Raw genomic sequence first — 72,089 nt, forward strand, 5'->3', positions numbered from 1 at the left:
AAATGTTATTACATAGTAGTTAAAACAATGAATATAAGTGGAACCACTTCTGTTGTTTTGATTGCCATCTTCTATTCCTAACTTTGTTGTTATTGGCCACACGCTGGATCACTACACGTTTTCACTCTTTTGAGCCTGTCGTTTTCCTTCTTCATGAATGTTTCCTCCAGATCCCAGCAGTCATTAAGAGGCTTTGCTCTCATATATATTGCCTTTGCCATGCCATTGGCCACCAACGACATGTGTGATTTAATGCTCACCTCCTATTGGCTGAGCTCTAACAGGGAAATTTATTGGCATGCTGTGATTGGCTGTTAGGCCTCTTTGAGATGAATTATGTCATTGGCGCTGATAGGACACAGAAACTCTGTCAGATTACAGTCATAAAACTATATAGAGGGGAACACAGAGGTACAAATGTATGTAGAGAGAGAGAGAGAGAGAGAGAGAGAGAGAGAGAGAGTATTTATATTGTAGAATAAAACGTGAAAATATCTTGAGCTTGTGCTCAACTTCACCACATACCTAATTTTAGCCATTTAACAAACAAACAAACAAAAAACGCATTACTTCAGGACAATAGAACTGGAAGTGAACTTATCAAAATGTTGAACGTAGGGAGAACAAATGCATTACACGTAACGTGAGTTACATGATCAGATTACTTTTTTCAAGTAACTAGTAAAGTAATGCATTACTTTTAATTTTAAAATATCTAAGTTACTTTTTCAAATAAGTAAAGCAATTTACTTTGTTTTCCCATGTATTGACTGACAGCTCTCCGTCTGAGTTTTGTTGAGTGAAATCAGGAGTCGTTGTGTGTAAACCATGTGTAAACATGAGTATTGCTAAATGTTAGCATCTCAATTGCACAAAAACATTCAGTATTTCTCAAAATTAATAAAAACAGAGAAATGCAAACTCTGAATATTACAATATAAACCTGCAATAATTAAATACTTATGTACTTATGTGTTTAATCTCACTTTAATAAGCCATGTCTTTGCTGCTGACCTTCGACGATCCAATTCAACTATACTGATAAAAGCAAGAATAGAACAAGCAAGCCCAGCCCAGGTAGAAAAAGTAACACAAAGGTAACGTAACACAATACTTAACGCAAGTAAGTAATGCAATTATTTACTTTTTTAGGCAGTAGTAGTAAGCCTTTAGCCTTTAACACAATGTTATAAAGTAACACAATGTTATAAAGCATTACTTTTAAAAGTAACTTTCCCCAACACTGCAAGTCATTCTTAAGAAACATGCAGAATCATGAATTTGCTCGGTGGGTCAACAGCAAAATCTGATCTAAACATCTGCTTGTTTTTATACACCAGTAAGTCAAGTCAAGTCAAGTCAAGTCAAGTCAAGTTTATTTATATAGCGCTTTTCACAATACAGATTGTATCAAAGCAGCTTCACAGTATTAAATTAAAATAATACATCAATGCTTGTTTCTAGTGGAAAACGTCCACGTTTGGTAATGCTGATCAATAGTATTGTTGATTGATTAATTAAATTAAATATCCCCAAATATCCCCAACTGAGCAAGCCAAAGGCAACAGTGGCAAGGAACCGAAAAACTCCATCAGGTGACCTAATGGAGAAAACAGTTCTCCTCTGGTGTTTTTATGAACTAGAGGTCAGATTAAAAGTATTGTATGAATGCCTGGCCGAAAAGATGCGTCTTTAATCTAGTTTTAAACTGGGAGAGCGAGTCCGAGCAACGAACAGAATCAGGAAGACTATTCCAGAGTTTCGGAGCCAAATGTGAAAATGCTCTCCCTCCTTTGGTGGATCTGGATATCCTAGGTATGACCAAAAGCCTCGAATTTAGTGATCTTAAAGAGCGCGATGGATTATAGGGCGATAGAAGATCCGTTAAATAGACTGGAGCTAAGCCATTTAGGGCTTTATAAGTCAGTAGCAATACCTTGTAATTAATACGGAACTTTATAGGTAACCAATGTAGTGATGATAAAATTGGTGTTATATGATCATATTTTCTTGATCTAGTAAGAACTCTAGCGGCGGCATTTTGGACCAACTGTAGCTTGTTCAATGAGGACGCAGGACAACCGGCCAACAAAGCATTACAGTAATCTCGTCTCGAGGTCATGAATGCATGAACTAATTTTTCTGCATCAGAAACTGATAGCATGTTACGTAGCTTAGCAATGTTTCTAAGGTGGAAAAAGGCTGTTCTTGTAACATATGAAATATGATTTTCAAAAGACAGGTTGCAGTCTAGTATAACACCCAGGTCTTTTACTGTAGAGGATAAAGTAACAGGACATCCTACTATGTTAAAGTTGTAGTGTGAGAGGTTTTGTGGGCGGTTTTTTGAACCGATGATTAGTACCTCTGTCTTGTCTGGATTTAATAAAAGAAAATTGCGCGTCATCCAATCTTTTATATCTTTAACACACTCTGTCAATTTGGATAATTTAGCGTTTTCTGGCCGTGATGAAATATAGATTTTAGTGTCATCAGCATAACAATGGAAACTAATTCCATGTTTCCTTATAATATTTCCAAGTGGCATCATATATATTGAGAATAACAGAGGGCCTAACACAGATCCCTGCGGCACTCCATAGTTTACTGGAGTTATGATCGATTTTTCTCTTTTCTCTTTTATTTAAATAGACAAAATGGTAGCGGTCAGATAAGTATGATCTGAACCAACTTAATGCTTGTCCTTGAACACCAGTATAATTTTGTAGTCGATCTAAGAGTATTGTGTGATCTATAGTATCGAACGCAGCACTAAGATCAAGTAAAACTAGTATTGAGATACAGCCTTGGTCAGATGCTAAAAGTAAATCATTTGTAATTTTAACGAGCGCAGTTTCAGTGCTATGATGCGGCCTGAATCCAGACTGAAACTTTTCATAGATGTCATTTTCTTGCAAGAAAGAGCCCAGTTGAGCGGACACCACTTTTTCTAGTATTTTAGACATAAAAGGAAGATTTGAAATGGGTCTATAATTTGCTAGATTATGCGGGTCTAATTGTGGTTTCTTAATGAGAGGTTTTATAACTGCCAGTTTAAATGTTCTTGGAACATGACCTAAAGATAAAGATGAGTTAATAATATTGAGGAGAGGCTCTTCCACTATAGGTAACACTTCTTTCAGTAGTTTAGTTGGTATTGGATCTAATAAACATGTTGTTGTTTTAGATGAAGTGATACGTTTATTTAACTCTTTTTGTTCTATAGTTGTTCTACACTGTAATTGTTCTTGCGTCGTGATAATTGAGGCTGAATTATAAGGCGCGATTGAGGATTGAACGTTTACGATTGTTGTAAACGTGTACAATCAGGGTTCCCACACCTTGGTTGACTTCAAATTCAAGGACCTTTCAAGGACTTTCCAGGTCCAATACCCTCAAACTCACGTTTTCGGTGATTCCCTAGTTATTTTTTATTGTCGAGAGACGGAGGCGGCCGCCTCATAATTCTCTATGCAGGAAAAACCCTGGTAACGTAACGGGTAAATGCGCTTAACTAGTGCAAATCAAGCAAGCTAGTATGCAAAGGCCATGAAGTGTTGGCGAAATAACACATTAGGGGACTGGAGTGAATATGGAATTATTTCCAGAAAACTTCTTGCACAAAATAAATTCAAGCACTTTCAAGCACCTGTCTCTATGTATGTTTATTTTCAAAAACTTTCCAGGGCCTTGAAAACATTTTTTCAGATTCACAAACTTTCAAGGATTTCAAGGACCCGTGGGAACCCTGACAATTGATGTTTTCTATTTTCTCAGTGAAGAACTTCATGAAATCATTACTACTAAACTGTAACGGAATATTTTGTTCAGGTGACATCTGTTTATTTGTTAGTCTAGCCACGGTGGTAAATAAAAACCTAGGATTGTTTTGGTTGTTTTCTATTAGTTTGCGGAGGTGCTCAGCCCTGGCCGCTTTTAGGGCCTTTTTATAACGTGACATACTGTCTTTCCACGCGATTCTAAAGACATCTAAATTAGTTTGTTTCCATTTACGCTCTAAATTACGGGTTTCTCTCTTTAGAACATGCGTAGTATTGTTGTACCATGGTGCTTTACTTTTCTCTCTGACCTTTTTTAATCTAATGGGTGCAACAATATCCAATTTTACAGAGAGAATGGTGCTCATAGTGCTAGTTAATTCCTCTAGTTCATCTGTTTGTTTGGGTAAGCATGTGATTAAAGTGTTTCGGTCCTAATAAACACAACAGTTCACATTAATACACCATTTTAAAGGTTAGAAGGCCATAAATGTATTATAGAAATGAATAAAGAAGGGGCCCTAAGATAAACACATTGGGACTTACACATTTTTGTGCTGTAAATGATAATGCTCAGTTGAAATTGAACTGTAATGACATGCAATTTATCTAAATCGAAAATCTAAATCAACATAGGCCTAATCACATATATTATGACAGTAAAAAATGACAGAGGTTTTCTTCTGGGCTTCGCGTTCAGTAAGAGGGACTGATGTCCTTTCGACAGCATGTGTCGCTGTAACCGGTTTCATCAGTGAAGACTCGAGATCGAGTTTGCTGTAAAAATCACATTTAAAAAAACTTCCCTCATTTGAACTTGCATTTGAAAAGACACATTTCAATTGCTCCACGTAATCGTCCACATTGGACCCGATGTTTGCTGTTTACGGCTATATTGTAATTGTTTTCATACATTTAATTTATTTTTTTAAAGTGGTGAGAAAGATTTTTTAATTCGTAAAGTTAAATCGTCCCATTATTTTGATGTTTTCCTGCTAAAAAATAAACTGTGGCAATATCACATTTTTAAGAAAATTTCTGATGGGAATTTTGTTCTTTCTGCCAGAACAATCCTGCTTTAAAAGTGAATACCCAGAAAGTAAAATATGAAAACCATGTACTTTATGTAGTATTTTATTTATGCATGAAGGAAGCCCCTCTCTTGTCTCCACACAAAAACAATTCACGTGTCTGAAGTCTTTAAAGAAACGAATAACAAAACCTGTCCTTTTTTTGCATTCAGAAGATTTATGGAAAACCCTTCGGATGAAGAAAAGGAATTCACTTAAGATCAGATTCTGCAATATCATGCAAGAAAAAAGTTACGTACTACTTCTTCCATCAAAAGAAATCCCAAAAACAATTTGAAGGTACAACTTCTATTGCTTCTTTCTTTTCAAATTGGACTCATGGATATCCAAGTATGCAAACTGCAATATCGTTTCCAACGCTTTGGAGAGAGGCTTTATCTAGTAACTACAGGCTAACTATATGTGTGTGTGTGTGTGTGCATGTGTATAAACATACATACATGTTGAGTGCATAACCTTTTGTATCCTTAGTGCCCTGCAGATAACATAAAAGATCATATTTATTTTTTCAATACTGTCCTTGAATATCGTCAATAATAATATGAATATCGGCGCTTTATATAATAAATAATAGGATTATTTGTGTAAATTCAGTTATTTTGTTGGAATATATGCTGATAACTTGTGTGAAATACTATATGCACTTAACAGTATGCAATATGCATTTAATAAGCTACATGCATACACACACACACACACAAACTGTTTATATGTCTATATAGTTTATCATTTCACACACGTATCTCTCCAGTGTTTTTAAAAATTATATTAGCATAGAAAGGTCCTTAAAATACACAAAGTTTGTTGCTATAGAACTAAGAGTTTTAACCAATTCAGTTATATAAACATACATGTAACATTATAAAGAAAAGGGGGGGGGAAATCAGTCATTATACAGAAATGCAGCAATCTTTTGTCAATAAACAGCAGACATTCCTCTGAAGATATATTCTGTTTTCAGTTGCAATATAACCAGAAAGCACTGAAATGCCCAATTCAATCCCTAGTTTGTCCATCGGCCCAAAAAAAAAAAAAAAAAATTCAGACGAGACTCTCGTCAAACAGTAGATACCATGTTAATGATAAGATGAGAAGTTAATAAACTGACAAATACAATATCATTTGGTACAACAATAACATCAGATCTCTGCCATTTTGCTCTATTAGTGGCCCACAGGAACTGAAGACGTCGCAGACGCGCATTAGACTGAACCTGTGCATCAGACAACACTGCGATCTCACACTGGAAACCTCGACCTCAGAAAAGAACAAATCAGTCTATCATCGACAAAACAACACAGCTGTGCTTGAACACAAGGCAATATAATGTTAAATGACTTTAGAAGGAAAACAAAAGGCAGTGTATCTGTCCTTGTGTCAAGATTTCAGTAAAATAATATGTATAATTACCATTTCATAACCAAGGTGTAAAAAAAAAGAAAGTACAAAACAAAATAAACGAGCACATCCTAAGGCCACAAGATCGTGTATGTTGCACATATAAATCTGTACATAATATTGTGGGTCTTTTGGACGTTTTCATCACGTGTAATGTATGTATTAACAGTGTAGTCAATACTAAAGTGAATCTCACAAGAGCCCTGCCATAAATCACTCTAAAAATATTTAGCATTTAGAAAATTAAGCCTATTTTTAGGACCAATCGATTATTTTGCACTGTGACATTTCAACCCTTCATTTCTCATTACATAATGCACCAATTTTAGAGTTGTTCTGTAATACTGTGATAATGACTTAAGGCAGTACAAACTTATATGTATTACCAGTTGTAATATATTTTAAAGTATCTTTAAAATAATATGTTTACATTATACTAATAAAAATATCAGTGAAATGTGAAATAATGTAACATTGAAAAACTTAATGGTCTTAAAAAAGACTAATTTTCCTTATGCAAAATATAATTTGTGATTTTTTGAGGACCAATGACCCACACATGGCCTTGAGAGGTCCTGTGAGATTATCCCAGTCATTAAGGGAGTGATGTCACTTCCTGTGAGCAGAACTCAACTGGTGGTGTCATGTCCACCAGCTCACGGCACTGATAGAGAACAAGCCAGCTGTTACACAAAGTAATATACACATCTTTCGAATTCTTACATACTTACAACACCAGATCAAACATTTATCGTTGAGAAAAAGCCTGTGAATGCTTAATGAATTCATCTACGGAAGCGCACTGTGCACTCCCACATGGTCACGCACGGGTACAGTGTTACAAACAGATCTTGCGATGGTTGTAGGACATTACCCGAGTCCTCAGGACAGTAGGGTACGAACCCTCAGCAGGCCTATACATCACATATGATGCTGATTTTAACCACACTATGCTGTTGAACTTACATAAAGTGTGTATCAATAGGTGTCAGTCAATAGATGATGGGTTGCACCTTTGCACAATTTTTTTTTTTTTTTTGGTTAGTCACATGAAATTCCCATGTTAGGTGTGTTTTTTGTTTCTCACGTCTTAAAAGTACCATAAAACCCCTTCTAACCCCATATTATATTACCAAAAAGTATAAAACAAGCCTCGATGATCAAAAGAGAGCCTTGTGTTTCTCACTAAAGCAACAAAAGACGGGAGTTTCCCTCGTCCTCTCTGTGGCGCATCTCTCTGCGAGCAGCGGGTCCGAGTGCCGGTGGCATCGAGAGAGAGGTCTGGGTGTGCCGTCTTCTCAGGGCTTGTGTGTGGAGAGGATAGTGTCAGACGGCGAGCCGGCCCGGGGCGGGGTGTAAGGGACTCCATGTGGATGGGGGGGCTTGGGGAGGCTCCTGGGAGAAAGAGCACGGCTGGGCCTCGACCTTTGCCACACCGCGACCCTGACACAAGCGCCGATGCCTCAACAGTCTGTCCGTCCGTGAGAAGTTCTAAAGGTGAAAAACAGAAGTTTGACTTTGTTATATTGGTTCACTCAAATGATTATTCTTCCTTGTGCTCATTCACACTTGGTTCGATTGCACAGTAGGGTTCGACTGCTGTTGAAATCATTGCAACCAAATGATTATTATTCCTTATAGAGTTGTCAAAAAGTACAGACTTCGGTACCAAGTCGGTACTAAAAATTAAAAAATGTGACGCTTTGAGCTAGGGCTGTAGTACTCGAGTCCGGTCTTGGACTTGAGTCCGGACTCGAGACCGCTTTTCTATGGTCTCTTGTCTCGGACTCGCTGGTATTCGGACTCGGACTTGTCTCGGTCTCGGCCACTGGTCTTGCCAAATATGGCTTTTGGTCTCGACCGAGTCCAGGTTTCTTTATTATGTTCCCAGTAATCACACATACGTCGCCGCGATATTAAAACAAAATATTATTGGAGGGAAAGTGAAACACTGGCCACCTAATAACTATGGGCATTTCGGCTCTTTTTCGTGAGCCGGCTCGTTTCACTCAGCTCACTGAAAGAGCCGGCTCTTTTGACTCACAAACAGCTCTTTAAAAAATAAATGTTTAAATAAACTCGCTGAAAGTCCACCGCTAGTGCAACGTGAATATTCATATTTTTAATTGTCCATAACACCCCGAAAACTAGCCTGCTTGCCTTGCACATCTAATTAATGGGCTGTTTTAAAATATAGCTAATATCGAAACAAAATAACCCAGCTCATAACTTGCAGGTTTGCTTAGTGGCAAACTTTTTTCATTTGATTGCTTCAGCCGCCACCCGCCCGAATTTAATTAAAATATTATTTTTCGTCACGTCATCCGCCCGATCCGCGGTTTATCCGCATCTCTTGTGTGTGTGTGTGTGTCTGTGAGTTGTCTCGGTCCTCCCTCATGCAGTTTAATTGGTTGACATCGTGTGTATGATTGACAGGAACAGAATGTGGCTGATCAGACAGTCGAAACGAATGTGTAGTGCTCCTTTAGGCCTGTATAATTATAATTTTTTTGTTGTTCTTTGAATTAGTCAATTATTTTAAATATTTAAAATTATTCATTATTACATAATGATTTAATTTCTATAGGCTAGCCTATATTTTTTAGCAGACTTTTTTTTCCCTGTCCTGGACTCGGTCTTGACTCGGACTCGAACCTCTTTGGACTCGGTCTTGACTCGGACTCGACTAGTCCTGGTCTTGGACTTGTCTTGGACTCGACAAAGGTGGTCTTGACTACAGCCCTACTTTGAGCAGAATCATAAACACCTCCCATTTTGTTCAAGCGCTCATCGGATTTGTCTGTGATTGATCAGCACTTAAAAACATGTTTTAAATATACATCAATAACGCTCTTCACTGAGCGATTACATAGATACACACGGGAGCGATCCGCTGATAGACTGTGCCTGTGCTTTCAAACGCTCTCGCTCCCATTTTTTAAAACACTTTCAAACACTCCCGTGCGCTGATCATTGTAGCCAATCGCAGACATATCCGATGAGCGCGTGAACACAATGGCCAATCAGAGGCGTTTACGATCCGCCTCAACACCGCTCAAAGCATCACAATTTAAACATTTCAGTACCGACTTGGTACCAAAGTCTGAACTTTTTGACAACTCTACTCCCTTGTGCTCATTTACACTTGGTTCGATTGCTTGGTCCAAACCAGAGTTCGCCTGCACCCACCCCCCTTCCCCCGCTGCTGGTCTCCGTTCACATTATATTATTTGGGTCTGAACTGTGGTACACTTGTGTCATCAAGCTGAAGCTGTCTACCCATGTTGCCTCGTAGTTGAATGAGATACACATTCTCTCTGCTTGCAGTGCATTAGGCTAGGTCCAATTTTTGTGCATAACCGATTGAAATCAGATCAGATTTACCAAGTGTGAATGGCATAAAAAAAAAAAAAATCAGATGAAATAAGATTTTTACAAATCCGTTTCGGGCTACACTCATATGTGGTTTGAAATCCTATTCAAATCGCTTTTGGAAACCCGTTTCAGTCTGACCGCTCTGATTGGACTTTGCGTTGTGTGTGTCATTCTCACGCCACATAAAACATAAGCGTCAGACGTTGTTATAGGAGACATGCTGAAAGTCACTGCAGAAACAAGGTTGTGTAAGACAAATTACAATATAACGGAGACGAGAGCAGAATAAAGCGTCTTAAATCAGCCTACGTTTCCTCCAGCGCGGCGGATACACATAAGCCAAAACATCGATAAATGTCGATAAAAAAATATCGCGAAATGACGCCATTTCCATTAACTGATGTTATACGACTAAAACGTTTTTTTTTCCTCTCGTTATAAGTCATTCCAAAAATCATGGCAACGGATGTCGGTAGATCCCAGCAACGGCACTAGCCATTATTATTAATGGAAGGAGACGTAGGCGTGTTATCCCAGCATTAATGGAGAGGAAATCCCCTTATACTTGTGAGCGCCACATATGAGGAGTTTCTGGGTGTTTCTCCCTCATTTCTGCTTCGAGGTCTTGATTGAGGCATTTCTTTGTCGTTTAGAATCCAGTATTCCTGTAATACTTTTGTCTTTATGAGTTTAATAAAGAACAACTGTCTCATCTTTGGTCCAAACATAACGCGTCTTCTTTAAAGAATGATTGACTGTTGCGTCCGCCAGGTGACATGTAAATGCGAAATAAAATTTCCTGAAAAACCACCTCATGCCTCTGTCAGGAAAGTGAGTGAGAACACACACAAACACACAGTTTGATCCAATCATATGCCAGCAGTTCAATTTAGTACGACTGCATTCACATCAGCAGTGAACTGTATCAACAACACGCATGCATCGGGATGCTCTCATGAACGCGCAATGGAGATTAATATTTTGTAAATAAAGTGGTAAATTGTTGTTTTTGAAAAAAAAAAAGCACTCGAGTCGCTTCGTAAAATTGAGGTTAAACCACTGAGTCACATGGATTACTTTAATTTTACTTTACTACCTCTCTGGGTAATGGGAGTGGTAGTTGTGTCACTGTCAATGAAGGGACAGAAAGTGCAGAATTAATTAAAAAGATCTTAATTTGTGTTTGAGGGCGAGTAATTATTGACAAAATTAAAAATTTTGGGTGAACTGACCCTTTCAGTCAAGATAGTTTGACTTACCATGTCACTTTGAAGTAGAACATTCTGTCAGACTGATACGGTTCCAGATGCTTAAATAATATAAAATACCTACCTCATATTATATGCAAACAAGTATTTTTACATTCTAACCAAGTTTATATTCAATGGGAATCGTATATAAAGTATCAAAGCATGCTCTCTATCATTGCAGCTATGAGCTCTGGCTGGATAATGTCCGTTTCTAGCACTTTTTTAAATATTTTGAACACAAAGGAGAACACAAACAACCACTGAACCATTTTCCCTGACAATATGTGTGCGGTGAGTAGCCTTGATTCAATGTAAAACTTAATAACAATAACTTCTCCATCTTCCCAACATTCAGTATTCTTCTATTTAACTACAGTATCAACAGTAGATGTCTTGCCTTAAAGGCTCATGAAACCCTAAACCAAAATTTCTGAGATTTTAACAGAGGTATGTGTGTTGAACAACATTGAAGACAATGTTAGCATCTGTTAGATTTAATAGTAGGGGGAAAATGGTTAAATTTTAGTTTTTATACGCTATTTTCGTCTTCCGGGTTTAAAATCTTCATTGTGTACAGATCTCCACTATAGTACTCTGATGACTCATCGGTGTCTCATAATTATTAATGAGACTGAGTTTTTTATCCAATGAGAAGACACTTTCTCTTAATTATTCATGACACCACGTGGAACTTTCCAATGACAGACATGTCAAACTATGATATCGCGTAGTAGATGAGAGAGGTAATGATGGGACGCGCGTTTGTTTTCGTGGTGCAAAAGTTCCAGTGCATCTTTCCCCGCGATGCTGCCCGGGATGGACTCTGACTGCGGGCGGCTGGTTGGCCATCAACCACGGACACAGCTAAACTATGTGTGTGTGTAGCAACCATTCAACGGGAGAATGGTGGACTTCGGCCTTGTACACCAATGCAGGTTTCGTCTTGCGAGTGATGCGGTCCCGAGGACTTTTCTATCGCTTCAGAGATGTGTGTGTGTATGTCTAAAATGTAACCCTGACCGTTTTACTCGTTTTACTTTCTGTTAAATCACTCGTTATTAAAATTTAGATATTTCGATAATACCTCAATTGTATGGAACGTATACTTAATTTGTGCAAATTTCTGTCACTGTACATCTTTATTATGTGGGTTTAGGGGGCGCGTAGATCTAGGCTATGTATGTAGGCTACTGAACTTTTTTTTTTTTAAGATTTTTTTTTTTTTTTTTTTAATATATGCATTTATAGTGTGTATATAAACAAATATATATTTTATAATGAGATAATTATACATATACATGTGCATTTATATGTTTTAAATACAATTATAAGGTGTCAGTGTATTTCATTAGACTATAACTTTGCCAGCTATAAAAAAATCTAGCATTTCCTCACGTTTAACCACTGATTTTCTCTCCCCTCCCCCCTCCCCTCTCCCCTGCCGTGCCATACCACACCCTCTCCCCTCCCTTCTTCTCACAGCCACCACGCCCAATTAAGTTGCATTTTTCAAAAAGATTGTGAGCTAGACTTGAGCTGAAAGAGGGGGGTGTCGTGACCCTTTAAAAACCCCATGTGTAAAGCGTGATCTTACCTGCTGGCAGCGCTCACACTGGTAAGGCTTTTCACCACTGTGAACACGCTTGTGTCTCTCAAGATGGTACCTCTGAATGAACCGCATGTCACACATGTCACATGCAAACGGCTTCTCTCCTGTCAGAGAAAAACAGTCTTTATTAAAGCGGCCCACACCTTCACTCTCACAGCATGCCACAACAACACACAACAGAGACTCTGAAACACTGATTGTCATGTAAGGATCGAGACTGTGATTGTCATATGGGTTTCCATGAAGCTTTAAATACAGAGTATATCCATGCTTAGAAATAAAGCAGATGACTTCATACAAACTCGAGTTTGTAGAGTGTGTTTAATATGGAATGAAAAACTGCTTGATTGTAAAGTGGCACACTGGGGTTTTGGTTTTAAAGATCAGAAACCTGCTTTGAGACTTGGTTTTATTCTTTATGTTTGGAGAATAAATACGACTGAGCATTAAAATGTTTAAAAAGAAACAGCTAGCATCATTTTGTCTCTGTTTTTGCACACATTAAGTGAACGCAAATAAACTTAAAGTGTTAGTTCACCCAAAAATGAAAATTCTGTCGTTAATTATTCGCCCTCATGTCGTTCCAAACCCGTAAGACTTTTTTTCATCTTCAGAACACAAATGAAGATATTTTTGGTGTAATCTGAGAGCTTTCTGTCCCTTCATTTACAGCCTACGCAACTACCACTTTATACCATGCGAGCACTTTGAGTAAAAACACAATTTACCACTTTATTTACAGAATATTAAAATCACGAAACAAGCGTTTGTTAATTATTCGCGATTCAATTAAAAAGATCTTCATGTGTTCCGAAGATGAACGAAAGTCTTACAGGTTTGGAATGACATGAGAGAGTAATTAATGACAGAATTTTCATTTTTGGGTGAACTAACCCTTTAAGACAGACAAAAAAAAAAAACACGGAGAAACGAGGCAAGAGCAACTACATAGATATTGATGCTACCAAGTAAGTCTGAAATGACTCGCAAAACTCGCCCCCCAAGTGCAGGTACATTTTTATTTTAAATGTCTAAATGTCGATGCAAATATTATATGATGCAGGATATGGTTAATTAATATTTCAAAAGTAAGAGTTCCTATTCAAACTCATTACTAATGTTAATTTGAACAAGTCATTGTTATCTCATTGTTTCTTTTCCCCTAAACACACAAAATAGACAAACTCAGATCCAGGAATACTTAGTAAATTGGGGTACAAAGAAAGGACACATACCAGTGTGAGTGAGGCTGTGTCTTTCCAAGTGGTAACGTTGGAAAAACCGCATGTCGCACATCGAACAAGCATATGGCTTCACCCCTAAACGTAGAGTCAATTTTTAGTGAATGTCTTTACAAAACATTCAAAGCACCAAAACAATTTTAATACCGTTTAAAAATGTAGAACATGCTATTGATTTTTTTTAATTTTTTTTGTAATTGATCTGCATGCTGACATTAACCGTCCCAATTCAGAGGCTGCATCCTTCGAAAGCCGATGCGTCACAGCGGCGTGACGACGGCTGTCCCATTTCCAAGGCTCTTTCGAATGTGGCCTACAAATGTGTCCTTCGTTTCCCGGCCCACTAAGGACAGAACTCGTCTATCCCAAGATTCATTGCACGCCAGTGACGACTGGATTTTTTTTTTTTTTTTGAGAAAATGCTAAAAATGTTTAATGAGTCTGAATGAATTATTAAAAAAAAAATGGTTTGAATGAATGATTCAATGACTAACTCATAAAGACTTCACTTGTTGAATCAGCGTTTTTTTAACGAATCTCTTGAATAAATGATTTAATGACAAATACATTTTTAATAGTCACTTGGTGCCACCTGGTGGCGTAACAATTTAATCAATTCAATCGTTATTTGAAGGGTCAAGTTACTTTCAAAAGGGGATTTACTCTATTTTGATAGCTTTTGTAGATATCAGTGTTTATATCTGAACTATAAAGTTTTATCTTAGTACTTCTGTGATATTCTGAAATGTTGAAACAGAATTTCTGATACTGTGTGGCTGAAAGTGAATCAGTTTCATACCTAAACATGACAACTGTTCTCTCTGGATCAGCGGCCGTGCAAACACAGATCTGAATGTTTCTGTGCGATTTTGTCAAAGGTTTAACAGACACAGGCGAATCGTTGTCATTTAGGAATGAGATTGTGTGGGAGTTTAAATAGAGATCGCAATCTTCTAACGATTAATCGTGCAGCTCTAGAGAACCTATTTAGACAGGTTGTGAACCCTGTTTTGTTTACAGACAGTTGAATATAAAAAAAATCAAAGAAACAAACGTTACAGGCACTCATCAAGCTTCGCGCACTTCGAAGGATGCAGCCTCTGAATGGGGACACGACTATTATGTCCATTTCACTCATTACAGTTCGCATTTGGATGGTTTTAAATGGAAAGAAATCTTTCTAAGCAATATAGTAAAATGATGTTTCTGGGGCTCCTTTTTAATCAGTTCATGAGGGACGTGTCAAAATGATCTTCTGTAGTAATCAAACTGAAGCCATAAAGGTTCACTATAAAGCTTCACCTCAATCTCAAAAAAATAAAACTAAGGTACAATTATGCTAATCTCATTTCAAAATCAATTTATGCATTTATTCAGGTCATGGTAATGGGATAGTTCTCAGTACCATAGTGTGAAGTAAAAAATAAAGTAGTAGCACTATTCGTTAAATTATTAAATGTCATTAACTCTGTAATCTGTAAATGGTTGCTGCGCAAACCGAATTGAAAGTCATTTAGCATGCAGAAAACTAACTTTAAGTACAAAAAGACAGGGGTTTGAGATGACACATACCCGTGTGAGTGAGGCTGTGTCTCTGCAGGTGGTAACGCTGAAAAAACCGCATGTCGCACATCGAGCAAGCATACGGCTTCACCCCTGAATGCACAGAGCACCAACAGTTCAGGAATGCCTTTCTATTAATATAGCATTTATGGGTAAACAAAATCAATAAATACTGCTCACAGCAAGTGCATCTGCAGAACTTAATTTCAAAGCAGATGCTTTAATTAGATGCATTAATAGTGTATTATATTTATTTCAAATTTAACATAAAAATGTTTGTGTGCCACAAAGTATTAGTTGTTAACCATGCCTGTTGATAATCACCTCCTCTTTAACATTTCCAGTAAAACAGATATTCTTTATGATGCTTTAACAAAACATAGTTTGGTAACACTTTAGTTTAGGGTCCAATTCTCACTATTAACTAATTGGCTCTCATATTACTAGGATGTTGGCTGTTTATTAGTACTTATAAAGCACATATTAATGTCTTTTTGTGCATGACCATCATCCTACCCAATACCTAAACTTAACAACTACCTTAGTAACTATTAATAATCAGCAAATTAGGAGTTTAATGAGGCAAAAGTCATAGTTAATAGTGAATATGTGTTTCCCAAACTAAAGTGTCAGTCATTAAAAAAGAGGTGGCATTATCACCAGCATGGACTGTTTCTTTCATTGCATGCCTGCTGAATACATATTTTAAGCAATTATGAAAATACAAACTCGAGTTTGTTGTAGTTTTAACAGATTGTGTCTCTCTGTAACATACTGAGAGCTTTGAGAGGCAATTCATAATAGTATATAAACAGAGATTTCTCCTACCCGTATGGGTGAGGCTGTGTCTCTGTAGATGGTAACGTTGGAAAAAACGCATGTCGCACATGGTGCAAGCATAAGGCTTCACCCCTGAATGCACAAAGTAGCAGTGTATTAACCTCACCGCCACATGTGAACTAAAACCAAGCACTCATGGGAACTGCTCAACATATACAACAATGCAAAAATAAAAATAATTCACTACAGTCTCATCAGCCAAACACAATGCTAAGAGCAGCTGACAAACTGAACATCTGCTAGACATTAGACCTTAGAAATGTGGAAATAACTTTGCTCTGGTTCTGAACTGCTAAAAACTCTGGGTTAAAGTGTCAACTATGAGCTTATAGTTTTAGGCATAGAAAAATATTCATACTTAAAGCTTAATAAACAGTAAATCACTGGCTTCCGGCAACAACCATATGTGCGTTCACAAGAGAGTCAAGATGGGTGACATTTGACCCGACGTTTGACGGGTAGTTCCTTTTCTCTTATATTGAAATCCTCCGACATTATGTTTTAGGCTTCTAATTAGTGACCGGAGTTTTGTTTTGCTCTGTCTATATGGTGGTTCGTTAATTCTCACCTAAGCTTACGTCATACGTCAAGGTCAGAGGTCACCCTTCCGCTGGAACTCGACTCTCTCACGAACACGCGGAAACCAGTGATTATAAAGTTTTAAATATGGATATCTGTCTTACAACAACGCATGGCTTCGCTTCAGAAGGGATTTATTAAAGGGTTAGCTCACCCAAAAATGAAAATTCTGTCAGTAATTACTCACCCTCACCTTTCATTTTTGGGTGAACTAACCCTATAACCCCCTGGAGTCGTACAGATTACTTTTATGATGGATGGATGCAGTTTTTTTTAAGAGCTTCAGAAACTACAATCTACTCAATGCCATTACAAAGCTGGGAAGAGCCGGGATATTATTTAATATAACTCCGATTGTGTTCGGCTGAAAGAAGATGAGATAACTTTCATTTTTGTGTGAACTATTCCTTTACTCTGATTTTTGTGCATTGACTGTAACCGTCCCTGAGCAAGAGAGCATTGGAGTTAGAAAAAAAGCAAGAGAGCTAAAGCAGGGCTATACAGTATTTAGTATTAATAAATTATTTAAATTTTGTTTTCACAGAATACTTTTTTTTTTTTTGGATATACGCAAAATATTCCATGCAAGATTTCTTCCTCAAAAATGACCTCAGTCACAATTCACTTTAATTCTATAGAAAAAAAGTGAATGTGACTGAGGCTTTCATGCCCTTAATCTACTCTGGTGTTCTACAGAAGCAATAAATCAGCGCATGTGAATATGGACGTGAAACAGTCATTATTTACATATCAATAAATTATTGTTACTGAAAAAATCATTAGCACAATAAATAGTAATTAAAATATAGAAATGTATACATCTGTAGTGTCAAGCCTAGCTGACAGTGTGCACTTTAACCCAAGAGCACATTAGGTTAACATAAATAAATACATTTTTACAATTCGTCAATGCTCCATTTCTCCTTTCTGAAACTAATGTACTGATTAATAATGAAATTGCATACTTCTAATTTTCTGTTACACAATGGCAGTAGCTCAGATATCATCTAAGGGGAGGGGGAAGACAGAAAGACACATACCCGTGTGAGTGAGGCTGTGTCTCTGCAGATGGTAACGGTGGAAAAAACGCATGTCACACATGGAACAAGCATACGGCTTCACCCCTGAATGACCAAAGCAAAATATTAACCAAACGCATCATCTAAACATCGTCTAACAATATTCCATCTAAGAATCAAAGATGACAGCCTAATGTTACATTCTGACCCTGTTATGTTAGTACAACATCATGGTTAGTTCTAAGAGTTTCACAAAGAGTCCAATTAAACATTAACTCTCCAACAAAGTGCATTAAGGTCAATATTGGAAATTCATATTTTTATAATTACTCCCAAAAACAGAAATCTCTCCCATAATTAATTGACTGTAGTTGTACTTCATCCTCTAAAACAACTGAAAATGTTCTTTCAAAATATTGCAGCAAAAAGCGCAACTATTGACTTTATATGATTCCCTGAATTGTTCTCTCACAAAGAACTAAAGATAATGCATATTTGCATGAGTAAAATAACCACCTACTAGCTTCTTCATTATCTGAAAGATTAGCGTCTTCCAAGTATGAAAAAAGAGAGGATATATTCTATTCTTAGCCAAAGTCAAACATGAGCTACTGTAATTTTGTCAAACTTGAAATTAAGAAATTCTTTCTTCATGTAAAAGCCCATGCCTGATGCTCTATGGGTGTATTGAGTTGACTGCTCCTCTTACAAAAATCTCATAAAACATATAATGGCAAAAGCTCATAATTGTGAACATTAATTTATGTTCATTTGCTCAACATGCTGAAGAAAACCAGCAGAGGGGTACAAAGAGACGACACATACCCGTATGGGTGATGGTGTGTCTCTGGAGATGGTAGCGTTGGAAAAACCTCATATCACACATTGTGCAAGCAAATGGCTTCACCCCTAGATGCAGAGTACTAGTATTAGAAAGCACTTGCAGATATCAGCATCAACGAAGTAAATTCATGATTAAAAAAATGACAGTAAATTCACAAAACAGCCATACACACACACACAAAACACATAAGATGTCTAATCCTCCATGTCTAAAACAGATGAAAATAGCAACTAAAGTCTCCATGCAAACTGGGTCCGGAGGGAGAATAAACGTGTCTATACTTGTCCCTTAAAAACAGTGTTTATTACAGTAGGCTCATTCTCAGGAAATGGTGCCATTTGTGCCCCATGAATGAACAACAAAAATATTTGGAAAAAGTACTGATGTGGTAAAAACTATATATAACGGGTTGTTAAAAAAAAAAAAGTACCAACATTTCTACAGTATATTTGGCACCCGGTGATAAACACAACGCTCTAGTTTGCATTTGTTTCTATTTACAGCACGTTTTTTTATAATCTTGAGCATTGTAGCCAATCATATCTGTTAAGCGTGGCCAATGACCAGAGGTGCTAGTCAGTAAGCTAGTCAGAATCTGCTTAACAGCTGAAAACGCACCAGGTTTTGCTTTGTCCAACGCGAGTCACACAAACAAACAAAGTGTAAACACGATGTAAATAAAGAGATTCATTGTACAATTAAGAGAGCTTTTTATTATAACAGGAGTTTTCACGAGAAGGATGAATTCAGTGAGCTTTCGGGATTTCTGGATATTTAAAATGTGCGACTGAATCGTAAATTGCGATGATTGACAGGGATGACCAAGGGATGAGACAAAATGGGACAACGTTTCTTAAAGTACTTAATTAAAAAGTTTTTGCTCTGGTACAGAAAATTGGGAATTGTAAGAAATGTTCCGGGTTCCGCGTTCTGCCTAACGATTCCGGTTCCATTAAAATTATAAAACATCTAATAAAATATAGTGGTAAGGAATAGGGTTAGGTATCGTTTGAATTTTAACGATTCCGATTCCACTTATCGATTACTAATTTCAATTTCAATAATGTAAAAAAAAAAAAAAAAACTTAGATATTCACTTTTATTTCAAGTCTTATTGCAAAACATTTAATTGTAGCTGAATATCATGAAGAAAAGTCAATAGGCTAAAAACACTTACACAAGAAACGTTTGCCTATGGTTTAAAAATACCACAGAAAAAAACAAATAGCCTAACTAATATAAATTAAGCCTTTTTTAAAAGCAAGTAAACACTGCAAAAAAAAAATTTGAAATAAACTGTTTTAAGATTGTCAGGTTCAGAAACTAATTCAAATGTAAAATAACATTACAAATATAGTTACAAAAGTTATTCAGTCAAGAACGAGTAAATTTTCTCAGAAAACAGCGTGCGAGTCTTTTGCGCTTGAATGGTTTAAATCACAATAAAATGCACACACAGGAACCGGAATTGAAATGTGTGATACTTATCTAATCACCAGCTCTTGGAACTGGTTCTCGATATCAGTCCCTAGGTGTTGGCACCGACTATTGACATTTTAGTATATTTATACACTATATATTCAGAATGTGACGACGCATTTCTGATTGAAACGAAGTCAGGGCAGGACATGTCAAAGAGCTTGTTTCTTTTTACAGCCAATACCATTTTGTTTACATCAAAATCACTGATCTGTATTGTCGGATGAGAGAGACTGTACATTTTGAATGCTTAAATCAGTGAACTGTTTTGATTAATTTTACACTTAGCACAAAGTACAGAAATATTAGCTAATTTTGTGTGACATTATTTTCTAGTTAAGGCCAATATGAGCCATCTTTGCACTGACCTTAAACCCCATTTTAGGGTAATATATTTATTTTTGATTCTAATGTGATTAAAGGAATAGTTCACCCAAAAATGAAAATTCTGTCATCATTTACTCACCCTCAAGTTGTTCCAAACCTGTATGAATTTCTTTGTTCTGCTGAACACAAAGAAAGATATTTGGAAGAATGTTTGTAACCAAACAGATCTCGGTCCCCATTGACTACCATAGTATATTTTTTTCCTACTATGGAAGTCAATGGGGACCGAGATCTGTTGATTACAAACATTCTTCCAAATATCTTCCTTTGTGTTCAGCAGAACAAAGAAATTCATACAGGTTTGGAACAACTTGAGGGTGAGTAAATGATGACAGAATTTTCATTTTTGGGTGAACTATCCCTTTAATGCTGCCTTCATGTGCTTTCAGAATTTCAAAATGATCATAAATACAAGTTTCCAACTCTGAAGTTACACATACGCCCCCTGAAGTAATTATGACTGGGAAAATAGATGAGTATTTGATGTACATTTAAGTCCACAGAGAAAAGAGCACGCATTTGAATGAGCATGTTTTTCCAAGAGAAGACCCACCAGTGTAGCCCAACACACCACATTGTTTTATTCCACCGCAAAATATATGTCATAAATGCTGTTTCTGTTTTGCATCTTTATGTTTGGTGTTAAAAATAACAGTGTGAACGCAAACCAGGACTAAATGTATCAAGAGAACCGAACTACAAGTTTGAACACACCTTAGGTGAAAATACCAGTCATCTTTTCAAATTATAAGCATAAGGATTCTAATTTTACTGTGACGGGATGTAAATAATAGCGAATTAGGGTTAGTAACAATAAATAAGAACTACACTGTAAAATAATTAATTGGTTTGAGTAGGACCAACTTAAAAAAAAAATAGGTCAGTCAAATTAACTTTTATGAGTATTTAACACTTTCTTTTTCTTTCAAGTTCACAGAACTGATATATTTTAAGTAAACTGAACTGTCTTGAGTTTTATGAAATTATTTATTTTAATTTGAACTTAAGTTTAACTGAAACTGGGCTGGGATTTCTATTTCCCAGCATGCTTTGCCCATGGCACCCGAAAGGGAGAGTAAATGCTAAAATTAAGAGTGGTAACACTTTACTTGAAGGGGTGTGCATAAGACTGACATGACACCGTCATAATCATGACATGACACACGTCATGAATATGAAGGAGGTTTTATGCATGTTTATGACAAATGTCATTAAGTGTCATTCACTCAATTATGACATTTTTAATGCAAATATGACATTGTGTGAGATGTCTTTATTATGGCAACTTGACATTACTAAGACAACACAACCTGTCATAAATATGTCATAAACATGACATAGCAGATTAATTATCAGACTTAAGAAACCACTTAGCTTTATGGGTTAACATTTCATTAAACTGTCATGTGGTTGGGTTTGACATTGGCTGTCATGAAGCCATTATAACATTTTAATGACAAATTAAATGTGTACCACTGTAGTTGAGGTCAAGAAAAACATTCATGACACAGTTATAATGGCTTCACGACAGTCAATGTCAAACCAACCACCTGACAGTTTAATGAAATATTAACCCATAAAGCGAAGTGGTTTCTTAAGTTTGATAGTTAATCTGCTATGTCATGTTTATGACATATTTATGACAATTTATGTTGTCTTGGTTATGTCAAGTTGTCATGACGAAGACACTGACAGGTTATGATGTATTGGTTTATGTCAAGTTGTCATAACAAAGACATCTCAAACAATGTCATATTTGCATAAAAAATGTCATAATTGAGCGAATGACACGTAATGACAGTTGTCATAAACATGCATAAGACCTCCTTCATATTTATGACATCTGCCATGTCATGATTATGAAGGTGTCATGTCAGTCTTATGCACACCCCTTCAAGTAAAGTGTTACCTTAAGAGTTACATAATGTTTTTATTTTTTTTGAAAAATGTTTTTGATTAATGTTAAGTGGGAGATTCAGTAGTGATTAATGTTTTGTTATGCTAATGTAGAAGAGTTTCTATTAATGTGGGTTTTTGGAGAGTTACCGTCATGGTGACAAGTGGTGCATGCGGCTTAGTTTGAGAGCAAGTATAATAAATGCTTTATATGCTGCACTCAGCAAGCACTGTAAAAAATGATTGCTGTGATTATTTATCACAACTTAAAATTCAACATTAGAATAAGAAGTAATGTGTTGTTTCAACTTAAAAAAGTACTTGTTTGTGCTTGACTTAAAATAGTAAGTTTAGTTAACTTTAGTTTAGTTGGATATTTAAGTTCTCAACAAATTTTAAAGGTATAGTGGAGGATCTTTCCGAATTTTAGATAAGACCCGCCCTCTCCACTTTTTGAACAAGTTTGATTGATTCACCAGAATGATTGACAATTAGGAGGACCAATAGTATAGGTGATCCACCCGGAAGTAAAAAATCCTCCGCTATACCTTTAAGTTAAGAATTGCAGCTACATTTTTACAGTGAGTGCTATACTGTGCAATTGTTAACATGTTAACGAATTACAAAGTTAGCATTTACTTAATTAGCTTGTTACAGCTAGCTACGTTTATACTAATGAACATGTTCACATTGAAGTTACATGAAATGTTTAAGTACACTAATTCATACATTTAACTCAAATTTAGAACAAAAAATGTACAAGTACAAAATACAAATCTGCCAGTTCTGCTTGCTTAAACTTTGAAGTTCTTAATTTAAAATTGAATTTTGCCAACTTATAGTTTAGTTTTGCTAAACTATAATTTCTTGGTACTTCAGCAGAAACCTCTTTAAACAAAAACATTTTTAAAAATGCTGTGCCGGGATATGGCACAGTTCCCTGAGAATGGGCCAGCGATTTCAAGACATGACACATACCCGTGTGGGTGAGACTGTGTCGTTGGAGATGACAACGTTGAAAAAACCTCATGGGGCACATTGTGCACGCAAATGGCTTCACCCCTAAATAAACAAAGTAACAGTTTATGGGGACAAGTACTAGTAAATAAAATTGGTGCAACTCAGGCGACAATGAAAATTAAAATGTTTACTCCTTTGGGCAAAAAAAAAAAAAAAAAGCCATAATGCACATTATGGAGAACCATGAAGAGTGTGTTTGCCATGTCTGTAGAGAATAAAGTGTTTAATATGCTTTAATGTGCATTGCCCCCTTGGACTCGTACCCGTATGGGTGAGGCTGTGTCTCTGCAGGTGGTAACGCTGAAAAAACCTCATGTCACACATGGAACAAGCAAACGGCTTCACCCCTAAACACAGAGTACCGGAGTGTTACGTTTTGATGAGTAAAAACTTTCAGTATGTCCAACACCCCAATGCATTATCTGTAACTATGGCCAAACTCGAGTTTGTTGCAGCCAAACCTATATTTGAAAACTTTTCTATAAACTATAAAAAGTAATGTGTACAAAGCATTGCTGCCAACTTTTTAGTAACATGAGGAAATATTTGGATGTTCCCCTCTGTTTACAATCTTGTGGGAAGTTTCAAACAGCTAAAAAAATACACATGTAAAACTGTCTGTATTGCAAAGGCAACAGTTGGGGGGAAAAATACGTCTGAATATATTGACATTAACACTGTTAAGTTGGCAACAGTGCTAAGCTGTGCATCGGTGTAGTCAGGTAGAACAATTCAAAAGGGTAAGGAGAGACGGCTCATACCCGTATGAGTGAGGCTGTGTCTCTGCAGGTGGTAACGTTGGAAAAAACGCCTGTCACACATGGAGCAAGCATACGGCTTCACCCCTGAATGCACAGAGCAAATCATGTGTCAGATTTAAACCATGCATATGCAACACATTTATGTCAATATAGGAGCTAGACATTACTGGAATCGCATGCTTCACAAGAACGGAGCGCAATAGATGCTTGCAAGCACATAGAAAGCGCATGAAAGATGGTTACACAGCTTAATGTGGCGCTGACCCACAACCCATGTGCTAATAAGTGGAATAGGATATTCAACAAGAAAAGATAATATCCATCAAAAAATGTATTGATTTTGTGAAGTGGGTGTTACACACCAGGATGGATGTTGACTTGATTAAATTGGATGAATGATTGGAAGTAGAGGTGGGAGATATGACCAGAATCTTACAACATTAGGAATTTTATTTCATGCTATTTCACTGGAAATTGTTGGCAGAAATGGTTTTGGAGGGCCGAAATCAATGACTGAAACAATACGTTTTGACAGTGTTAAGTATTTCGTGCACAAGTCACAACATGTCAGCTGTGTGGACACTAGCTATAGATTGACAAAATTGATTTCTCAATTTTAATTAGTAGTGATATGGTTTCTTAAATCTAGAGCGCACATGAACTGATCATCTCATCTCCACGTTACTACTAGGGTGAACGTCAGAAGGCATGTTGGAAAATCCATTAAAACTTACTGAAATTAATCCAGTCTCATGTAATCGCTCAATCAGTGTTTCAACAGAGGAAAGACTTCAATAAAACAGCTTGTAGGCTATACTTAACCTTACATTTAACTCAGCTATTCAATGTCCATAAACTCTAAAAAAAAATAACTCTAGAGAAGAACATTTTGCTAAATATATGCACTGTATTGCATAGTGATGTCTTCATTATTTAATGTATGTTTGAATAAATCTGTCATGAAAATAAGTTATTGCAGTTTATTGTCATCTAAATGTTTATATTTCACCAACAAACAGGAGTAGAAACAATTCTGTTATTAAACAGTGCCTTATGTGCAATTTAAACATTTGTACAACTCAGTTTTAGCTATTTAGGTGTTGATTAAGTTTGATTAATTAACCTAGTATCAATTTATTATTTATTTTCAGCCAAGTGCATCCTGAATTTCCGGTTTCGGCTCAGAATTTTCATTGTTGTTTTTGTTATTTTATCTTTATTTTTAAAAATTAAAAGAAAGATGCAAAATCCAAACAACAGGACAAAAACAATACAATAAAGATACAACTGACATAAACTGTGCTTTAAAGAGATGTTTTGATTGAACACTGTCTACGTCTTTCACTCGTTTTTACAGTCAGAATTGACAATTTTGTGCGTATTTGACCATTCAAGCTCAATTAGTCATGAAAGGTAACTCAATTCGGTACTCGCGCAAACTCACTCCAAGACATTTTTGATTGACACTTTATATCATTGCAATACATCTCATCATATTCCCCAATCCTAGCTCTCCTGATCTGCGTTTATCTTTCTCCGTGTTTATGTGTACATAACATGAGTTAGCCACGTCCACGAATATTTGCAAACCACAGTATACACAAAAAAGAAAATTCTGTTGAGGCATTTTATACCATCATAACGATACATATATCGCCATACTGCCAAGCCCAAATTGGGCATGAAGTCAATAAAGTGGGGTGCAGAAGATACAACTTAAGACTGGCAACTGTTTGCTCCATTTCAAATGTAAAACTATGAAATTTGTTAATGAGCTTTTAAGACTCAATATGAAATATCCACATGAACAATGATTGCCAGGGTTGGACTGTGAAATTTTAATTGCATTGTAAAAATTAGGGCTGCCCCAACTAAAGATTTTCCTAATCGACTGGTAGTCATACATTTAAGTCGACTAGTCGCATGTTTATGACAATAATTTGTGTTTTCTGAGTCAGTGTCGGCTGCAAAAATGAATTGACGACGCTGACTCTCATCTCTGCAATACAGTGGATACGCATACAGTAAAGAGAGAAATGCAGTAAGCGCTTCCACACTCTGCACAAATACTAAATTTATCTAGGTTAACTTTAAAGTTTAAAGCGAGCGGCCATTTGAAAAGTGGCTAACGTTAGGCTACAACTTTCAAATGAATAAGCAAACGTTTGCACGTCATCTTTTTAGGCTTATCCTTTACCATCTCTAAATGATCCAACACTTTGGATTTTCTGTCCGATACAATTACCACATGGACCAGCCATTTTAACGCGTCCGTCATGGACTGTGCGACTTCGCCACTTCCCGTGTGTTTGTTTTTTCTGCGATTCAAAATTGGTCAAGACTCTTCTCATCGACTAACGTTTGGTCGACTATTAAGGGGAAGCCCTAGTAAAAAATTAGTGTTGTCAAAAGTACCGACTTCGGTACCAAGGATGGGACGATTACCGGTCTCACTATAAACCACGATAAAATGTACTGACGGTTAGTATTATCGTTTAAAATTGAATTATCATTAAAACCGTGTTTGATTATCGCGATTTTAATAACTCACTGTAAATCATGTCCAGCCAACAACAGGCTGACGCAGGCGCAGCGCGATGTTGTTGTTTTTTATTTGAGAAGGAATGGCGGAAGGCAGATTAATGTTTTAAATCTTACCCGTTTATAAATTAATTTTGTACAGCGTACAAAACAATCGTCCAGACAAGATGATCACAAAAATATTATCAAACTCAGTAAACAATAAATCAACTCTGATTTCATTTTCAATACAATCGAAAACGGAGACGCAAGACGGCAAGTTGTATTTGAATGAAACGAGAGAGTCCGTTGTGATACATGTGCGCTGTGTTATAATGCGATGTTATTGACGACGGTCATTTTAAGGAAGGAAATGCCACAGAATATAATCTTGCTTAAAAAAGTGCATAGAGCTGGTTGTTTTATTTGTTGTTTGTTGATTTTCAAATATAAAACTTGTTGAAATGTTTTCAGTGTGAGCATCAGTTATTTTTGAACACTTTCATCTCGTTTTAACAAAACCGTGATAATATTGATAATCACAATAATTTTGGTCACTATTATCGTGATATGAAATTTTCATACCGTCCTATCCCTAATCGGTACTGACATTTTAAAAATGTGACGATACCAGCATTTCGATCGCTGTTGAATGGATTCTTAAACACCTCTGATTGGCCATTGTGTTCACGTGCTCACCATATATGGCTGTGATTGGCTACAATGATCAAGGCTTTAAAAATGTTGTAAACAGACGCTCTTCACCAAGCCCATACACAGATACACACGGGAGCGTTTGAAAGCAGGCGTCTATCAGTGGATCCCTAAAATATACGTTGATATACGCCTGCTTTCAAACGCTCCCATGTGTATGTGTAAGTGCTCGGTGAGGAGTGTCAAAGACGTCTATTTACAACATGTTTTTAAATCGTTGAGCATTGTAGCAAATCTGAGACATATGTTGAGCTTGTGAACACAATGGCCAATCAGAGGTGTTTAAGAATCCGTTCAACAGCGCTCAAAATGTTAGAGGGAAATGCTGGTATCGTCACATTTTTTCAATTTCAGTATCAATTTGGTACCGAAGTCGGTACATTTGACAACGCTAGTAGAAATGCACAAACATTCATCTCAAATGGTGGAGTTTGGGAGGGAAATAGGAAAGATGTCATTCTTCAACAATATGTTGAAGGGAGCCACACCTTGAGTGTACCTTCAGTGCTTAACATTGTCTGCGCAAAACCCAACCATAATCACATACATTTGTTCATGGAAATTAGCTGTTAGAACAAAGATCAGCAGGGCCCCTTTGGAATATAGAGGTGAAATAGAAAAGTGTTTTTTGTGAGGATTAATTATGAAGCATGAACTTGTGATTGCCTCACAGACAAAGCAGACGTCATGCAGGCGATATCTAGCATGCTCAAAAAGCAACGAGGCTCGTGTGCAGGAATTCTCAGCGAAAGCAGAAAGCTGTAAAACTGCAGAGTGAGCGTAACACTGCATGGTTCAAAAATGGCAGTGAAACAAACAAAAGCAATGCAGACAGCAGCGGCACATGGGTAAGAGATGACTTGTACCCGTATGAATGAGGCTGTGTCGCTGAAGGTGGTATCTTTGGAAAAATCTCATGTCACACATGGTGCAAGCATATGGTTTGACGCCTAAACGCAGAACAAAATGTCAATAAGCTGTCTGCATTACATAATGTGATAACTTACTCAAAAGTACAGCCATTTTGCTAACTAGAAACTGTAGGCAGTCAGATTAGCAGACTACTAGGTTCCATTTTAATGGATGTCTATATATCTAAAACTATTCTGAAACTTTTCTAAAAGCCTATTGAAATGTATTCCTGGCTTTAAATGTACTTTTTAATTAGAGGCTGGGTCAACTTTCTAATGTCTCAAATGCTTAAAAAACAAAGACATTTAGTATGTGTTGTGAATAGCTTTAGTGCAACAACTATTTGAAAGTATTTTACACTTGTGTTTTGTGCCACTGTACTTGACGTGAAAGCAAATCCTTAATCTTAAAAAGAAACAAGGTTTTGTTCTGTGTAGACGGCTATGATTTGTGACTCTGTTTAAAAACAGGAGTATCCATTCTGGGTTTATATCACTGATAAGACTAATGGGAGCAGTTTACAGGATTTTTATAATGTAGATCAGAAACAACATGATGTGGTTTGTGTGCAAGACTTTGTATTTAATTACAGCTCATGTAAACAAATATAAAACTATTCCATTTCATGTTTAAAATGTGTTTTTGAAATAATGTCCAATGTAATGCCACATACCAGTGTGAGTGAGGCTGTGCCTCTCCAAGTGGTAACGTTGGAAAAACCGCATGTCACACATGGAACAAGCATATGGCTTCACCCCTAAACGCACAGAGTGGCAAATTCAATGATCGTCTACACAGAATCAAAACCCTGCTCATAACAAACGTTAAGCTTAATACACCGCAAGGGTTTAGCTGCTTTTACATGATCTTTGCTTTAATGCCTACTTCAGAATAATGCTCAAAAGTCAAGTTTCGCACAGTGTTCATTAAACTTTGCTCGATGAAAATGTGTTTCTGGTACAGAAGTCATTAAACGAGGGTTTAAAAAAAACAGACTTGGCATAAAAACTGCACTACAGAACTTTGGCATCTTTTTCATATGGAAGTTTGTTTCTTTTAATCTCACAATTATGACTTTCACAATTGCAAGATTATATACAGTGCAATGCATAAGTTAATACACCCATGCTAAAGTTGACTAAAAAGAGGAATAAAAAATCATATTTTGGAAATTGAACTTAATGCCTTCATTTAAAAAATTAGGAAAAATCCAACCTTTTAGGACACCAATTTTCTTTGTGAATGAATAATGTATCGTAAATAAATAAATGTTCTTCCTTAAAATACATGGTGCATAAGTGAGTACACCCCTATGTTAAATTCCCATAGAGGCAGGCAGATTTTTATTTTTAAGTATTTTTTTTAAATTATTTTTTAGGATACTATGCATCCTGATAAAGTTCCCTTGGCCTTTGGAATTAAAATAGCCCCACATCATCACATAGCATTCACCATACCTTGAGATTGGCATGGGGTACTTTCCATAAGATCATCTCTCAATGCAAATCAAACTAGCTTTTAGGCTAACTGAAATAAAACCATGCCAATCTCTAGGTATGGTGAATGCTATGTGATGATGTGGGGCTATTTTAATTCCAAAGGCCAAGGGAACTTTATCAGGATGCATAGTATCCTAAAAAATAATTTAAAAAAAATACTTAAAAATAAAAATCTGCCTGCCTCTATGGGAATTTAACATAGGGGTGTACACACTTATGCACCATGTATTTTAAGGAAGAACATTTATTTATTTACGATACATTATTCATTCACAAAGAAAATTGGTGTCCTAAAAGGTTGGATTTTTCCTAATTTTTTAAATTAAGGCATTAAGTTCAATTTCCAAAATATGATTTTTTATTCCTCTTTTTAGTCAACTTTAGCATGGGTGTATTCACTTATGCATTGCACTGTATATTTATATATAAAAGTAGTTGCAACTACTTTTTTAATTGCTTGTTTATATCTCACAATCCAGACTCTCTCGCAATAAAGGGTTTTTATCTTACAATTGTGAGGAAAAAGTTTAGAATTACGTAGAGCTGCACGATTCTGGATAAATTGAGAATCACACATTTTTTGTTTGAAAAGTAAAGATCACGATTCTGAACAGACAACTAAATAAAATAAGTTCTTTGAAGCGTCCAGTTACGTGCAAAAGGTGATTTACTTTTTGATGGCTACTGTAGACATCAGTGTTTATATCTGAACTATGAACTTTTATCCCAGCACTTGTAATATTTTGCATTATTGTAACAGAAATAACTGTTTGTGAATCTGTTTCATACCTAAACATGGCAACTGTTCTCTCTGGATCAGCGGCAGCGCAAACACAGATCTGAATGTTCGCTGTGATTGTACTTGTCAAAGGTTTAACAGACACAGGCGAATCGTTGTCATTTAGGATTAAGATGGCGTGGGTGTTTGAATCGAGATCACAATCTTTTAACGATTAATCGTGCAGCTCTAGAGATACAAACTTGCAATAGCAAATTATAATCTCGCAATTCTGTTAAAAAGGTCTGATTTGTGACATAAGTCGCAATTATGTTTTTTAAATTGTTATTTAGTAGCAGAAACAAGCTTCCATACTTTCACCATCTGTGGCACTAACATGAAATTGCACATCACTTGCAGAGTAGTTATTTTACATCAGCTGTGTTTCGTCATACTTGAACACTTATTTGTTATGTATTTTCTCAATAATGGAATCTTCTGTAGTGCAGCTTTAAGAAAACTGTGTCTCTCTTCTGGTATTTGGACATTTGGGTATTTTATGCATAAACCACAAAAGTCCAATAATTCATTGTTCGCATACAAATAATTAAAATACATTATTTACTTCTGTCAAATCACCAATGTTGAAGGTAAAAGGCACTGTTTAAAGTCAGAACGAAGATGCAAAGTGGAAGAAGTCGTACCGGTGTGAGTGAGGCTGTGTCGCTCCAAGTGGTAACGCTGAATAAATCTCATGTCACACACGGCACAAGCAAACGGCTTTTCTCCTGTGAGAAAAACAACAGAACACATTGACAAATCACCAAAATCTAACATGATAAAAGTGTGAAAATGAGGTCAAATGTGGATAATCCATGAATGTATTTGTTACTGTAAATATATTTCCAGTCCATAAAAGCTGTGATATTCATACCAGTATGGATGAGAATGTGTCTCTTCAGGTGGTATCCACTCCTGAAGGCCCCGTAGCAGTGATCACAGATGAAGTTCTTCTGGACTTTTGAAAGTGGACAATTTCCATTTTCATCCACGACCGCCTACAAGGAAAATTAATGGAAGACATTTTTTATGTGCTGATAACTCTTTTCCATGTAGTTACTATTTAATTTTCAATAAATTGTTTCTTTTAAAAAAACAAAAACATCATTACTAAAATACAAGTTTCGGGTGAGTACTCAAAATTATACTCGTCTTTTTTTTAAAGTATATGTGCATCCCTACTACAAAGGCATAATTATATTTATTGCTTACGAATCTATATCACTGAAAGTTATATGATTATCCAAGGAGGGAGAACACAATAGCAAAACAGACAATTATACTGCAACTCAGAGTTATTTCCAGAAAGCATTACAATATTATTTTTGTACAACAAAAATTCCCCAAAAGATCAAACGTTTTAAATATCCTTGTGGGGACAAGTAGGGAATACCTGAACCACACACACACACACACACACACACACACACACACACACACACAGGGTTAGTAAATTTCCATGTTTAGACTAACCATTCCTTTAAATGAATACACAAAAACAACATAAAAACTCAACAAACAAAAGACCCCAAACATAAAAGAACCTAAACTTTAAGTAACAAACTTCACAAGAAGCAGATCTGCTTTATTCCTAAAACATCAGAGCCCTTTAAATCACAGTAGATACTGCTGCCATGAAAACACACAATAACCGTTATTGTGCTTCAGCGTTCCCCTCCCTTACAGACGCCCCACCCCCCCCGACCCAAACCAGCCATCTCCTCCCCCACAACAACACAAACACACCATTACCATACAGGGTCAGACCGTCCAAATGCTTGCAATGTCATATCCAGTACAAATATGTTCTATAATACGCTCATTATCCCTCCAACGCGACCAAACTACACTGAAAAACTCAAACGTCTCACAGAAAGCAGAGCATTCGAGGAAACTTTGTGTGATTTGTGGCCGACGGGCAATGCATTCACAGGACTGTGACACACTACACTACACGCCACCCCCACACACACTGACCTTCCCCGCCTGCCCGTCCTGCTCTCTCACTTTTGAGGGTGTTCCCGACTTCCTGTTCTTTTTCTTCAGCTGCATGTCTTCATTGGGTCTCATTTCCTTCTCATCCAGCATTCGAGGAGCTGTAAAATCACCCTCCTTCCGCAGAAGCTACGGACACACACACACATATATATATCACAAACCTTTGAAGGAATTACCACCTCGGAATTATTATACAACTCTATAGAATTTCAGAAATACATTTTAACATTCTGCTAACAACCTGAATGAGTGCATTTTAAAGATTATTTTGTGCCAATAATCACACATTAGTTGTATGTAGAGGTCATCAGGCTTCAGGCTGTTACTGGGTAGATGATGCACAACGTGCCCATGAAATTATTATTATTATTTTTTTTTAAATCAATATTTTAAGTATTGAGCCTATATCTTAGGCACTGAAACTGATCACCATATATTTTAAGAGAAATAATAATTTATAGCCAGCTTTTAAATGGTCCCGTGGTCAAAAAAAAAATAAAAAAAAAATGCAAAAGTGCAATATTCCCTGTAGTCTTTCAAACAATAAGAGGTTATTAAAGATGCTTGTGTAATTATTAAAGAAACATACTGATATAATTATTAGCAAAATGCTACTTTCAAAATAAATTTAGAATGTCAAATTGCAGGACATGTACAATTTTCAAAAAAATAAAACATACAGAAATTTGCTGAATTAGAAGATATATGTATTTTACACACTTTTTAATCAAAACTTACAGAGCCCCACAAATTACATGCGGACATATATATTATATACATATATATACATAGAGCTTATCGAACTGAGCATCTACAATGTGAGAACAGTGAGTGACACACAGCCAGTTTTCAGTGAATTATTCATCCCAGTGTATGTTTAGCTTTAAAACACAAGCTCTGTCATATTCTGAAGATTAATAATAGTGATTATTATAGTGAACACATTTTAAGGCTTAATATTAAGAAATGTGCATTATGCAATAAAGAACTTAAGTACTCCAAATTAAGTTTAATTATATTTATAACAGTAAGTCTCAAGCGTTATGTCAGTAAATATGTTAATGGATTTGTAGTTTACTTAGTGAAAAAAAAAGTATTTAAAATACATTTATTTCATACTAGGTATGGACTCCTTATATCATTTGGTGTACTTTTGAAGCCTATTCTTTTTTTTGGAAAGACACTTAAATGTACCTTGAAAAAAGGTAGCAGAAAATACAGTTTTGTGAGAATCACTTTGCTGGATATAGAAAAATGACCGGCCAAATCTGAAAATGTCTAATTATGAGACGATTAATCAGCCTGAGCGATATTTCAGTCTATCGCTAGTTAATAAGAAGTTTGTAAACTTTTACAGATGGCACAAAATAACCTATTTGCAGATGCACACTAATCTGAAGGTGTCTCCTAACCAGTGGAGGACAGGTCATGCCCGTTGGTAAGAGCATGTGTCCTTGCGTCCCACGGTCCTGTACACTCTGGGCAGATCCGTGTCCTGAAGCTGGACCCAGCGGAGACATCATCTTCTTAGGAGCCGCCATGGAACTGGCCTGCATCAGAGCCATGCTGGACAACACCGCTTCACAACCTAACAGCCCTGCCTTAAGAAAACAACATCAAGACAGAACCAAGAATATAAGACCAGCTGTTGTTGGAAGTGTTTACTTGACTGTTTTTTATTTATTTATAAGTTTATTTATATAGGGACAGTACAACAAAAAAACATGATTCCAGTCGAAAACTGGAAAATATGTATTGCACATCGAGAGTATAGCATAAGCTAATTTGCATCTCGGGTCCCTAGAAAGGCTTTTATAAAAAAAATAAAAAACTACTAATCATAGAATAAAGCTAATACAACATGTCATTTATACACATACAAATACATACCTAAATGACCTGTACCTATTTTAAGGATGCTTCCAACCCTGGCATGAATAACTAATTAAAACAAACATTTATTGAATTTAAATATGCGTGCAGTCCTGGTTCACTTTAAACCACCGCTTTACCTTCAATGTAAAAGTACTTTATGTGAAAAGCAAAGTCAATTTAGGACAAAAACATGCACGTCCTGTATGAAACGCGAAGAGAACTAACCCATTTCATGTGGTCCCGGACCGAGCTGCCGGGTATGTGTGACATGGTGGCAGACAGCGGTTGAGAGACAGGCGAGATGTGTAGATGAGACGTCAGTTCGGACCAAGTGTCACACAAGTCTCACCGGACTCTATCATGGGGCAGCAATGTCTTTTCTTTGTGGTGACAAAGATGAATTAGAGCAGAAACATGAGACATTCACAAAGAAAAAACAGCAAGAGTTCTAAGACTGATCAGAGTGGGTAACAGTAATTACAGGCTTTCATCCACTGAAGGCAGCACTTAAACCCAGAATGCCTTGGATAAAGGGAGTTTGCTTTGCTAGGTCTAATGCCCAAATATGCTGGATGAAAGCCTGATGCTTATGGGATAGACAATTGGAAACACTTCAGGAGTTTAAAAGTAGTCTTCTGATTGGCTGAATTCTACAGGATTTCTGGGAGATGTGTGTGTCGTGTTCTTAAACGGTCTGCCCGGAAACAAAGCCGTCTTGATGCCAAACCCCCTCATGGAAATCTGTGACAATGAGCACTTATCAAGATCAACTACACGCTGGGTTGTCAAAAGTACAGTTGTGGTAAACAGAAGCTCAAACACGCTCGCTTGATGTGCGAGAACCAATGAGGTTCATTCTTGTGTTACTCAGCACGTTTGAGCTTCTGCAAGAACCAATGAGGTTCATTCTTGTGTTTCGCAGCACGTTTGAGTTTCCGCAAGAACCAATGAGGTTCATTCTTGTGTTTCGCAGCACGTTTGAGTTTCCGCAAGAACCAATGAGGTTCATTCTTGTGTTTCACAGCACGTTTGAGTTTCCGCAAGAACCAATGAGGTTCATTCTTGTGTTACTCAGCACGTTTGAGTTTCCGCAAGAACCAATGAGGTTCATTCTTGTGTTTCACAGCACGTTTGAGTTTCCGCAAGAACCAATGAGGTTCATTCTTGTGTTTCACAGCACGTTTGAGTTTCCGCAAGAACCAATGAGGTTCATTCTTGTGTTACTCAGCACGTTTGAGTTTCCGCAAGAACCAATGAGGTTCATTCTTGTGTTTCGCAGCACGTTTGAGTTTCCGCAAGAACCAATGAGGTTCATTCTTGTGTTTCACAGCACGTTTGAGTTTCCGCAAGAACCAATGAGGTTCATTCTTGTGTTACTCAGCACGTTTGAGTTTCCGCAAGAACCAATGAGGTTCATTCTTGTGTTTCGCAGCACGTTTGAGTTTCCGCAAGAACCAATGAGGTTCAGTCTTGTGTTTCGCAGCACGTTTGAGCTTCCGTAAGAACCAATGAGGTTCATTCTTGTGTTTCGCAGCACGTTTGAGTTTCCGCAAGAACCAATGAGGTTCATTCTTGTGTTTCGCAGCACGTTTGAGTTTCCGCAAGAACCAATGAGGTTCATTCTTGTGTTTCACAGCACGTTTGAGTTTCCGCAAGAACCAATGAGGTTCATTCTTGTGTTACTCAGCACGTTTGAGTTTCTGTAAGAACCAATGAGGTTCATTCTTGTGTTACTCAGCACGTTTGAGTTTCCGCAAGAACCAATGAGGTTCATTCTTGTGTTTCGCAGCACGTTTGAGTTTCCGCAAGAACCAATGAGGTTCATTCTTGTGTTTCACAGCACGTTTGAGTTTCCGCAAGAACCAATGAGGTTCATTCTTGTGTTACTCAGCACGTTTGAGTTTCCGCAAGAACCAATGAGGTTCATTCTTGTGTTTCGCAGCACGTTTGAGTTTCCGCAAGAACCAATGAGGTTCAGTCTTGTGTTTCGCAGCACGTTTGAGCTTCCGTAAGAACCAATGAGGTTCATTCTTGTGTTTCGCAGCACGTTTGAGTTTCCGCAAGAACCAATGAGGTTCATTCTCGTGTTACTCAGCACGTTTGAGTTTCCGCAAGAACCAATGAGGTTCATTCTTGTATTTCGTAGCACGTTTGAGTTTCCGCAAAAACCAATGAGGTTCATTCTTGTATTTCGTAGCACGTTTGAGCTTCCGTAAGAACCAATGAGGTTCATTCTTGTGTTACTCAGCACGTTTGAGTTTCCGCAAGAACCAATGAGGTTCATTCTTGTATTTCGTAGCACGTTTGAGTTTCCGCAAGAACCAATGAGGTTCATTCTTGTGTTACTCAGCACGTTTGAGCTTCCGTAAGAACCAATGAGGTTCATTCTCGTGTTACTCAGCACGTTTGAGTTTCCGCAAGAACCAATGAGGTTCATTCTTGTGTTACTCAGCACGTTTGAGTTTCCGCAAGAACCAATGAGGTTCATTCTTGTGTTACTCAGCACGTTTGAGTTTCCGCAAGAACCAATGAGGTTCATTCTTGTGTTACTCAGCACGTTTGAGTTTCCGCAAGAACCAATGAGGTTCAGTCTTGTGTTTCGCAGCACGTTTGAGCTTCCGTAAGAACCAATGAGGTTCATTCTTGTGTTACTCAGCACGTTTGAGCTTCCGCAAGAACCAATGAGGTTCATTCTTGTGTTACTCAGCACGTTTGAGTTTCTGTAAGAACCAATGAGGTTCATTCTTGTGGTTCGCAGCACGTTTGAGTTTCCGCAAGAACCAATGAGGTTCATTCTTGTGTTACTCAGCACGTTTGAGTTTCTGTAAGAACCAATGAGGTTCATTCTTGTGTTACTCAGCACGTTTAAGTTTCTGTAAGAACCAATGAGGTTCATTCTTGTGGTTCGCAGCACGTTTGAGTTTCCGCAAGAACCAATGAGGTTCATTCTTGTGTTATGCAGCACGTTTGAACTTCTGTAAGAACCAATGAGGTTCATTCTTTTGTTTCGCAGCACGTTTGAGCTTCTGTAAGAACCAATGAGGTTCATTCTTGTGGTTCGCAGCACGTTTGAGTTTCCGCAAGAACCAATGAGGTTCATTCTTGTGTTATGCAGCACGTTTGAACTTCTGTAAGAACCAATGAGGTTCATTCTTTTGTTTCGCAGCACGTTTGAGCTTCCGCAAGAACCAATGAGGTTCATTCTCGTGTTACTCAGCACGTTTGAGTTTCCGCAAGAACCAATGAAGTTCATTCTTTTGTTTCGCAGCACGTTTGAGTTTCCGCAAGAACCAATGAGGTTCATTCTTGTGTTATGCAGCACGTTTGAACTTCTGTAAGAACCAATGAGGTTCATTCTTTTGTTTCGCAGCACGTTTGAGTTTCCGCAAGAACCAATGAGGTTCATTCTCGTGTTTCGCAGCACGTTTGAGTTTCCGCAAGAACCAATGAGGTTCATTCTTGTGTTATGCAGCACGTTTGAACTTCTGTAAGAACCAATGAGGTTCATTCTTTTGTTTCGCAGCACGTTTGAGTTTCCGCAAGAACCAATGAGGTTCATTCTCGTGTTTCGCAGCACGTTTGAGTTTCCGCAAGAACCAATGAGGTTCATTCTTTTGTTTCGCAGCACGTTTGAGTTTCCGCAAGAACCAATGAGGTTCATTCTCGTGTTTCGCAGCACGTTTGAGTTTCCGCAAGAACCATTGAGGTTCATTCTCGTGTTTCACAGCACGTTTGAGTTTCCGCAAGAACCATTGAGGTTCATTCTCGTGTTACTCAGCACGTTTGAGCTTCCGCAAGAACCAATGAGGTTCATTCTTGTGTTACTCAGCACGTTTGAGTTTCCGCAAGAACCAATGAGGTTCATTCTCGTGTTACTCAGCACGTTTGAGTTTCCGCAAGAACCAATGAGGTTCATTCTTGTGTTTCGCAGCACGTTTGAGCTTCCGCAAGAACCAATGAGGTTCATTCTTGTGTTAGTCAGCACGTTTGAGTTTCCGCAAGAACCAATGAGGTTCATTCTCGTGTTACTCAGCACGTTTGAGTTTCCGCAAGAACCAATGAGGTTCATTCTTGTTACTCAGCACGTTTGAGCTTCTGTAAGAACCAATGAGGTTCATTCTCGTGTTACTCAGCACGTTTGAGTTTCCGCAAGAACCAATGAGGTTCATTCTTGTTACTCAGCACGTTTGAGCTTCCGTAAGAACCAATGAGGTTCATTCTCGTGTTACTCAGCACGTTTGAGTTTCCGCAAGAACCAATGAGGTTCATTCTCGTGTTACTCAGCACGTTTGAGTTTCCGCAAGAACCAATGAGGTTCATTCTCGTGTTATGCAGCACGTTTGAACTTCTGTAAGAACCAATGAGGTTCATTCTTTTGTTTCGCAGCACGTTTGAGCTTCTGTAAGAACCAATGAGGTTCATTCTTTTGTTTCACAGCATGTTTGAGTTTCCGCAAGAACCAATGAGGTTCATTCTGGTGTTATGCAGCACGTTTGAGTTTCCACAAGAACCAATGAGGTTCATTCTTGTGGTTCGCAGCACGTTTGAGCTTCCGCAAGAACCAATGAGGTTCATTCTTGTGGTTCGCAGCACGTTTGAGTTTCCGCAAGAACCAATGAGGTTTGTTCACGTGCATCAATCAGGTTCAGTTGAGTTTCTATTTACGTTCACTGATTAGTGTTTGTATGTGAATAAAAGCTTAAATTAAATCTGTTCATAATATAAAGGGACCGAGACTCTTCAGATAACTGGCATAGACTGTCAACGGAGGGACAGATGGACTAAATTCTTACAGGTTTGGAATGACATGAGGGTGAGTAATTAATGATAGAATTTTTTTATTTTGGGGAGAACTATCCCTTTAAAAGAGTCCTTGTGAGCACACTCTTCGTGATTAGAGGTGTCAAGCCCCCTCAAAAAGGGGAGCATATGTAAATCAAAGGATTGAGATCAATATTTCTCAACCCTGCTCATTAATCTGACACGTCTAATTCAGGTCATGAAGTATGGAGATGATTGAGTATTCAGCTAATGGGAGAGAGCCACAAAGTGAGGTGCTGTGGGAAACATAGACCGACTATATCTACTGCCACATGCATAACAATTTAATTATGCGTTTAAAAAGCAAACACCGAAGACATCCATGCATGTTGTAGCCTAATGCATGAGAACAGATGAAAGAATAACACACACACACACACACACGCACACGCATGTGAAAAGCATCTCAGCGCGCTGATGTTCGCACTAAAAACTCCCCCGCAAACAAACAATCCTCATCTAACACGACTAATCCTTACATTTTCGAGAGCTTTTTTCAGATGAACCCCTCTAAACATGTCACCGCACGCCTCGTATCAGTCATGTGTGCTTTAGTTCGAGCTGGAGTTTATTTAAAACGCGTTCATGTGTGATAATGTGTTTCGTGTACATATGGCTCTCTATAATCCAATCTCTGTCTCTCGAGGCCTGTAAAAGCGCACCAGACCACATCATCCCGAGAGATAAAACAACAACAGTAATCATTTGTATTGAAGCGATACACATAATGCTTATGAATCTTACCTTAATACTGCTCAATTTCGCTCTTTTATTCCAGCCCAGGTCAGTTTACAAACACAGGAAACGCCACCGGAAAAGCTCCACGAGAACGCGCACACTGGCTGCAACGTCACTAGTGTTCATGAGCGAAGTAACAAAACATCAGCTGCAAACCGTGTTATTGTATTGAAAAACGTGGGAACATGGAACCAAAGTATAAAGAGGTTATTCTATATTCACCCTGGAGAATGGTGTAAATGAAGATGTAGCTTTTCATGATAATATAATTAGCCTAGTTAGATGTGCAAAGATGCCCGCTGGGGCAAGTTGACCCAACACCCCACCTTAATTTTTTCTCTCTTGATGATGGTACAAAATATCAACGCAACACATTAAATGAATGACTATTTCATAATTTAGTCATCGATCTGAATTTCATCATTTAGTCAGTCAAATCAATTTAAAAGCCATTCCACCAAACTCTTTTAAAATCTTTTTTCAACACTGAATCTAATACTACACATATTTAACTATCAAAATATTTATTGGTCAATCTCAACTTTATTTTTTATTTTTTTACAAGATTTCTTAGCAGAAGATGGACGCATGTTTTTTCAGTCCTCTTACAGAAACCCATGTGCCATTTAAAAAGCATGTTTAAAAGCATATCAATTAATTCCTTTGTTTTCCCCACAAGAAAGTGTTTATTTTAAAGTTCAAATAATTGATATTTGTGACAAAAAAGCCTCAAGTTTATCAGTTTTTATTTTATTTTAATTTAATAAACTATTGTATAAATGATGGACCAAACAAAACTGATAAAAACAGTGGGTTAACTTTATTTTTTTTAGAAAATAAATGAAATTTAGTAACAGGAATGAACACTGGGTAACAGCAATGAGTGTCCATATGTGTGTGTGTGAGAGAGTGTCTGTACATGACTATGTGTGCATGAGATTTCTGTGTTGAAGGGATTTATATGTGCTAGTTCACAGAGAAAGGAGGTGGAAAGAGAAAGAAGGAGAGAAAGGAGAAGAGAGAGGAAGGGAGAAAGAGGGAAGTTAAGACAAAAAGGGGGGAAGAGAGGTTTGCGGGTGTGTTTCACTCCTTCCCATGCAGTATGCCATGGGTGGGTGTTTCTGGCACCTGCATATGGATATAAGATCACTCAACAATGCAAAAAAAAAAAAAAAAAAGATCTGCTACCTTTAATCACTATATTTCATGGTAAAGTTTAGATAGAGAGTGGGGACATGCAACAAATGCTACTTTTTTAGTGTTCTAAGTTTTTATTAATGTTTTTAATGCACATTAAATTTGCAGTTAGCTTAATGTGAAGGACACTTTGCTTAATAATAAAATGTATTTTAGAGTTAATTTTTTTTTTATACATATAATGTCCTGGGGACAGAAATGTCACCCATTCGTTGTCATTTTCAAAAAAACACTGATTCGTTCATGAACAGCACATCAAACGTCTGATACATACAGCACAGTGCATACAGGACCTCTATTATCTATCAGTTAAGATGCCTCTGTTTTATTGAATACCGTTTTCACAGTTTAAATCGCCAATAAACTCCAGGGCCCAGATGTTCAAAAAGTTTAATCTGGATCAGATTGATCTGATTTTGCTATCCTGGATCAGGTAATCCATCTTAATGTTGTGCCGGTTTTTCAAAGCAAAATTGGATTGGATCACCCTGATCCAGATACACACTTTTTCAGATTACTAAATCTGGATTACTAGTGCTCTTCGGAAAAACATGGTGATGGAAAAAATATGAGATTTAAGAAGAAAAAAACATTTCAATGCTTTTGCATTCTCTCAGAAATGTTTTGCTTAGCATTCACCCAAGAACCTTTGTGTATGCTCGCAAAGAACTTTTGAATGGTTCATCTCTAATGATTGTGACAATGGATATACCAAACAAATGCTTTAAATTAAACATAATATTTTTGTTTGATATTGTCAGCTGTTTGGAGATTATTTTATGGCACCAAAATCTCTTTTTTACTTTACTGTAGGCTCCCGAAAGGTTTAATAGGTAGCCTAATGTCTACTTCTAATTTCTTGTTTTAACAGTTAAACTAATCAAGAGCTAAAAAAAAAAAAAAAAAAAAATGTGTATGTGTATATTACATTATACAAATGTTATTTTTTTTTAACCAGTTTTTTTAAGTTTTATACATTTTTTGTTCCTGAAATCCACCCTTCTGCTGGGATCCATATAATTCAGATTTTTTTTGAATAAAAAAATTGGAACACCACAAACTGATGACTTGATCCAGATCAAAACCAAGATTGGATTGGGTGGATTTTGAACCACCCATTTTCAAGATTTGATCCAATCCCGATATCTGAAATCCAAACAGATTATGTTTGAACAACTGGGCCTGGGCCCAGTTTTTCAAAAGTAATCCAGTGGGATTTTGGATCATGGATTGGATCAAATCTTGGAAATGGGTTTTTCAAAAGCAAAAGAGGGATTCCGAACTAAGATCAGAGCAATCAGGATTGATCTGGATCAAACCTGCCCTTTGGGTTTTTCAAAACTTTGAACTCGGTTTGGGATCTATTTGATAAAAAAAAAAAAAACTAAAAAAAACAGGATTATCCTAATCTCAGGATATCCCAGGAATCCCAGGATTTTGCTTTTGAAAAACCCATTTCCAAGATTTGATCCAATCCATGATCCAAAATCCCACTGGATTATATAGGTCCTGATATCCCATCAGAAGGGTGGATTCAGTTGTGATTTTTCAAACCAAATAAAATCAGAGTTTTTTTTTAAGTGAATGATCACAAAATCGATGTTTACTGATTTCTTCATATTTGAAGCATATATGAAGCATGTCACATCTAATGAGATATGGTAAACAAAAAAAAAAACAATAAAAATAAATAAATCAAAGCTATCAGCTGTCAAATAAATGTCACTGTTGCTCACAACTCTATAATTCCACAGTATATTAATGGCAATGACAACAACAAATATACTCAGTCATTCAGTAGCCTAGTTAAAAGTAATTGCTCACAATTGCATCTCAAATTGCATGTCCAGTGTGTCCTTCATTAGGTAAGAACAGTGGCTCTGTTACGAACTGCTCCGAGACACGAAGATCGATCCAAATGCAGCTTTTAATAAGGAAGGTCGTACAGGCAAGGGTCATACACAGATAGGCAGTCCAAACAAACAAACAAACAAACAAACAAACAAACAAACAAACAAACAAACAAACAAACAAACAAACAAACAAACAAACAAAACAGGCAGGGACCAGAGGCAAGATATCCAAAAACCAAGAGACAAGAAAACCAAGAGAATGCTCAGAAATGCAGTGTGACACAAACAAGACTTCGCAGTGAGTGAATGAATGAACATGGTATAAATAGACAGACTAACAGGATGATGAGACACAGGTGAATGCAATCAGTGAATAGGTACAGGTGAATGTGATCAGTGATATGTGATGAGTCCGGGCAGTGAGTTATGGGAAATGTAGTTTGTGAGTGATAATAGGAGAGTCTGGTGTGGAGTGCCCTCTGGTGGTTCTCAAGGGCACTCCAGCTGGTGACCGTTACAGGCGGCTGTTCTGGTTCTACATCAGGCTCAGGCCCATCAAAATTGTCATCAAGAGGGACATGACGCCTGGTGGCGATGTTGTACAGGCAAGGATTATGTTGCATGCCACCTTGGGTTGTACTCGCAAGTAGTTAAGACATGCAAGCCATCTCTTCAGGACTCCATTTAAGCGTTCAATGCACATCTTGTTTTGCAATGTGAGGAGTTGAAGCGTGCCTGCTCAGGTGTGTTTGCAACTGGAAAAGGGGTCATTAGCCATGGTAGGAGTGGATACATGCTGTCTCCCAATACTATGCCATTTGGTCGGTGGGATTGAAGCTCTCTGTATGGTACACTCTCTCTTAGAATATGTGCATCATGAACAGACCCTGGCCATTTCACAACACAGTTGGTTATTATGAGGTCAGCGTTGCCCACAAGTTGGATGTTGATGCTGTGCCTCCCCTTTCGATTGACATACTCCCACTCCCTTTTACAAGGTGCTTGGTTATGCACATGAGTACAATCAATAGCACCAATAGTGCTAGGCATGTTCCCTATTTGAAAAAACTTATGCTTAGTCTGACCTGTCTGGTCATCCTTGGGAAAGGAAACAAATTGATTGATCAGACTGCCCAGTGCTACTGACATAGCCTTCACCACATTAGTCCCATATTGTCATCAATTACTTGTTAGAAAGTCCCACATTCGTAAAAGCGCAGAGCGATTAAGCACTGTTCCTCCACGGATAAAGCATGACTCCTTTGAGTTTGGTGTTGGAGTGTTGGCCTGACAAGATCTGCAATGTACTTAAAGTCATCTCTCCCAAAGCAAAAACGTGCATACAGTTCTTCTGATGTGTATTGCTCGAGTGGTTTGGCACGCTCAGTATGCACCCTTTGACGGTACCTTCTCCTACGGTAACGATGAACAATACCCGCCATGTGGATGACTCTGTAGGCTAAGAGAAATGGGTGCAAAGATATGATGTGTTTAAATGGTGTCACCCATTAACCAGCAATGAGCTGATTGGTGTAAGTCTAATTGAGCACAAGCCAAAGCAATCATGCTCAAGGCTTTTAAGATCAGTGTTGGCTACACCAAAGAGTTGGAACCATGGACTCAAAAGGGCCTAATTTCACTGTGGCAGAAACCTGTGCACTGCTGGAGGGTGTTCGGGCCAATTTTGCCTTGATAGAAGGAGGTTTCAGGTCTGCAAAGGGTGGAGAAGTGACCAAAAAAGGAAAACACAACATTTGGGAGGACATAACCAATGCCATGGGTTCTGGCCAAAAGAGGACCATAAAACAAGTTATGTTGCGATGTTAGAACCTTAGGGCCAAGGCAACGAGAGACCTTACTGAAGCCAAGAACCTCCAAATAGGTAACAAGCCATATAAGAGGGGGGATTTCACTGATATGGTCCTATGAAAAATCTGAGGCTCTGCATGGCACTAGCCGCGTTTCCACTGTCGGGCCAGGGCCGGGCCGTGCTAGTGCGTGCCAGGGCCAGTCGCGTTTCCACTGTCACTTCCGGGGCTTGATCGGGGCTTACTCGGGGCCAACGGCCAGGATTTCTGGCCCGTCGAATACCTTGGGCCAAAGCGGGCCAGCTCGGGCTAGAGGAGTGGTTACGAACAGAGGCGGAGTTCACCTGAGTCGGGAGACGGCAGCGCCGGATGATTCTGTCAGCATTAAAGACTTTTAAAATAATTTAACTCGCGTTCATGAATGCCTTCTGTTTGTGATGCAAAAGACTATGTGCGCTAACCATTACCATAGTAAACATAGTAAACGCTTGAAGATAAGCATAGTAAAAAACCATAGTGAACGCTTGAAGAAATCAGACCAATCATAAAGGCTATCACAGTCATGTTTTTATTTTATCTGTCAGTATAGCCTACATCTCGTCTCTTTATACCAGACTATCATAAAATAAAGCAACTTTTTTTTCGGGAGCTTCCTCTGTTTCTCTGACTGAAAATATCTGAATGAGAGTCGAGAGAGTGCGAAAGCTCATCAGGTCGTATTTTTGGTGGCATATATTTGTAGAAATTATCATTCTTTCTAAATGTGATGTAAATATGTCCTGTAACTACCAGATAAACAGAAACAGACGCGACTGAAGAAGTAAGTGTGTCCTCTACCTCCTCTTTCTTTTGTGAAATAGACCTAACGGTAATTTATTTCTGAGTGACTAATGTGCAATTTTTACATAAATTAATTCATTATGATCAGTGTATCACTTTTTATTGTAAACCTGTGGTAAAACATCGATGCTTGGGTTTTAAATATTCAAGTAAACAACAAAAATTCCAGCAAATGGCCGCTTTTATCATGTTTGTTTTCAACGCTGTTTCCAGTGATTTCTGATTAGTTTGATAAAACTTCCATTTGTTGGTGAAATGATGGGTTAGTGTGACGTTGTTCCAGAGAGGCGTGTTACGGGCGTGTTTTAGTGAAGCGCTGTGGAGCTTCTGGCCCGACAGTGGAAACGCAGGCCCGGTGCTATTGGCCCGACACGGCCCGTTTAAAGCCCTGGCTCGCACTGGCCCGACAGTGGAAACGCGGCTATTGAAGGCATAGAAGCAGATGGAGAGGCCACAATTACAGAGACTAGGACTTCAGAAGAATGTGAACAAAATTCTCCTGCAGAGGAAATGTTTGTCCTGGACTTGACTACAGTGATTGAGGAGGAAGATAGATCCCCAGTGGATGTAATGAAGACAGTCCAAGACGTTCCTACAAGAAAACGCAAACGTTCCTCAGCTACAAACCAGGATGGTGACAGCTATGAGTTGCTTCTGAACTGGGAAACCGAAAGAGAAGTACAAATTGAACTGGGTAAAGAACAAATGTTGCTTACCCAATTGCAGCAGAATAAAGTGCAGATGGAGATGCATCTCCTAAAGGCAGAGATGGAAAGAGCTGGTATCTGTCCTGTAAATGATTTTTGACTATTGGATCGTATTATTTTTGTTTTGCTATTTAACATTATAACAAAATAAGGAATGCAAAATGTTTCTGTTTATTACAGTGTTTCTGTTTCTTAAAATTAAAATAAACAATGGTTATTTGTGGCCACCGGTATTTTGCCAACTGTTGTTCTTTGCTAAGCCAGTAGGCTACACTGTTGGTTCCAGTTAAGGCTCTAGTAAACAGGATTTGGTAATCCTGAAATTTGGTATTTGGATCACAGTGATCCAATCCAAGGTTCCTTTAAAAAACTGGCATAAAAGTAAAATGGATCAGGTGATCCTGGATAGCAAAACATGGGATTTCCAAATCCGGATCAATTTGATCCAGATTACATTTTTTGAAAAACTGGGCCCTGGGCCCAGTTTAAAAAAAAAAGAAGTAATCTGAATCAAACTGATCCGGATTTGGAAATCCCATGTTTTGCTATCCAGGATCACCATTTTACTTTTATGCCAGTTTTTTTAAAGGAACATTGGATTGGATGTTCCAAATCCAATAAAGAAATTGAAGAAATGTATATAATGTATATATTCCAAATCCTTCAAGAAATTGAAGAAATGTATATATCATCAGTAAACATTGATTTTGTGATCATTCACTTAAAAAAAAAAAACTCTGGTTTTATTTGGTTCGAAAAATCACAACTGAATCCACCCTTCTGATGGGATCAGGATAATCCTGTTTTTTTGATTACATGATCTGATCTTAGTTCAGAATCCCTCTTTTGCTTTTGAAAAACCCATTTCCAAGATTTGATCCAATCCGTGATCTGAAATCCCACTGGATTACTTTTGAAAAACTGGGCCCAGGTGATTGGGTTCTCTGTCATCCTGCCTTTGTGTGGTTTTGTGATAAAAGACCAGATCCACATCATGCACCCAGTGTAGGCCGCTTCATCATCCACCACTGGTCCTATTGTTGAAGCTTTCCTTGCCCATTTTCGATCTGTAAATAAGTAGCTTTATCGTCTCTGTCAAGGTAAGCGCTCCAATTCCGAGTGTGCTCTACAATTTCACAAAAAGTGGACTATTTCCACTTAACTCCCTTGAAGCAACAGCATAGAATGAACTATCATCTGCTTGTGTGCATAACTGGTGGTCATATTATTTTGGGAAGTCCTTGAGACATCCACGTCTCTCAGCGAGTTCAGTTCATAGCACTGATGTTATTTATGAACCACTAAGAACTCAAGTCATTCTTTCTCCTCTCTCTTTCGCTGTGCAACCCAAAGGTGACTGTGGTTTCTCCATTTGACCAGGCTCCTCCATGATGGCCAGTTCTCCGCCAAGTCAAAAGGCCAGTATTGTCAAAATCCGCAGCCAGCATCCTTGAGCTCCCACCAGTTCTTCTCTGGTCTTGCATGTCTCTGTTTGTGCCACTTTAGTTGAGAGCCCTCAGAGTGATCATCATGTCAAAATCCCTTGTGTTTATTATCTGTATCTGGATGTCTTCAGTCCATAATGTGTCTCACACCATCCTCCACTCTGACCACTAGGTTATGCCATTGAGCTTCTGCCAGGAGCTCCTTTTCTGAAATCACACACTTCCCTACTACAGTTCTGCTCGCAAGTTTACATACACCTTGCAGAATATTTAAGATGTTAATTGTAGGAGCCATTTTCATGTAGTTATATATTTGTCCACTGGGTGGCGCTCTGAAACAGTATATTAGAAGAACATGGGTAGTTGGACAACAGGTGTGTATTGGTAGTGGGAAAGCACACAGTTTTTGACCATGCTGAACGTGCAAGAATGTACAGGATCATGCTGACCGTGGTAATTGGATTATAATGTGAGTTTATTGCTTCACTGGTAAAGAGTAAAGTTCAAGGAACAATATGGACTATGGACAATGTGTGCGCTATATCTGCAAGGTATGGAGTTGATAATTGTATATGCTGAGAAACTGAAAGACTGAAACACCACAGGAAGCTAATTGGAAGCAATGTTTATTTATTGGAGCACACTAAGATTACATTTACAACTGTGCTCATGGAGTTTGTATACGTCAAATACTTGCTCACTCCTGTTACCGACACCAGCGGCTTAGTGGAAAGCCATAACTGGTATTTTTGCTTTAACAAAGTGATTTTTCCCCATCAGACGGATAAAGTTTAAGGCATTAACCAACTAAGAAACCAAATAAAAAAGCTACAATTTGAGACCAGAAACACATCACATAACTGTAAAAGTAAAAATAAAAAATAAAAAAATAAAAAAGCGGACTATTTGCTTGTTTAAGGAATTTGGGAATTATTAACTAATTTCTGTTTCCAATACGTGACAAAAGAACTGTTAGGGGTTAACAGTTTAGGACCCAAGGACCAGATGTTTGAAAGAAGACCCGGAGTCAGAATTATAAAAAATTGAAGAAAAGTTTTACTGAAGATAGTTTGCAGTTTCATCAGCAGAAGTTCAGCTTCAAGACTCACACAGGAGTTCATAGGCCGCCCCCCTTACAGTTACAAAGATCACAGCAGTTATACCATTTCCAAGGTCTAAGCTACGTCATTGCTTACAGGTTGAATGATTCTGATTGGCCAAGAAACTGATAAACATAGTAATTTTCCACACATATACAGATAGACTGAAGCATATCTCCATAGATTATGCAGCTGATACTCAGACCCTGAAGTTAGACACTGAAGTTAAGCACCTTCCAGGTCGCAGATTTGGGTTGCTGGGTGCCAGCATGTATCGAACAACAACTCAGTCAATCTCCAACAATACCAGTGGTTCCTTAACCTGTAAGCAAGAAGACTAACACACACACCAACACACAGCTTTTCCAAGGTTGGATTTGGCCAGGCTCTAACTATAAACAGGAGTCTCGTCTCAAAACATCAAGATAATGCGTTCTTTCTCAAAAAGAGCTACATTTTAGTCTAACTGGAAAGTAAGGCTTTAACTGAGAAATGGTCCCTTAAACTATTGGCTTCAATGACCCCTATGTGTTTTAACATGTTGAAGACCTTTCTCAAACACAAAACATTTCCCTATTTCATTTCTTGAAGCCGGGTTAAATGAGAAAGCACTGTTACTGCATTCAGATATCAAATACTGACATTAAAGAACATTTCAGTAATCACACTGGTAACTTCTATAACAAAGTAAAATCTCCAGAGAAGTCATTCAACTCATTTGATATTTACAAGGAAAAATATTGATTAATACCTTGATTATAATCACTCATTACATATACATTGAAGCAGCAGTGGATTCCAATCCACCCCCTTCACGAACGCTCAGACCGGAACACTCGGGAGGTGAACTAATCATTTCTGTTTCCGGTACAGAACCTATAGGATGCTGTGCATGCGTGTTCAACGCAAAGGCCGTTTTAAGGTCATGTAATTTAGTCAAATCTCTGTTTTTATATAAAAACTGGAAGGAGTCTTTAATACACATATTTTAGAAGTTGAACTGAACACACAATTCTTTTTTAATTTCTGTATGAGAGTGCAAGTATATATTTTTAATTTAGCAAACAAGACTCGGACCAGTACTGGCTAAGTGTACAATTTTTGTTGCCATGATTGTCAGTTTTTGGGTCAGTTTTCAGTGCCTAGTCTCGGACAGTACTGAGTAAGTGTTCAATTCTTGGCAATGCCAGCAGTTTTGGCAGCCGGACTTGGGCCAGGGTATTTGGGCCGACTCTGGGACGTTATTCATCCTGCGTCCATCCCAAGTCTGGCAACCTCAACCAGGCCAAATTATCTCTTATTATCTTATCTCTTCCGGCCTGCCAGATCTGGGCCATTATCGGGCCAAACCGTTTTGGCTACCTGGGTAAGCATGTACGGTAATGTCTGTAAAGTTTAAAGAAAACAAACTGAGGCCTGGGACACAATTTTCAGATTTTAAAACTGTGCTGGGAGACCACAGACATGAGGGCAGTTTCAACCGATTTTTAGCATTATAATCCTCTGAATGCACACACTAGAAGATTCATCCGGACCGCGAAACCAAGTCGATTGTACTAACATTTCCACAGTGAGACAGGATCTCACTGAGACTCGCGAGATCAAACGTGACTTGAAAAGAAAAACAAATAGAGGATGATCAACGTCGCCAGCTGGTTCTCCTGTGAGTTTTGTTTTACGGGAAGAAAAAAAGGAGGAAAAAAGAATATGGGTGATCTTCTTTCTCAATACTCCACTTTCGTGGCATGTTTAGTGGCTGCCAAGTTTCAGCTATAGAAGGACGCAACATCCGGCTGATGAAGCTTGCTCGCTCTTATAGGCTATCGCGGGTATCACGTCAGAGGCAGTAAATATCAAATGTTTGATATTCACGATTTGGAATTTACGCTCCGACGCGATCGGCGCAGGAAAATAATCGCAATGACACCACACAATTGAGGAATTTTTTGGGAAAAAGTCAGTTGCGAGAAGCCTTGAATCGGGCCACACCCCATGGGTCGTTGGGGGTTGCAAATCGAGCCCAAATCGGGCTTAAAATCTTCAGGTGTGTAGCCAGCCTTAGCAACGCGACAGATCACGATTTTACATGTCATCATGCACAACTCCATGCTCTGGCAGAATTGGCGCTCTCACTAATGACCCGTGAACTTCGTCAAAATGGCTGAGTGGACGATGCAAAACTGATGATCAGTTATTGAGCTTAATAACCCATAACTGTCTATTTGGAAGACACAGATGTCAAATGCAATGAAATAATTAATACTGTGGCTCCATCATCATCGGAGAAAATTGTTGTTGAGGTTGACGATGTTATTCACAGCGAGTATTCACTTAAACAGTCAGTTATGTTTTAAGAGAACGTAAGCAGTTGAGAAATAAAACGCATTTGTAACAGTATAATGGATCCGTTTAAGGTCTTAAAGTTACAGCAGCTTAATATACCTGCTGCCAAATTATGAGATAATATTAAAAATATCTATTTGGCAGTTTTTCCCCATGGAATCGATGTCAAGATTGTGGCCAGTGAAAATGCTGAGTGGCTGGTAACTTTGGAAAACCACTCGCCACAGGGACTGGTGAGCAAAAAAGTTCATGTCAAGCCCAGCATATAATTGTTTTAATATATTAATTGTTAAGTTAATTAATTGACTGATTCAATGAAATGAATAATTCAATATTTACAATTATTCAATCGTTTAGATATTTTATTGGATATGTTTAGGTTTGGAGTAAGTCAAGACAGGAGTCTCGATGACCAAGGAAGAACAGGATGCAGGGCAGGGATCAACACAAGACAAACACACAACAAGAGATAACAGAAACAAAACTGACAACTATGACTAGAAAAACAAAATAGACTAATAAATAACTGGAAGTAGCAAAGGAGAAAATAAGGTAAATAAAATAAATAATTTCTCAAAATAAGTAACTGGTACTTACAAACAAAAAGAAATTAAACAAGACTGCAACCTTGCAGAGAACTAGAGAAAAAGAAATAAAAGATTACTTAAAAAATAAAGAGAAGTAAAAACAAGGCTTGAGAGAACTAGAAGTAAATAAAGACTAGAACTAGACTAAAAACACAGGGACAAAGAAACTAGAATTTAACAAAACAGAAATAATCAAACAAGGAAAACTAAATCTACAGTAGCACTAACTGACAATTTCTGTGATAATCGCATACAGCAAAGACATGAGGGAAAGAGGCACAATATAAAGGGACTAAAGCACATGAGGATCAGGTGAGCACAGTTAGTGAAACAGGACAAGACGTGGACTAAACAAGGGGGCGTGGTAACAGGAGACAAGGAGGCAGGACAAGAGGAGCACATGGCAAACACAAACAAAGTCAGAGCCATGTGCTCAAACACAAGACAAACATAGAAACATGAAACAAAGACAACACAGACAAGGCTGCCAGGGCAGAACCCTGACAATTAGAGAGACATACAAAATGTGCAGTGCTGTGAGTCCCCAGGACCAGTCAAGCAGTGGACACCTGTCCACCCCATACAATCAGTAAGAATCCAACTACTAACATGGCCAAGACCAAAGAGCTGTCCAAAGACACTAGAAACAAAATTGTACACCTCCACAAGGCTGGAAAGGGCTACGGGGAAATTGCCAAGCAGCTTGGTGAAAAAAGGTCCACTGTTGGAGCAATCATTAGAAAATGGAAGAAGCTAAACATGACTGTCAATCTCCCTCGGACTGGGGCTCCATGCAAGATCTCACCTCGTGGGGTCTCAATGATCCTAAGAAAGGTGAGAAATCAGCCCAGAACTACACGGGAGGAGCTGGTCAATGACCTGAAAAGAGCTGGGACCACCGTTTCCAAGGTTACTGTTGGTAATACACTAAGACGTCATGGTTTGAAATCATGCATGGCACGGAAGGTTCCCCTGCTTAAACCAGCACATGTCAAGGCCCGTCTTAAGTTTGCCAATGACCATTTGGATGATCCAGAGGAGTCATGGGAGAAAGTCATGTGGTCAGATGAGACCAAAATGGAACTTTTTGGTCATAATTCCACTATGTTTGGAGGAAGAAGAATGATGAGTACCATCCCAAGAACACCATCCCTACTGTGAAGCATGGGGGTGGTAGCATCATGCTTTGGGGGTGTTTTTCTGCACATGGGACAGGGCGACTGCACTGTATTAAGGAGAGGATGACCGGGGCCATGTATCGCGAGATTTTGGGGAACAACCTCCTTCCCTCAGTTAGAGCATTGAAGATGGGTCGAGGCTGGGTCTTCCAACATGACAATGACCCGAAGCACACAGCCAGGATAACCAAGGAGTGGCTCTGTAAGAAGCATATCAAGGTTCTGGCGTGGCCTAGCCAGTCTCCAGACCTAAACCCAATAGAGAATCTTTGGAGGGAGCTCAAACTGTTTCTCAGCGACAGCCCAGAAACCTGACTGATCTAGAGAAGATCTGTGTGGAGGAGTGGGCCAAAATCCCTCCTGCAGTGTGTGCAAACCTGGTGAAAAACTACAGGAAACGTTTGACCTCTGTAATTGCAAACAAAGGCTACTGTACCAAATATTAACATTGATTTTCTCAGGTGTTCAAATACTTATTTGCATACAAATAAATAGTTAAAAAATCATACATTGTGATTTCTGGATTTTTTTTTTTAGATTACCGTATGTCTCTCACAGTGGACATGCACCTACGATGACAATTTCAGACCCCTCCATGATTTCTAAGTGGGAGAACTTGCAAAATAGCAGGGTGTTCAAATACTTATTTTCCTCACTGTATGTGACACATAAAGTTACTGGTTTTTACAGTCAAACTGTAATGTGCCCCTACAGCACAGTTTACTACAGTCTTTAACTACAGTATTTTATCTTCCACAACACAAATATAGACTGTTACGTCCTTAGGGACGTTTATAGTGTTTTTGGTGTGTTTTGTGTTTCTCTTTTTGGTCTCTTGTCTCTCTTTCTTTCACTTTCTCAGGCTGTCGCTGATTGGCTGTTTTGCCTGTCAGTCATTCGTAATGAGTTGAGTGGGTGTGCCATGTGAGGCGGGATCCTCATCATTCTGATGCTTGACACCTGGAGAAGCCCTACTTAAGGAACATGCTATACTGCCAGCGAGGAGAGAGACTTTTTGTTTGGTTCTGTCTTATGATGTGTTTTGTTTCTTTTTGCTTGATTTAGTTTTGTTAAGTATGTAGTGTCATGTTAATCGTGCCTTGTTTTTGATTGCCCCAAAAACTTCTTATTTGTGAGCTATGAGATTTAAACAGCTCTTCAAAGCTGGGTTAAGCGGGAAGTGACGTCACGTGACATACATTTACACACTTAGCTAAATTTCTGTCTATATACACTAGGTTAGGGATTCGTGCCACCCTCTGTATTTTTGTTTTATTAGTTAGAGTAGTTTAGTTATGACGTCACGGACGTTGAAGACTTTTTCTTTGATCTTTCTTTCTTTTTTTTCTTTTTTTAGGATTAGAGATAAATGGTTTAGTTAGTTCCTTTTTGATTGTTATTTTTGTTTGTTTGGCACAATCCTGTTTTCCCTTTTGCTCCTTCCGTTTTGTTTAGTTCATATGTAAAATATTAATTACTTTATCTTTTATTAAATTAATCTTTACTTGTGTGTCTGAATTTTGAGTTTTATGTTCCCCTTCTAAAATACCTAGACTGTTCTGAGCCAAAGAAGGGTCATAACACAGACAAATGAATGCATAGTTAAAAAAAAAAAAAAAAAGTATAAAAGTATTAACTTTATATTTGTCTTGGCAGTCTACGCTTCATAATTCATAACAAACCAAAGTCCACAATTACATTTCCTTTTGCATTGTTACATTGCTATATTGATTATTAATTAATAATTTATTTTAATTTTCATGCAAACAGATTGCAACACATGTACAAGTGTTTGTCCAGCAAAAGTATCTTTAATAACATTTAAATAAATCATTGGATTCAATGCACTTTTTGTTTACATCCATGTTTTTACAGTTTGCTGAAAAAAAAAAAAAAAAACTTAAAAATACCTTCATGTTATTTGTAATTCCATCTATAATGAAACTGAACCGACCATTAAACCAACCCAAACCTGTCCTAACCCAGTATCACACCTCAATAGCAGTACAAGTGTTTTGCAATACATAAACACAATAAGTACATTATACCAAACAAATTTTTTTTTTAATGTAAGTACATGATATGCCTAATACAAAGTGTGGCATATTTTTCCACTGAGGAATGAACAGTAATATATTTATTTGAACAAATAAAATTCTGTCAAAGTACAAATATCTGATACAAAAAGAGAAATCCTGTTTTTAAAAAGTAACAAATTAAAAATGATACACAGCATCATGCTAAAAAAAAGTAGATATATCTGACTATAGATACATTTCTAAACAAACGGATGTGCACATACCTACAGTACACATTCACAGCATCTTCTTAATTACAGCCCTCAGTGCCTCTATAGGAGTAAACTCAAATCACATTATGATCTCCTGTCACAGGAGAGGTATGTTTACTGACTCTTAAAAAAATTAAGACTTTTGAATAAAAAAAAAATCTGATCTAGCCTGCACCTTATGACCATCAATATAGAACTTTTTGTATTGCAGTATTTCTAACTTCATTGAATCCTGATAATTCACATGATGTTGGCCTTTTCCTGAGTTAAGATTTTCTTTAGACTGTCTCTGTGTCTTTTAATGGTTCTCCTGAAAAACACAATCAACACACATCCGGTCAAGATTTCATTAGTGTTTGTGTCAGTTATCACATTATGACAAAAGATGAAGATTGGTTATTTACCTGCAGAGCTTTCATCAGATTCACCAGATTTACTGATTCTGATAAAGCAGATTGCCACGATCACAGTCAGCATGAAGACAGCAGCTACCACAAATGAGCAACCATACCTGAGGATTGGTTCGATATTTTATTATAAATTAAACCTTTACCATAAGTTCAGTTTTCACAAAGCAAAGAGGCAAAAAGCTCACAAGGTTATCTTTGGCAGTTGTCCTTGGGGGGAATTTGTTAGATGTGTAGGAACATGGGGGTCTGTTATAGGAAAGAAGAGAAAGAAAAGAGAAAGAAAAGGGAAACTAAAATAAATGACGATTTAAGAAAAGAATAAAATGCAACTGCAAGCAGCAGGTAAAAGGAAAAGTATATGAAAAGGGGAAAAAAAGTATCTATGTCAGATTCAAAGGCAGGAATATTTTCAATCTGAGAAAAAATATACAAACCAAATGAAATATAATGGCTGAATGAAATGATACAATATTTAGGCAGCAGTTAGCAGCATAAACATGGGTTTACTCTACAAATTATATCAATACTTTTGTTCCCCCGAGGAATTTTATTTTGTACTCTTGTAAAAGTTTTGCATAAAACTAGTAATGGAAATGTTATGATTCAAGTGGGAGGAAAATCTATATTTCAGTGCTTTTGCGACCAAATGCAGAGTTTCTTGGAAAAAGTTTTCAAATATATATTTTTCCTCCCATCTCATAATTTTTCCTCCACCATGTTCCTTTAGGGGCTCTGTAAATTTGCATACCAATTTGTAATAAAGAAACATTTCAAGAGTTGTTACAAAAACATAAATTATTGAAGATAAAAAATTGAATAAATGAAGTATTATTCTCACCCATGGCACACTGTGTGTCTGCGAACTGCGTGCAGCTGGAAACAGTTATCTGTCCAGTTTCTATAGGTTGAGAAAAAGGATTGTATTCTCAGAGCAGAACTGAAATGATCAGCCCAGTCTGGTCTGCAAAGGCATCTAGTCTATAAACTCTCAGTCATGTAAACAGCGGTGAAACAGTTTTTACATACCTTCACAGCTGCGGCATTTATTACAATCCACACCAATGTGGACTCTGGGTCCTTCGGAGCAGTTCTTCACAACATACCAACCTGTAGATTTGCATTGAATGATTATTTAGTGATTAACAGTGGTCACCGCAATATATTCAGATGTATTATTATTTAGTCAGTGGAGCTCACCTTCTGGGCAGTTAAGGCAGCACTGCAAATCTGGAAGTTGGAAATGGTTCTCTGGGCATGTTTCGACACATAGAGTACTGAGCGCCATAACAAATATTGCCTGGAGTTACAAGAGTACTGTTTCAATATATAACTCTCAAATTACATATGTCTAAATCAGGGATAAGAAACAGTTCAAGACAAGAAAATGGAAACCAAAAACTATTTTTGAAGAATGTAGAAAACATGAACAAAATCCCTTTCAGTCATTCAGTGAAAAGATTATATTTGACATGCTTGGTTACTTTATCATATAGTTTAAACTTTTTCACAGTAGTTAAAATGTTTAGTTCGCACATGAAACGGTTCTCACACTTACCAAAACGTGTTTGCTGTCTGTTTGCTTCATTGTAGGTTGTAGACTGAAACAAGTGTTTCTTACCAGTGTCTTCTGTAAATCCTTTATACTCGACTCTGCTTTTAATCAGCCAGAAACAATGACGCATTAAAGGTGTGGCCTCTATCCCGTAAACCACTTTTATTATAAGTCTTTCATATTCAGGTAATCTATGTCAGAGATTAGCTGTATTTAACTGAAAGGTAGCTACATGAGCAGGCGTGTCATCTCATATGTATGCATCTCATATACATACACTCACCGGCATCACTTTATTAGGTCCACCTTGTTGATGAAAAGAGCAAACTCACCCCCGTGCAGAGGATCTCTTTTCTTGGTATGGAGCTGGACTCAGTCCACCAGACGGCACGCCTCACAGAGGAATGTGTCCAGTCAGTGCTGAACTGCTTGAATACCAACAAGAGCAGGGCAACGGCCCCACTGAAACCTTGTCAGAGGCTCCTGGTGTCACATTGTCTGGTTTGTCTTTCCCTGGGTAACCACTAGAGGTCCTCTTCCCCCACGGTGTCTTTCACTCATACTACATTTCCCATCATCCTGTTCTGTCACTCATTTATCATTGCACACAGCTGTTTCCCGTTACCTTGTTAGTTTATGTCTATTTATACCCTGTCTGTTTCAGTGTTTGTTACGGAGTCCTTGTTTAATGTCACACCACTTTCTGAGGTCTGTTTTTGCTTGTTTCTTGTTTTGTTCTTGTTTTTGGATTGCCTGTATGGATTTTGACCCTTGCCTGGACTGGATTATGAATACGGATTACCCAATAAAATAATACTGCAATTGGATCCCCTATTTCCTGTGTGTCGTATCGTGACACCTGGGGCATATGGCATCCGCAGTAACGCCGCTGGGTTTGCTTCATATGAAACTGCTTCAGCACTGGCTTCACGGCCGAGTCCCGAGATGGGCGTGGGAGAGCGGCACGCTTCGTGTGACAATCACCCCGGCCTGCCACCAAACCTGCCGTTTCTCCGGGCCGGAGTGCCCCTAGAACAAGTGGTCACCACAGATGCCTCCAACACCGCGTACAATGGGCATGCAGCAGCGGGGATCTGGACAGGCCCCCAACTGCATTGGCACATCAACTGCCTCGAGTTGCTAGCAGTACACTTGCTCTGAGACGCCTCATAGCACCGTTGCTCGGCAAGCATGTGCTGGTCCATATGGACAACACTGCAACCGTTGCGTACATCAACCATCAAGATGGTCTACGTGACACCTGGGGCATATGGCATCCGCAGTAACGCCGCTGGGTTTGCTTCATATGAAACTGCTTCAGCACTGGCTTCACGGCCGAGTCCCGAGATGGGCGTGGGAGAGCGGCACGCTTCGTGTGACAATCACCCCGGCCTGCCACCAAACCTGCCGTTTCTCCGGGCCGGAGTGCCCCTAGAACAAGTGGTCACCACAGATGCCTCCAACACCGCGTACAATGGGCATGCAGCAGCGGGGATCTGGACAGGCCCCCAACTGCATTGGCACATCAACTGCCTCGAGTTGCTAGCAGTACACTTGCTCTGAGACGCCTCATAGCACCGTTGCTCGGCAAGCATGTGCTGGTCCATATGGACAACACTGCAACCGTTGCGTACATCAACCATCAAGATGGTCTACGCTCCCCTTGCATGTCGCAACTTGCCCGCCATCTCCTCTTGTGGAGTGAATCGACTTCAGGCCCGCACAGACAGATCTATTTGCCTCTCCGGACTCGTACCATTGCCAGTTGTTTTATTCCCTGACCGAGGGGACCCTCGACATGGATGCACTGGCACACAGCTGGCCCCGGGGCCTACGCAAGTATGCGTTTCCCCCTGTGAGCCTTCTCGCACAGACACTGTGCAAAGTCAGGGAGGACAAGGAGCAGGTCTTGCTAGTTGCCCCTTATTGGCCCAACCGGACCTGGTTCTTCTTGGTAAGGTTTGCTTTCACAAAGCAAATTTTCAAAGCATACCAAAATGTGTTCACGCAAGTCACATGCGGGCACAACTGTCCTCTTATTGGCCAGCGTTTCCTCTGCATCATCCATCAAGAGGATTGACAAGTTCGCACCATATTGTGGCTTTATTTGTAACTGTCGAGACACACGCAAACACTATATGAATGTAGCCATCATTGCCGCTGTTAAATTCTATACTCTTCGTATTAATACTACAGCAAATTCAAACGTGCAGTGTCTAGACACACACAAACACTATACGAATGTTATAATACAGCTAGAGCAGGAATCAAGTCTTCATCGGGACAGCATTCTCGCACTGAGAAGTGATATTACACAACATTTTAAGATGAAGAGGTGCTTTTTTGGTTTTCAACTGTGATAACTAATGTGCAGAATCACAGAATCAGACACTACTGCTATTTATTTAGCACATTTCCCGTTATGAATTATAATACCATTTGGTCCGTTGGGTAGGATTGCTTTCACTCCTCAAGCAAACCGTCCCAGAGTTGCAATTTGGCTGAGACCACCTCGTTCAGGAGGTCTCGGAGCGATTATTTTGGTGCGGATCCGAGCGTGATTTCTTGCACCTTTCTTGCCCATTCTGTTGCTCAGTTTGAACTTCAGCAGATCGTGAGTGCGTCTAAATCAGCTCCTGAGCTCGTGAATCAGTATAGACCTTATGTAGTCCCGCCCCTTTTCAGCGCTGAGCTCGTTGTCTTTTGTCTTCCGGTCTGTATTTTCACAGCGATCTTGAGTATTTATGAATGAACAGCTTGTTTTAAAATCTTCCCGGTCTACTGAAATTTGTTAAGACGTGCTTTAAACATTACAATCCTCATGATAACTTTCGTAAACTTTACATTAAGTAAATCCACTTCAAAAGCTAATTACTCCTGGACAGCAATGCCATAGGGGACAGTGATTAGCCTACTCAATTTCCAACGACATGACTAGAACCGAACATCACCGCTGGTATTAATTAACAACAGGCAAGACCTACATCTTTTTCATATTATTTGTTATGCTGTTTAAACACATTTTTCTGTTACATATCCTGACAACATTTAACCATAAATGTTAACTAGATGTGCTCAATGTGGGTTTATGCTGACATATAATAAAAATGGTCTGTCTTTTCAAATCTTCTATTGCGTGTCATTATATTTATTGAGTTGGCTCATGCATTTTATTTTCGCGCTTCAGAAATGTGAAGTCTGATCTCCGTCCTATTATGTGTGTGCGTGTGTGTGTGTGTGTGTGTGTGTGAACCTTCTGCCTGTCTTTGATGTATCCATATGATTTATATTGTAAGTAAAAGTTTGCATTGAAACTTTTATTTCTTCTTCTGCCTACACCACACCATGACAAAGTGTTTCTTTATATAGATGTGAAATAAATATCTGTGTGCATTAAGCAATTGTTAAATAATTAATGTGTAATATAATCTTTCTTCGTGACAATGGTGTCATGTCCAACAATGACTGTTAGTTTTTGTAATGCAATATTGTAATTATTTTCTTTTGACTGTGTAACATTTTCCAATTCATTTTGTTATTAAACTTTACCTAAAAGAAGTTACTGGACTATTGGATGTTATTCAAGTTCAAATCACACTCACATAGGAAGAAGCAACAACTATGAGAATTAGGACAGATTGCTATAACAGCAGCATTTGTCCATATTAGTGTTGCACGATGTATCGATACTTCAAAAGTATCGCGATACTCGGAAATTAAAAACGTCACGATACCTAAATTTATCAGTATCGATACTTAAAAACTTAAATATATAATACTGTCTATGAGCACAAGTGGTCCACGACTCGTAGAAAAAGATGACGCGAGGAGGAGTGACATATGGAAGTAAGTTGCCTACCTTGCTCTGTTGCACGGTGCACCGATACTTCAAAAGAAAACCGGAAATTAAATACGTCACGATTCCTTAATTTATTAGTAGGCTATCGCTTCTAAGAATGACCGCGTTCCAGATTTGTAAAGGCCTGACACACACTGGCTGCGTGTCGTGTCCGTTTTGATTTCGGCTCCCATGTTAACTGCCTGCGTGACACGCGTCTGGGTGCAGCTCGAGACGCGCGGAAACGCGTGCATGGTAGAAATAGAACCGACGCCTATTTTTCACGCGACACGCACGCGTGTTGGAAGCGTTTCCAGGCAAAATAGAATAGGAAAAGATGTTTCTTTGTCATTTTGACACGAATACATATTAATCAATGACATTTTGATGTTTGAAAGTTTTGACAAATACAATATAAAATGTAATTTAAAAAATATGATCGATTTTCAAATATTGCACCTCTCAATACAGAACGAATTATTCTGTAGCCTATTTTGCCGTCAACACTGCCGACGTTGTCTTTGCTGCTATATATTTGTTTAACATGAAGTATAGGCCTTCCACAACTCTCTCCCCACATCAAATATATCACCAATAAGGCTTATCATAAACATTGTTTAATATAATTGCTCATATTGTTCATATTTTTATTCAAAGTTCAGAATCAAGATAAAGCTCTTATGTTTCTTATGATAAATGAGATAATGCTGCTAAATTTATATATTTTTTTACCTTGAATGTCATTGCTCTAATTTATTTTTTATATTTTGATATTTCATATTTTGTTCAAATGTTTAATATATCTGCTGTTCATATGTTCATTTATTAGTGTGTTATATGATTAGAATGTTGTCCCGGTTTTAAAATAAAGCACAGCAATGATATTTGAGAGTGTTTCTCCCTTTTCAGGAAAAGTATCGAAAAAGTATCGAAATCGCAATACTTGACTTGGTATCGGTATCGAAACAACAATTTTGGTATCGTGACAACACTAGTCCATATACATCAGGGGTGTCAAACTCAGTTCCTGGAGGGCCACAGCCCTGCAGAGTTTAGCTTCAACCCTAATTAAACACACCTGATCAGCTAATCAAGTCCTTCAGGCTTATTTGAAAACTGCAGGTGTCAGAGCCATAGAGAGAAAAGAGTTGCGACACTCCCATAGACCTCCGTTGTAAAAAATGGCGGCGCTTTTAACCGCCTACTTCCGGGATTTGAAGATCAGAATAGTTCCAAACACTTTCATTTGGGCGTTGGACACCATTCACTTACATTGCTGCGCGTCGAGTTGTTCCAGAGTTAAGTTGCTGAAATATCGACCTCTTTTGAATTGTCAACTGTCTATATTGTATCAGAGGCCCTTTGCGATGCTTATACTGGTCTTCATTTCTACATGCACAGCGTAATTATTTATATTTTATGTTGGTTGTTTCAACCAATTTTCAAGCACTGCCTGCTAGCTAGTTAGCTAGCGTGACTTCGTCAGCTAAGAGTTTGGTAATGAATCGCTGCCACCTTTATAGCAACTTTTATTTAATTAAATTTTTTGGGATACTAGGGGTGTAACGGTACGCAAAAATCACGGTTCGGTACGTACCTCGGTTTTAAAGTCACGGTTCGGTTTATTTTCGGTACAGTAAGGGAAAGAAATGCAAACATTAAACTGCAGGTTGTTTATTACTATAAACTTTTTTTAACAATTTGTTTACACTTTTTTTAAACACTTTTTAATAAAATATAATAAAATATATATAAAATAAAAAAAAGAATAAGAAATAAAATACTGCTGCAAAGTTCTCCACTAAATAAAATACTCTCAGTCTCAAACCAATATCACATAATACATTTAATGAAAAATATAAATAAATAACTATGATTACAGTGCAGCATTACCAATCCCAGCTTGTAGGCCTGCTCATATTTAAAAATTAAGACTGGGAAAAAAAAATAACTTTAATTGCACAATTTGCTGTAATTAATTGCAATTCCTCCAAGCTTGTAATCATCAATAATTAAACTTAGAATCACCCAATTAAATGAAACACCGGGAAAAAAGGAATAGAAAATAGCCCTATATTAAAATAATATATATATCAATGTATTATTATTTTTCAATAATCAATCAACAATCAATTTAAGATTTTTTTTTCCATTTTTTTTACTAATTATCAAAATAAAATATATTCCTACAAAGCTATTATTACCAGAGCATGTGATCAGAGCAGGTCATTTTACCATTGTTGCCAGCATGACTATACCAGCTCAGCAAACAGAAGTGTACTACTGAGAAATTTCACCTTATTTGAGTGGACTTTGCTTTTCCAGTGCGTGATCGGTACATGATTGGAGTGTTTGGGCCGTTAACGACAGAGCAGAACGCGCAGCGCAAACACGGAGTCGAACATTGAGCAGAGAGCGCAGCGCGCAGACACGCACGCACACACACACGGAACGGAGAGTGCGGCGGCGCACACGGAGCGGAAAAGCTTTTTTTCACCCTGCAGTCGATTTCATTGGTTTAGGTTACAGTGACGACGGGTAAAACTAAAACCAGACGGGCTCTGGTTAGAATCAGCTGCAGGGCGGGATTTGCGCTGAACGCGAAGGCTTCCGCCACTTAATATGTTCGTGTGGAAACACGAAAATGTACCTATGTTCCGCACACAAAATATTGCATTCAGTCATTCGGTACACACGTGCACCGAACCGAAAGCCCTGTACCGAAACGGTTCGGTACGAATACACGTACCGTTACACCCCTATGGGATACACTAACTTTTCATTATGTTTTATTGTCTTGAGTGAAGCGGCTTGTGAGAACAATGCTGGACCTCTAGGATTGTTATGGCCATCACCAGTCCTGTCTGTTTCATGGATCACCTGCCCCTGGTTTTTGTTTTTCTTGTTCACACACACTCACACAAGCACACATTTTTGTTGTCTGTCATTGTTTAATAAAAAATATTTTATTTGAAAACCTTTATTTGTATCAGCCATGCTTAAATTCGTTTTTAATCTGTTATAGTTTTGATAATGTGTATGGCTTAATCTTAAAATAATATTCTCTTAACATGATAATGTTTCACGTTGTGGTCCTGGGGTGGCCACTTTCATCAGAAGAAGTGAGCTAGCTTCTAAGCGATTTCTGAACGGACGGCCACGGCAGACCTCTTTGCGTGATCACGAAGGTACAAGGTCTAATGGCTGAATCCAAATTTATAAACAAAATCACGGGAATCAATAGCCTAATACAGCCCAGTTGTGCTAAAATAAATATCATGAGACATCTATCATCAGATGAATGATATGGAAAAGTTAAGTTAGAGCCGCTAAAGCCAGTGCTACTACCCATGCGAACATGAACACTAAGCTTTTCCCTCCAAAAATATAGCCTAAAACTTACCTCCAAATGCAAAACTGACATTAACAAAATGCAATAATGCAATAACAGCTGAAAAAGTACTTGGGTGTGTGTTTTATTTTATATTTACCGTTCAATAATGCAATCGCTGCTGTCTGTCCCATAGAAGAACATGACAGCCAGTGTATGTTTTGGAACTATTGGGGCTTACATGAACCACGTGACAGCCATAGCGGCGACATCAAAGAGTGTCGCAACTCTTTCTCTCTATGGCTCTGGCAGGTGTGTGTGTGTTGAAGCAGGGTTGGAACAAAACTCTGTAGGGCTGTGGCCCTCCAGGAACTGAGTTTGACACCTGTGATATACATAATTCCAAGTGACAATTTGGCAAGTTTAAAGTTGACAAAACAAAACAAATCCATGGTTTAGATCAGGTTCAGCAGGTTCACACGTTTGGTTAACTCTGGAGCGTGTGCGCCTGAAAGAGTGACAACCAAAATCACATACTCTCTTGAGTGTGAACTTATTTTAATCAAGGAATTACTTTGCGACCACTAAAAAGTATGTTCTATATAGGTGCTTTTGAATTTGTTATGTTAAGTAGGCCGTTTTATGGTATTTTGTAGGCCTAATTGATAGTTATTGAGATTATTGATTGATTGTATTTTCTATTTGTGTCTCAATGGCACGTTCAATAATGCAATCGCTGCTGTCTGTCCCATAGAAGAACATGACAGCCAGTGTATGTTTTGGAACTATTGGGGCTTACATGAACCACGTGACAGCCATAGCGGCGACATCAAAGAGTGTCGCAACTCTTTCTCTCTATGGCTCTGGCAGGTGTGTGTGTGTTGAAGCAGGGTTGGAACAAAACTCTGTAGGGCTGTGGCCCTCCAGGAACTGAGTTTGGCACCTGTGATATACATAATTCCAAGTGGCAATTTGGCAAGTTTTCTTTTTGTTGACAGTAGCAACGACACATAGCAACAGCGCTGGTCTCAATGTTAGTATCACCATTTAAAGTTAAATATTACCAGTGTTTTCAGGTAATTTACAGTTACAGTTTCAGGTAAGTTACAGTTTTCAGGAGTGTTTACAGCTTATATGATTAAAATGTAAGATATGGTTTAATAAGTGAGGTTATAATTTACTGCTGTTATAGCAAAATGCCTAAAGTATATGAATGCCACATTTTTGTAAAGTTTCTATGTGTTATGCCTGGCTCACACTACAGGAGTTCAAACGAAGTGGAGTAAAATGAAGATACAATGTCAAAATAAGGGTCGGGTCCACATAATATAATAAACACAACATAAACCTGACAATGAGCTTGTTAGGCCATTGTTATATAACGGTTAGTTCCTTGAATCTCACTTTACGAGAGGCTTTCTGCTGATATTTCACCAGTATTGGCCTTGATAGTCATTCTAGACAGGCGGTCACTCAGTCCAGTTATATTGTTACACCACCAGGTGGCAGGAAGGTACAGTCTTTGAGTGAGTCATTAAAATGCGGATTCATTCAAGATAGATGTAATGAAACAAGCTGTTAATTATTTTAATATTTAATTTGAACTTTGAGCTCCACTTTACAAGGCTCAGCAGAGCAGCAATGCGGCGCATGGGCAACGCTGAAGCTGAGACGTCACTTCATGATCAATGGCTGATTCATTGTATTGACCAGCGCTGACGCCATTCATTAGACATATCCTTAAATGTTAAAAGGATGATTTTTGAAAGATTTTGCTTTCCTTGGTCACGGCTACCTTTTCACAAATATGACTTGATATGAAGGACAGATATTGTGTTTACAAGCTTTTCTGCGTCAGATCAGATCACGTGAGACGCTTCCTCTGGCACCATAATCTTAATAACATTTTGTAGTGTGTGATGTGCTGCAATTTTCAGATCTTATAGTGTGAGCATGTTTAAGGTTTGAGGGAAGAAAATCTGCAAAGATTCTCCTTAAGTGTGTGCTGCAACCAGCTTTTAAAATCGATTAGGATTTTAAAACTCCTGTGGTGTGAGCCAGGCATTAGTGTCGTAGGCCTACAGTACATCAAGCAGCTCAAACAGGCGGGAGGGGCATCAATCATGAATGAAGAGTGATTGGTGAATGTTTAGTTGAAATAGGCCTACCCAATGCCCCCATTACCTTTGAGCATTCACCAAAATATTACCTCAGAAATTACTTTCAGAGCATTCATGCATTTTTTTATTTTGAGTAACCACTTTATTCCTGGTGACCTTACTGCGTTTTGAATTATGGGTGGCACTTCCGGTTTGGGGAACTTCCATTAAAAAAGGCTGAAACGAATCATTTCAAATCATAAGGTTGCCCTACAAATAAAGCTGATCTGTCAGTTTGACTGGATGAGCTGTCAATTTTCCTTTATGATTTATTTTCAGACATCATGAGAAAAACGTTATACTTGGTATTTTAATGTGACATGTTATAACAAGAATATCTATGGCAAGAGCTCTTTTCAGTCGCTCGTGATTCATTTCTTTTTCCCTTTGCAATCCGCTGTAAAAATATGAAAAAGGACAACATATACTGCACATTTGTGGTCTGTTCTCCCGAATTTAATTTATGATATATTCCATTAATAATGCACTGGAATGCACGAACACTCTCTCGTTATTCTCCTCAAATCCTCACGTCTCTTTCCAGGTTTCTTTTCACAGGTAAATGCAATTTATAATCTGTCAAAAGGACGGAAATTACTTTGAAATAGTATCACATAATGCTGAAGTTAATGAACATTTTTGATTAACGCAACATAAGTTACATAACACAGATATATGTTACTACAGATATTTAACCCGTCCGTTATTGCTGTGGAAAGACTCGCGCTTTTGGGGTAATTTGGTCTGTTGAAATGCCTTGTTGATGCTTTTACACTTTTAAATTTCCTTTTAATGTTCGACGGTTGAAGGGTGAGTAGATTAATGTCATCTCATTGTGACACTTTTTAAACGTATTGCATTCTGAGCGAGCCTTTTCACTGACTGTTTACAGCTTAATGGAAGTTACACCCATAATTTGCGCAGAGAGTCATGGTGCGTAGGAATAAGGTGGATATGTTTGTTTTTTTATACAACAAAAACCAAACAAAGACCAGTGCCCTGTTACATGAAGCTATAGTTAAACGAACTCTGAGGTTTATAGTAAGTTTAAAGTTGACAAAACAAAACAAATCCATGGTTTAGATCAGGTTCAACAGGTTCACACGTTTGGTTAACTCTGGAGCGTGTGCGCCTGAAAGAGTGACAACCAAAATCACATACTCTCTTGAGTGTGAACTTATTTTAATCAAGGAATTACTTTGCGACCACTAAAAAGTATGTTCTATATAGGTGCTTTTGAATTTGTTATTTTAAGTAGGCCGTTGTATGGTATTTTGTAGGCCTAATTGATAGTTATTGAGATTATTGATTGATTGATTGATTGTATTGTCTATTTGTGTCATGCATTTTGTTGTGATTTTCTGTTGCTGCTGTAACGCCTTAATTTCCCCTTGGGGATAAATAAAGGAAGTCTAAGTCTAGAGTATGAATGTGTGCAGTGTGAATGAAATCCGGGCTTGCCATGTTGTCATTATCATGTGATCTAGGGTCAGTTGCATCGCCACAAATCCTCGCCTGTGGCCTCATGGGATAGTAAAGTGTCCATCATATGCCCACTTCAGAATCTCATCTGGGTACTTTTTGTCCACTCTTTTATTAGTACTGTGAATTTGGATATACTATTCATGTCACTATAGTGTCAGTATTCTTGTCACCTACTACAGTATACAGTAGTGAAGTATGCAATGAAGCCAATCACATGAAACCCGGAGAGCATCAGTTTGATTCCCTCTTTGTTTAAGAGTTGACAGAATTCTCAGCTGAAGATTAACTCTTTCCCCGTCTGGAGGTTTTTTTTTTTTTTTTTTTAATTGCATTTGATCATTTTCACAAAACTTTCATGGCCCCCAGAATATTTTGTTGTATGAATATTTGAGCATACAATATATCAAAAGAAAGAACAGAGCCTCTGCTTTTACACAAACATTCTGTTCAAACAATGCATTCTTTTTTTTATGAACACATGAATGTGGATAAATTCGGAACAAAAAGTTGAGATAAGTCTTCATCTGGATTCAGAACGATCAGAACATTGATCAAAACATAGAATGTGTAGAATAGATTGAGTCCATCAACACCCCCCAAAGCTTCACAGTCCTATACGTCTTTGTGGCTTCAATATTCAATATTCAATAGGCAGTTTTGATTTACACTATTGCCAAAAGTATTGGGACACCACTCCAAATCATTGAATTCAGGTGTTCAGATCACTTTCATGGCCACAGTTGTCTAAAATCAAGCACCCAGGCATGCAGGCACTTCAACAAACATGTTAAATAATGGGTCACTCTCAGGAGAGTGATCATCATGTCAAAATCCCTTGTGTTTATTATCTGTAGCTGGATGTCTTCAGTCCATAACGTGTCTCACACCTTCCTCCACTCTGACCACTAGGTTGTGCCATTGAGCTTCTTCCAGGAGCTCCTTTACCCAGAGTCCAGTGTCTGAAATCACACACTTCCCTACTACAGTTCTGCTCACAAGTTTACATACACCTTGCAGAATATTTAAGATGTTAATAATATTAACAAAATAAGTGTGATCATAAAAATTGCATGCTATATCTTTAGTACTGCCCTGAATAAGCTGTTTCATAGATGCTGACATATAGTCCACAAGTTAAAAATAATAGCTGAATTTACACAAATGAACCAGTTCAAAAAGCGCGGATACCCTTGAATTAATATTGTGAGTTGTTACCTGATGATCAATGACTGTTTTTATGTTTTGTAATAGTTGTTCATATTTTGTCCTGAACAGTTAAAGTGAGCACAGTTCTTCAGAAACGTCCTCCAGTTTCCTCTCATTCTTTGATTTTCTAGCATCTTCTGCATATTTTATTTTTTTGAGATTTTGAGATTTTGATTGATTTTGAGATCCATCTCACACTGAAGACAATTGAGGGACTTATAGACAATTATAAGGTGAAAACATTCACTAATGCTCAAGATGGCAAAACGATGCATTAAGAGTCGTGGGTTCTGCAAGGGGTGTGCAAACTTATGAGCAGAACTGTATATAATAGGTGAAAAACATTATGTCTTAAAAGAGAAGGCAAAAGCAACGCACCTGACGCATGGGCTCACATGATAATGAAAACATGGCGAATATAGTACGTCCAGATTTCATTCATACTACACACATTCATATGGAACATACTTTTTTAGTGCTCACAAAGTAATTACTTGTTCAAAACAAGTACCTAGTCAAGAGAGTATACAATTTTGGATGCAACCACTGTATTCCAAGCCAGTTTCAGTGCGTAGCTACTCATGTAAGTTTGAGATTAGTTTGCGCAAACAGTGGTGTATCAGGTTCAAGAAGTTTTCTTTTTAGCAATATTCATCACCACGGTAACTTAAGATATTGGCTAACCTGAGTAAGAAATTGCAAACCTGACTAAACATGACTAACCAGCTGTGAGCAAAGTGACATACACTGCCGTTCAAAAGTTTGGGGTCGACAAGATTTTTTTAAGCGTTTATGAAACTAGTCTTTTATGCTCAATCAATCAAAAATACAGTAAAAAGAGTTATATTGTGAAATATTATTACCATTTAAAATAACTATGTGAATATATTATAAAATGTAATGTATTCCTGTGATCAAAGCTGAATTTTGAGCATCATTACTCCAGTCTTCAGTGTCACATGATCCTTCAGAAATCATTCTAATATGATGAATTACTGATCAAGAAACGTTTATGATTATCATCAATGTTAAAAACAGTTGTGCTCCTTAATATTTTTGTGGAAATCATGATACTTTTTTTCCAGGGTTCTTTAATTAACAAAGTTCTCACACGTGGCACCAAAATAATACTGTGGGTTTTGGTCACACCTGCCTTACATAGGTAATTCACCGCTGGCAAAATGGGCTTTCAATAAAACTTGTCTGCCTATACAGAAGAAAGAGAAAGCGAAAAATAATTTGCCACTCCCACCAGTCTGCTATGGATACGCATATTAGTCAAATACAATCTGGCTTTGAAAAGGTTAGTTTCACCCATCACTAGATCGGGGGAATGAGGTTTACTTACAAAGCTCTTACAAGCTGGCCTCCGTTACACATAGTCAAGTCAAGTCACCTTTATTTATATATATTATTTATATACGTGTATACAATATATATATATATATATAAATAAATGTGCCCTTAAGCTGGCACTGCTGGCCTCCTGTCGGCAATGGCATGTCTCCTGTCAGCCAGAGCTGGGCCATGTGTGGCAATGGCATAGCATGTTCCACGGCAAAACCAATAGGGCCGAATGTTGGTGGGAGGAGTGTGGCCCAGATCAGTCCATTGATTATCTGGCCCGAAATCAGGCTTGTGACCATGGGCCATATACTGTAAATGCACTTTCCCATATAGTAAATTTTATATTGCCCAGCTCTGTTCCACAACACCTCATTTCTCTCGGCCCATGGGGTGTTGTGTGGACCGGAACTGGGCCAGATAAAATTTACTATGTGGGTATGGTTTAGATAGGGATTTAATGACTACGTTTACATGCAGCCAATAACCCGTTCAAAATCGGAATATTAGCAATAACTCGGTCACGCACGGCCATGTAAACACCGGCAAAAACCCGAATATGCTCATATCCTGGTTTTTAAAAACCCGGATATGATCCCTGGGGTACCCCTTTTCTAACCCGAATATTTGGTCATGTAAACGCGTATCGGCATATCCCCATCAAAAGGAAGATTGATTTGTGTTCTGCGCATGTTCTATTCGCAAGGAATCTTGGTCTTTTGAGTAGAGACGGCGCATACCAAAACCCGCGTGCAGTATACCGGAAGTAAACAAGAAGTAGAGGTAAACATGGCGAGACGCAGCACAGCACCACACTTTTGGAGCGAGGAGGAAAGCGCAAACAAAGGCGATCGCTATCTGCCCCGAACTATTCATTATCCGCGTGCTGCTGCTGCTGTTGTTGTCTTTGGATACAGGAAGAAGAATCGGAAATGACACATATTGCATCTTAAGGTTGTCCGTACGTCCAGATGCTAACCGTGCGTCGCCGTTTACATTGGGATATTGCCAATTGATTACAAATTCCATGTATACAGGAGTAACTCTCTCTGCTCACGCATGTAAACGGGTTATTCCGAATGTTTCAGAAACCCAAATAGTGACCTTAACCCGAATATTGACAGCTTGTAAACGTAGTCAATGATGCATTAAGAATTTTGCTTAATGTTCATATTTAGTGGTTTAGTGAAGAACCTTAAGAAACCTTTAGTGCATGCAGTGTTAAGGAATTATATGTATAATTTCATGTGTCGATTAGGTGATTCAAGAAATACAAACATAATGGTCTTAAATTATCCTACATTAAGTGATACAAGGTAATCATCCTGGTTCTGGAAGCACTGGAATTCAAGTTTGTATGTGTTTTAAATAATGATTGCTCTATTTAATGAATGTATGTTGTATGTTATTCTTTTCTTTTTCTTTTACTT

The 72,089-nt window shown here is 38.1% G+C and overlaps 2 protein-coding genes and 1 pseudogene across 43 annotated transcripts; all 3 read right to left on the reverse strand.

Annotated features, from left to right (window-relative positions):
* Positions 1-4,897: 4,897 nt before the first annotated feature.
* Positions 4,898-40,103, reverse strand: znf740a (zinc finger protein 740a). Of its 41 annotated transcripts, none has more exons than XM_084101422.1 (18): positions 39,993-40,083; positions 34,653-34,807; positions 33,965-34,153; positions 32,562-32,678; positions 31,429-31,552; positions 31,199-31,282; positions 28,951-29,034; positions 28,232-28,315; positions 24,132-24,215; positions 23,634-23,717; positions 23,329-23,412; positions 18,570-18,653; positions 17,766-17,849; positions 16,135-16,218; positions 15,316-15,399; positions 13,738-13,821; positions 12,488-12,606; positions 4,898-7,759 (listed from the first exon to the last, which is right to left on the reverse strand). In XM_084101422.1, exons 2-18 carry the CDS (start codon positions 34,695-34,697, stop codon positions 7,595-7,597), a joined length of 1,683 nt encoding a protein of 560 aa, XP_083957548.1. In that variant the 5' UTR covers positions 34,698-34,807; positions 39,993-40,083; the 3' UTR covers positions 4,898-7,594. The 41 variants fall into 41 exon arrangements, with proteins under 41 accessions (XP_083957548.1, XP_083957526.1, XP_083957537.1 ...); XM_084101400.1 differs by having other exon boundaries at positions 32,532-32,678; XM_084101411.1 differs by lacking the exon at positions 39,993-40,083 and adding an exon at positions 36,519-37,310 and having other exon boundaries at positions 32,532-32,678; positions 34,653-35,803.
* A 966-nt stretch (positions 40,104-41,069) lies between these two features.
* On the reverse strand, positions 41,070-44,478 carry LOC311074961 (putative nuclease HARBI1; annotated as a pseudogene). Its single transcript has 2 exons — positions 43,513-44,478; positions 41,070-41,114 (listed from the first exon to the last, which is right to left on the reverse strand). The product of its transcript is annotated as a putative nuclease HARBI1 (transcript).
* A 10,360-nt stretch (positions 44,479-54,838) lies between these two features.
* On the reverse strand, positions 54,839-57,515 carry LOC311073937 (uncharacterized protein). Its single transcript, XM_084100052.1, has 7 exons — positions 57,300-57,515; positions 56,942-57,041; positions 56,771-56,851; positions 56,583-56,642; positions 55,930-55,990; positions 55,739-55,845; positions 54,839-55,644 (listed from the first exon to the last, which is right to left on the reverse strand). The coding sequence occupies exons 1-7, from the start codon at positions 57,327-57,329 to the stop codon at positions 55,613-55,615; spliced, it is 471 nt and encodes a 156-aa protein (XP_083956178.1). The 5' UTR covers positions 57,330-57,515; the 3' UTR covers positions 54,839-55,612.
* Between the last annotated feature and the right edge of the window lie 14,574 nt (positions 57,516-72,089).

This window comes from Abramis brama, assembly GCF_963993115.1.
Source record: "Abramis brama genome assembly, chromosome: 23".
NCBI classification, from domain to species: domain Eukaryota; kingdom Metazoa; phylum Chordata; class Actinopteri; order Cypriniformes; family Leuciscidae; genus Abramis; species Abramis brama.

Bases quoted from the DNA above. Each gene is read 5' to 3' on its own strand.
- LOC311073937 (XM_084100052.1), bottom strand. From the start codon at position 57,329: ATGAAGCAAACAGACAGCAAACACGTTTTG. The intron at 57,042-57,299 runs GTAAGTGTGAGA...TTGTAACTCCAG, and splicing joins CAGACAGCAAACACGTTTTG to GCAATATTTGTTATGGCGCT. The intron at 56,643-56,770 runs GTATGTAAAAAC...CTCAACCTATAG, and splicing joins TAAATGCCGCAGCTGTGAAG to AAACTGGACAGATAACTGTT.
- znf740a (XM_084101400.1), bottom strand. From the start codon at position 34,697: ATGTCACACATACCCGGCAGCTCGGTCCGGGACCACATGAAATGG. The intron at 23,413-23,633 runs GTACGAGTCCAA...TTGTTTATTTAG, and splicing joins ACACAGCCTCACCCATACGG to GGGTGAAGCCATTTGCGTGC. The intron at 13,822-15,315 runs GTATGTGTCATC...CTCTACGTTTAG, and splicing joins ACACAGCCTCACTCACACGG to GGGTGAAGCCATATGCTTGT.